The 52,504-nt window shown below is 56.7% G+C and overlaps 1 protein-coding gene across 4 annotated transcripts; it reads left to right on the top strand.

The window, feature by feature from the left end:
- Nucleotides 1–209: 209 nt before the first annotated feature.
- CPLX1 (complexin 1) lies at nucleotides 210–33,463 on the top strand. Of its 4 annotated transcripts, none has more exons than XM_042985209.1 (4): nucleotides 210–295; nucleotides 2,391–2,497; nucleotides 28,241–28,416; nucleotides 31,622–33,463. In XM_042985209.1, exons 2-4 carry the CDS (start codon nucleotides 2,467–2,469, stop codon nucleotides 31,817–31,819), a joined length of 405 nt encoding a protein of 134 aa, XP_042841143.1. In that variant the 5' UTR covers nucleotides 210–295; nucleotides 2,391–2,466; the 3' UTR covers nucleotides 31,820–33,463. The 4 variants fall into 4 exon arrangements, with proteins under 4 accessions (XP_042841143.1, XP_042841142.1, XP_042841144.1 ...); XM_042985208.1 differs by lacking the exon at nucleotides 210–295 and adding an exon at nucleotides 926–1,002; XM_042985210.1 differs by lacking the exon at nucleotides 210–295 and adding an exon at nucleotides 1,879–2,126.
- The last annotated feature ends 19,041 nt before the right edge of the window (nucleotides 33,464–52,504 follow it).

Consider the following 52,504-nt stretch of genomic DNA (forward strand, 5'->3'; position numbering starts at 1 on the left):
GAGGGGGCGGCCGGTGGGGGCGGGGCCGCGAGGGCAGTCGGGGCGGAGCGGCCGTCGTCTGCAGTGACCTTCACGCTTCCGCGCCCCGCAAGGGGCCGCCCGCCCTGCGCCACCGGCGCCAGCCACGCTCTTTCCGCGTGTCCTCCCTCCCTCCCTCGCCCTCCCCTCCCCCGCCGCCGCGCCGGCCGTACGAGGGGCGGGGGTCTCTCGCCTCTGTCCCCCTAGATTGAAACTCGGAGACGCGGTTACGCTGAAAAACAGGGCCCGGCCGCTCTGCGATTCTGTCTCCGCCAGGGTGGGTGTCCAGAGTCTGGGGGCTCCCTTTCCTGCCCGGGGCTGCGAGGGGGCCCAAGAGCGGCGGAGTCGGGGTCACGGGCAGCACTCAGGGTCACTCGTCCGGGGCGGGATCGCTGTTGCTGCCCGCGACGGAACCCCTGCCCCTGCGCGCCCCGGCGGTGTGGAATGGGGAGGGGAGCCGCGCGACCCCAACCCCCAAGGCCTCTCCAGCCCCGCCTGAAAAGAAAGCTTTTGCCACTGGGGGTTCCGCAGGCGCTCACGAGGTACCCCGCACGGGCGGGGGCGTGGGATGCGCGACCCTGTCTGTGAAGAGGGCGACCCCCGCCCGGGTCCACACCGAGGAGGTCGGATGGTGGTCGGGGGTGGGGGGCAGTGTCTGGGACTCTAAGCCGCCGTGCGGGCCGGGGTCGCGGGCGGTGGCTCGGAGATGCCCCCCGAAAGCGGCGCGAGGGCAGGGCTTGCGAGGGGAGAGGGGGGCGCGTCTCCCCGCCCCCGCCCCCGCCCCCCGCGGGCGCCCGCCCAGCCGCTGCGGCCCCGCCCTCGTCGTCACGCTCGGACGCGGGCGGGGGGCGGGGAGCGCCTCCACGTGACGCGCCCTCCTCGCCGTGCCCTTCAGCCGCCGCCGCAGTTCCCGGGGCGCCACATGGAGCCGGCCCGCCGCTGACCGCCCGCCCGCCCGCTCGCCCGCAGCCCGGCCCCGGGAAGGTAACCGACGCGCCCGCGCGCAGCCCGCCCCAGGCCGCCCGCTCCCCGCCCGCTGCTCCCGGCCCCGGGCGGGCGCTGTCCGCCGGCGCGGTGCTGAAGCGGGCCCCGCCGTCCCGCCGCGCGCCCTCCCTTTCTGGCTCCTTCTCCGAGTCCCCGGCCTCCCGAGTCGCCCCTTCCCCTCCCTGGTGCCCTGGCTCTTTCTTTCCCGGCGCGCTCCCGCCTGAGGGCCGCTCAGCGGAGCCGGGCAACTCGCCCGCCCGCAAAGCCAAGGGGTGCGGCGGCAGCGGGAGCCCCGGCCCGCGCGGGGCGGCACTGGGAGCCCTGGGAGAGGCTCCAGCAGCATCCCGAGTGCCCCTGCGGCTGGACCCTGAGCTCCCCATCCCCCTCAGGAACCAGGGGAGAAGTTTGGAAGAGAATCTGCTTTGCGGCAAGGGCGCCCCTGCGCGCCAGCGCTCTGCGGGGAGGCGGGGGCACTCCCACCCAGCCAGCCCTCCCCAGGCCGCACAAACGCGGGTCTCCGTGTGCAGAGGAAAACACCGTAAAACACTGGGTCTCCAGAGGCCTGGGCTTCCCCGCCAGGAAGAGACCCCGCAGGTGGGGAGGGAGGGGGATCGCAGCTGCGGATTTTACAGGGGGCACCCCCCCACCGGAGTTCCGCTGAGCTGGACCCTGGAGCCACCCCCCCCCACGCTAATGCAGGTGGAGGGGTGGTCTGCGCTCCCCACCCCGTCCCCCATTTGCGTTTGTTCCCTGAAGGTTGGATCCCCTGCAGTTTCTCCCTTCCGCTCCCACCCTCACTGTAGTGGTGGGCACTGGAGTGTCCCCTGGATGGAGCCTGGTCTCCTGAGACTCCTCTGTCAGAAGCCAAGGGGGCCTCTCACAGGGGCATCCACTCAGGCCCCACCCACCCTAACCACTGGGGTGCCTGTTCCTTCCACAGACCCCAACCCCCGTGTGGCCCAGGGCCCAGAAAGGAGGCAGAAGAGCCAGTCACCTTCAAACACCCCTTGGGCCCTGCCCCCACCGGGCCTGGCTCCTCTGGGCTGTGCTCCCCCAAGTCGTGAGCGCCCTGCTCCGTCCCTGCAATGGCCACCAAAAACTAATTTCAGAAACCCAGGGGCCAGGTGAGACCACTTTGCAGGTCCCGCTGGGGTCCTGGGATCTACCTGCCTTGGTCAGGGCATGTGGTAGGAACCCTCCTCCCCAGAGACCCCCCCCCCCCAGGTGTCCCTGTCAGTGTTGGGGTCCCGCCATAAGGTGTGGGGGGATTGTCAAATGATGCTCTGTCAGACCCCACACCCACGCTCACACGACGTCAGGTGGGGATAAGGAAAAAGCTCTTCCCCAGGCCTGATCAGGGTGACCTGTGACCACTTCCTCTCCTGCAGGCAGAGAACTCCTGGCCACACTTGCATGTGAGTTCCAATCCTCGGGAGGAGCCGCTGAGGAACCAAAGCCATCGTCATGGAGTTCGTGATGAAACAAGCCCTGGGAGGTAGGAAGCAGGGGAGTGGGGGCAGGGTCCGCCCAGCTGGTCGCCGGCTGGAAGCCGCTGTGGCATGCAGACATGCGGGGGCATATGGTCACCCTCAGACTTCACACATTCCTTCACTGCACATCCCCCAAAACACACCTGCCCACTCCCTCCCTTGGGAAAGAGCCAGGGACCAAGGCGGGGGGAGGAAATACGCTGGTGTGCTGTGGTCAGGGCAAAGCCCACCAGACAGGGCTGAGAATGGGGTCAAGGGTTAAACAGCAGCACCCTCCCCGGGCCTTGGGGGGAAGGCCCAGCCCAGTGTGGATTTCACGGGCACCAACAGCCAGTCCTGACTGTCAGGGTCTGGTGGCCCCCACAGGGGTTTTGTTCTTGGTGGGCAAAGCCATGGGACGCTGCAGGGTGACTGCAGCAGGTGGGGGGGATCCCGAGCTGGATGTGCACCCTGTGGGTCTCACCCAGGGTGGGGGCAGCAGCATGTGCAGGGAGCCTGGGCTGCTGAGCTCAGGGACAAGAGAAGAGGCCAGGATCGCTGGTAGGGCCCTGGCCCTGTTCCCCGGAGGCAGTGCAGCTGTGTGTGTGTGTGTGTGTGTGTGTGTGTGTGTGTGTGTGTGTTGGGGGAGGGGACTACCCTTCTAACACTGCTGACTCTTACCTGAAGGGAATCCTGTTACTACTGGGTTCAAAAGACCATCTTTGTGGCCAGACACCCTGGCCTAGCAGGTGGGCGGGGCAGTGAAGTCCACACTGGCACAGGTGCTTCCTGGTAGAGCAGTCTGGTTCAGCGGGGCCTGAGGGGCCCAGCCACTAGGCCCCAGCTGTCCTGGTGCAGCACCAGCTCCCCAGAGCTCTCTGGGATGGGAGCCCGTGCCCAGCACCTGCCTGTGCCATTTCCGGATGTCTTCCTTTGGTGGCCTCTGTGGGCCACACCCTGACCCGGTGCCACTCACAGCCTGGCGTTGAGTCAGGTGACGCATCTGCAGCGGTGGGAGGAATCAGGACCGTGTTTTTGGAGTAGGGGAGCCAGTGGGGCTATTGTGGCAGCGCTGAGGTGCAGGACGGCACAGTGCCATGAAGGCCAGGACAGGGGCCCATGGGGGGGCTGCCTGTCTGCTCACCGCAAGTTAAGTAACTAGACATTCGGGCCTGGCCCGGGGCCACATTTTTTTAAGATTTTGTGGTCAAGGAGAGGCTGCAGGTTGAGTCTAATTATAATGATTACGTCACCGGGACATGATTCAGGGACAAGCCAGCACCCTGGCACCAGGAGCAATCCATGTTCCACCCAGCCAGTCCCAGACTGCTACAGATAATTAATTAGGTGGCTAATTCAGGCCCTGAGGTGGGTTTGTAAGAACACTGGAATATCTGATCTGGCTGTCTACATGGCTGAAATTAGCTGTGTAATTGCCAGCCTGGATTCCCTTTGTTCCATGTCAGCCCAGAGTTTTTCCTGCAGCGGCGACGGGGCAGGCTTCTCAGGGCCAAGCGGGTGCTTGGCAGTGGCGGGGGCGGGGGGCAGGGAGGGAGGCAGCAGAGGTGCCTCGGGGCACCCTCTTGGTGGCCACGGACAGGGTGTCCCAGCCCAGTGCTGGCTCCGGTGTTCACCTTCCCTGCGGTACTGAGGTTGAGCGCCGCCTGATGTTCAGGGCGAGACCTTGTGTTCTGTTTCTGCGCTTTCTCTCCCCCGGGCAGGCATCATTTTGGTCTCTCGGGACGAGCACATGCAGACAGAGGGACAGAGACAGACGCCAGAAGTGTTCCAAGAGAGACAGACTCAGTGGGATACACCCAGGAAACCATTCAGAAAGAGGCAGACCCCAGAAATGGAGCAGGCTGGAGGGAGATGAAGGCAAGAGAGAGACGGAGGGGCACAGGCTGGAGTTCAGGCACAGCAGCCTCTTGGGGGGATGGAGAATTGGAACAGAACAGCCAAGGGGAAAAGACAGGGCACACTGAGATGAACACTGAGGAGCCCAGGGAACCGGGACAAGGGACAGGAGTGCGGGGGGCGTGGTGGAGAGAGACGCAGGGACAGAGACGTGTCAGAAGCCAACTAAGGAATCGAGTCAGGGCTAGAAGCGCAGAGGCCACATCACCTGCACGTGCAGAGAGAGCCCTAGCAGGGGAGGAAGGAGATGAGGGTCTGGAGGGAGCCCTGTGGTGGCAGGCCACACTCAGCCGCACTGGCTGGAAGACTCCACAAAGCCCAGTTAAGTTGTGGTCACCTGAGGCTGTCTGCAGCTCCCTGGGCTGCTGCGTCTTCCTGACCAGGCATCTCATGGAGTCTTTGCCGGGGACAGAGGCTTCGAGGTGACCGCCTGGGAGGAAGGACAACCACAGGACTCCGGAATCTAGTGTCAGACAGACAGAGCAGCAGGGAGTTGACGGCAAGTGCACGGCTGTTTCTGTAGGGCCTTGTCCACGCTGGGGCTCAGGGTCTGATGAACTGAGTGGCAGTCCAGAGTTCGGGGGCTGCTGGTCCCAAAGGACCTCGGATACCGTTTGGACGGTGGTGAAAGCCCAGGTGACCCCGGCCTTTCCTGTAAGCCCCTGTTGACGTCTGATGCTGCCCGGTCCCTGCGGCCCAGCCCCTGTTGACGCCGAACCCAGCCAGTGGGCTTCTGGTTCTGCTACTACAGTTGCTATGTGACCCTTGCTGGGGGCGTTCTCCTCCACTGACTGCCTGGGGCCCACGGGGCCACCTGGGAGCAGGGCACAGACCCCTGGGCACAGACCACCTGCCACAGGAAGGAAGAGAAGGGGGAGGAAGGTGGCTAGGAGTTGCCAGGGGCTGCCCTGGGCAGTGAGGGGGAGGGGGCCCGGCGGGTGGGAGTGGGGCTGTCCTTAGAACCACCGTGGGTGAGCACAAGTGTCCTGTCCTGTCGCGTCCCAGCAAAGCCATCAGCACTGACCAATGACCTCACAGATACCTGGTGCCCAGCTCCTTCTCTGCGGGCAGGGAGACAGGTATGGACCACGGAGGAGGGGACAGTGGCTCCCAGGGCTCCTTCCCCTGAGACGGCAGGATCTGCCCAGACACTCCAGTCCCTGGGCCCCTGGATGGACACGGGAGGGTTTTGCATGGTGGCTGTCTCTCTCTTGAGATGCAGCCTGAGAGGGTGGGGCCCGTGGGGCATCTGCTCTTAGGGCCCGAGTTCTTTGTGGGGTGACGAGTGGGCGCTTTAGGTTACTTCAAACTCAGACGTGGTCCCCCTGGACACTGTTCTGCTGGGGTCCACGCTGAGGCAGAGGGCTGTAGGCGCCATGGGCCTGCAGGGCTGGCTGAGGAGAAGTCCCTTGGGGCCAAATTGGTGAAGAAAGTGTCCAGCTGTTGGCAAATTTGTTCTCACTAAGAAAATATCCTGGAGGCTTTTATGTTCTTGGGCTGCCCCAAGATCCATCAAGACACCCCCCAGATTTAATGCAAAGTCTGGGGCAGCATCTCAAGTGGTGGACTGGAGATGGTGGCAAAGTGGCCTGGAACTGGGGCCAGGTGCTTGGGCCACACGTACTCGGACCTGGGGCTCAGGACCCTCAAGGGCATCATTTGCAAAAACGGTTTTCTCCCAGGGCCAGGAAGTGGCAAATGGCCCCGCAGCTACATTTACATGGTGGATGAGAGCGTGGGCAGCTGTCAGTGTAGTGTGGTTGGTTGTAGACCCTCATCAGGCTAAATCAGGTACAGCATGACTATTTTGGCCCTGACAACTGGTTTTCAACGCTGGCTATCCTGTTGATCTGCCTTAGTGTGGCATATTTTGTGTCCAGAGCGTGCTCAGGTCCTTGGGGGTGGTGCGGGGACAGGGGAGGGCTTCACGGAGGAGAGGACATCTGAGGTGGGATTTAAGGATGTGCAGATGAGATGGGGACACAGCACGTGCAAAGGCCCAGGGGCTGTAGGGGTTAGAACAGGTGTGGAAGACAGCAGGAGATTGGAAGGAGAATGTTACAGGACAACAGCGACCGAGCCCCAAGGGGCGGGGTCTTCTCACCAAGCACAGCTCTGCCCTGAGCTCTCCAGTGGCCCACGGCTGCAGGGGCCTGGGGCCTGGGGCCTGGGGCCATCCTGTGGGGGGAGAGCCCGGCCTGGGCTTGGCTGAGAGGCTGTCCAGTCTTGGTGAGTAGGAGGGCAGAGGGCCTGTGGTCTGGTGTATTGAGGAGGGTGAGGGCGAGGGAATGAACACATGTCCGAGCGCATGTCTCTCCGTCCGGCAAGACTGCGTGCGTATGGGAGGAGGATGAACCTCGGTCACGCAGCCCTCCGTGGACAGAACAGCCTCTCACAGACACATACCCCAGGGAGAACCTCGAGGGCCTCCGCACCCCGTGGGTGGTGGGCTCTTTGCTCCCTGTTGGGGCACCCTCTTGGGGGTCTCGTGGGGATCAGTTCCCGGATCCGTCGAGGCTGCCAGGGTCAGACGCTAGAGAAAACAGGGCAGCGCCCACCTGCCTCATCGATGGCACAAGACGGGGTGGGGCTGCGGTGGGGTGAGTCTCCCTCTGGGAGCTGGGAGCCCCTCCCTCAGTGCTGGTGCCTTCCCCCGCCTCCAGGGGCGCGTTGGGGGGTCTCCTCCCTTGTTTGGCCCCTGCTTCTGTCAACCGGCCCGAGCTCCCATCTTCCACTGCTAGCTCCTTGACTCCCAGCTGAGGCCTGTGTGTGCCTGCAGCTGCTTCGGGGACACGGCGTCAGGGGGCCTGAGGTCTTTGCAGGTCAGAAATAGCTCTTTCCCAGACTCTCCTTCACCTGGCCTCCTAGGACCTCGGGTCAGAGCTGCAGAGACAGCCCTGAGGTCCCAGGTGGTCCTGTCCGGACCCCCAGCACCCCCAAGGGGCCCTACACTGAGGGAGAGGCCAGGCATCCCCATCCTGTCCCAAACCCAGGTCCTGAGGGTAGGGCTTGTCCCATCGGCTCGCCCACCGGTCTGTCTGGTTTGGAGTTAACCCTGTCTATCGGGGGCCTCTCCTGGGCCTGGGACTGCGCTGCTGGAAGGCTACGGGGGGGAGGCCAGGGCCTCCGGGAGGGTGGCAGAGCCACAGGCCCAGCGGGGCTGCAGGGGAGGAGCAGGCCGGGAGGGAAGTGCTACCTCGTGGGGAAGACGCTTTTGACTCACAGTAGAGAAGCAGGAGGGGCTGGCGACGACTTTGTTTCCCTCACCCAGAGAGGTGACAGGCGGTGGCTCAGCTGCTCCGTGGTGCCATCTGGGCCCGGCTTTGGCTCCCCCTGTGCCGCTGTCAGCGGTGAGCTGCCCTGGGCTTTCATGCTTAGCCTGCTTCTCAGGGCGCCAAGTGGCTGCCGGTGCTCCCGGGTCACGGCGACGACGACGGAGCAGGAAGCAGCGGGGGGCCCGGGGAGCAAGCCCGGGTTCTGCTTGGCAGGTGTGTTAATGGGATCTGGCAGAGGGTTTCCATCTGTGCGGCACGGGCAAGAAGGGTCTGCGAAGGTGAGGCCGAGCCGGGCGCATCCCCTCCGAACAAGGCGGACGGCGCTGGGCGGGCAGCTCACGGTACCTGGCCCACATCCCCTTGGGAAGTCTTGATTTTCAGATGTAAGGCCCCCAGAGCATCGGCCCTCCAAGGGCGCGGGCGCCTCCTCCTTCCCTGGCTCCCGCCTGAGAGCCGGGGTCTCCGCAAGCAGCCAGCAAGGGCTCAAAGATAAAACGGCAGCATCATTCACAACGGGCCCCCCAGCTGCCCTGTTGAATCAAGCACCAGCTTACCTCCCTGCACTCGGGAGAGACACCACTTACCCCACATGTGTCAGAGGCTGTCCAGAGGCTGGAAGGCACATCAGAGAAACGGCCTTTTCTCCCTAAAACAATGAAGGACAGTCTTTCCCTCAGGAGAATATGGTTCTGGTTGATTGAGCTACAGCTCAGTTATAAAGCTTTTGCCCCGGTGTGGGAATAAAATGGATATAAATGCACTTCAACTGGTAAAGTCATTTATTTTTTGCCTGTTGGTTGGCGAGAAATTCTGGTTGGCATTAAAGCATTTGTTTTAATAGCTCCCGTGTGACAGGGCTCATGGTGATCTTGCACTAACACCAGGGACTGCTCGGCTGGCTCCGGAACACTGCACATTTAATGCTGGGGCGTCAAACCAGCAGAAGGAGCATCAAGTCCAGGCAGACCCTAACGCCACCCGATTTCAGAGACTCTGGCGTGGTACACCCAAGCCCGGGTCGTAATGGATCAGGTGGGGCGGGGGGGGGGGGGACAGGGCCATCCTGAGACTCCTGCTCTTGGCTAGCGGAGCACCCCTGCACCATCTAGGGGGTGGTGGGGCCACTGGCTGGGGTCCGCACACTCCTTGCTCCTGGCCTGTGTGTGCTTAGGCGTCGTACAAATCTCTCTTTTCTGGGGTTGCTCTCACTTTTCTCACCCCCTGGACGGGGCGGGGGGGGGGGACATGGTTCTTCCCACCCTTGCAGAAATCAGTCAGGACCTCTGGCTTCCTTTTCTTAGGGACAGCCTGACAGGGTTGAGGGAGGGTCCCCGTTCTACTCTTTAGGTCCCCTTTGGTCCCATGGGCCTGACTGTGAACTGTGACCTCCAGACTAAGGAGGTGGGCTGAGGTCAGGTGGCCACTTGGGGCCCAGCAGAGGGCTTGGGGTGCCGGGTTCTGAGTGCTGGGTGCCATGTACTGTGTCAGGTGCTAAGTGCTATGTGCCGAGTTCTGAGGGTGCTAGGTGTTGTGTGCTCGGTGCTGAGAGTACTGAGTGCTGGGTCTGGGTGCTGAGGGTGCCGTATGGTGGGTGCCGTGTGCTCAGTGCTGAGAGTACTGAGTGCTGGGTCTGGGTGCAGAGGGTGCCGTATGGTGGGTGCTGGGTGCTCGGTGCCGAGTGCTGGATCTGGGTGCTGAGGGTGCCGTATGGTGGGTGCTGGGTGCTCGGTGCCGAGTCCCTTGCAGACTGGGACTCAGGGGGTTGAGACTCGGTCCGTCAGCCATGGGAGGGGCTCTGACAGAGCCTGCAAGCAGGGCAGTGCTCACACCTGTGCCTTCTGGCCCCCCGCTGGCAGCTCCTAAGATTTCCTCAGGACACGGTGGCCTCGTCCAGGCAGAAATGACGGACCCCGTGCTGAGCCTTGTTTCCTGGGCTGGGTGGTGGGCTTCTCGAGGGCGGGGTGCTGCCCGCCGCATGCACCCCAAGCCGTGCTGGCCCCAGGCCTCTGCCTCCGCAGCTTGGCCCCCAGTGGTTTAAGAGCAAGGACCACAGGCCCAGGGAAACCCCGGGAGAGGTGGGGGAAAGGGGGAGGGGTGGGGGGAGGGAGGTGCAGGGGTGAGTATAGGAGGAGGGGTGGGCCTGGGGAAGCCTTAGCAGAGCTGCTGGTCTCAGGGCCACGGGACCATCCTGCACTTAGCTTCCCTTCAGAAGGAAGGTTCCAGAAGCGTGGACTACCACTCCAGGCTTTGTACCTGGTCCATGGCCGTGAGAGAGAACAAGTTGCCCAGACCCAGGCTGGAGTCAGCCTCCCCCCGCAGGACCCGCCCTTCCCAGGCTGGGAGCCTCGGGGGAGGTCCCTGAGACTCAAGGCCAGGAGGACAGGGGGCCTGGGGAGGCCTCCCATCCCTGGTCCTCGTCCCCTTCAGCAGACGAGGGGTCAAGGGCGGCGACCCCAGGGCCGTGGCCACAGCATCCTGCCTCATTGTCAGCACTGGCGAAGGGGCAGCCATGTGAGTGGCAGAGTGGCTGAATGGAGGGGAAGATACGTGGAGATTACAACCAGCCTCGAGCCGCGGCCCTGCCATCTGTCCCGGCGCTTGGCTCTGTTTGGGCTCACTAATTGGCGTTTTCATCTCGCTTCTGTCTCTGTTTGTCCTCTCCAGAAAGCCAAGGCCGGCCTGGCGCCGGCTCCACGGGCCCTGGGGCCCCTCCCCAGGGGGCGGGAGCATCTGATGGTCCCTGAGGGGAGGGGAGGGGAGGGGAGGGGAGGGGAGGGGAGGGGGACTTTGTAAACAGCGGGAGCAAAATCCTCAGACCGCTAATAAAGGTTTGCAAAACCTTTGACGAAAGGAGCTGACAGGCAGAGGAGAGGTGTTTTGGGCACAAGAAGAGGGGCGTCTCAGAAAATCAGGGAAGTGCGTTCAGTCCAGCAGCACCGGTGGCTTGGCTGGGGCAGGGCTCCGGCCTGCTGGGGAGTCTCTAGGTCACCCTCCACCCAGCACCTCACAGCGCCTGAGGCGAGGCCACCCAGCCCAGGGCAGCCTGGTGAGACAGGGCCCCCGGGCCTTGTGCCTGGCCTCCCACCAAGGGCTTGGAGGGGTGGGGACCCCGTGCCCGCAAGGACAGTGCAGAAGCCAACTTTCTTTCGCCCAGTTCATCCTTGCTTGTTATTCTGACCTTGACCAGGGGCTGAGGTGGGAGCTGGCTTTAGTTCTCCTTTGTTCCTTCACCGGGATGGCCCCTCCCCTCAGGGGGCTCTGCAGGGCTGCGTGCCCCACGGGGCGGGGCAGTGGGGGCAGGCAGCCCATGACCAGGACTTGGCTGTGGCAGGAACGTCCCTCTTTTCGTGTGCATTGTTACAGCTGACATGACTGATGTGGCCTGTCATCTTAACTTTCTCCTTTTTAAAAGGGTTTCCTGCTGTTTTACTTATTTTAATATATGGACTTACGTTTCTTTTTAAAAGCCTTCTGCAGGTTTTGGAACCTACATGCCCTTTTAAAACATTATTTCGGCTCTAATTGTCACCGTCAGGAACCACGGTGTGTATTCCGAGCCCTTGGCAGTGCTGTCCGGGAGTCCTGTGGCTCAGCCTCCGTCCATACCCGCCTCCCGTCCGATTTGGACCTGGGCAATTGGCATTGCCGAATGTCCTCTTAACATATAAGAAATATTTTGATCTTTGCATTCAACTTAAAATTCTTTTCATTGTTTTCATTTTTTGGGGGGGGGAGGGGCAGAGAGAGGGGGAGAGACAGAATCCCAAGCAGGCTCCAGGCTCGGAGCTGTCAGCACTGAGTCCAACTCAGGGCTCGAGCTCATGAACAGTGAGATCATGACCTGAGCTGAAGTCGGACGCTTAACCGACTGAGCCACCCAGGCGCCCCGATGTTTATTTATTTTTGAGAGAGAGAAAGAGAGAGAGAGAGAGAGAGAGAGAGAGTGCAAGCAGGGGAGGGGCAGAGAGGGAGACACAGAATCCGAAGCAGGCTCCAGGCTCCGAGCCCCGTCGGGCTGTCAGCACAGAGCCCGATGCGGGGCTCGGACTCACAAACCGTGAGATCATGACCTGAGCCACCCAGGCGCCCCACGTTCAACTTTATAAAAGATATGTGTACATATTTCTCTAACAGGAAACTGGATGCTTATGGTAGGAATTGAAATAACACAGAAAAATATAAAGAAGTGATATGGAAAATCGAGATACAATGTTACTTTAAAATTCTGTTAGAATGTCTCATTACTTAATTTAAAAATATTTTTTCAAGGAGGGATGCCTTCAGTTCTATTTCTAATTTTAAAAGACTCTGCAAAGTGCTCTACGCGGTGGGTTTCTTAGAACTAGTCCAGGAGGGTCAGCGGGTTAGCACCAAAGGCTGAGAGGAGAGAGCCTCTCAGGGTGACTGTGGTTTAAAATAGGTTTCAGCAGTAAACACTGTAGCTATCGTTTCCTTACAACAGGCTTCGAAGCTGGACGTTTCAGGGAAGTCTGGTTCCTTCGTAGACGGATTTAGACAGAAACCCGCCCTTGGGGTGATGGGCTCAGAATCAGAACAGACTTCACTCCAGGTTCAAGGAGCTGTTTGTCAACATTTGCCAGACCTCCCCCCACCATCCTGGCAGGGGTGTGGGGGAAGATGTGATTCTGATCCACACTGAATAAGAGTTTTTCCTTGAGTCCCCCGCCCCCACCGCCCACGGGGGTCCTTGTGTGTTTCTCGGTCCTGTGCTCATTCTGACCAGCTCAGACGTTCCGGGATGGGGGGCACTGAGCTCTTGCCAGACCCCCGCCCCACGCTCCTTACGTGGCGGTATCAGCCACTGGGGCTGGTGTCACGATGACGATGTAAGTAGTGCCCCCCGACCAGCCAAGCAGGGCAGTACGAACAGTTCTTTCTTGTAATAAAGCCCTTGGCTTGCCCTGCAGCCAACATGTGTCTCGTTTTCCTCTTGCCCAAGTTTCTGTGGACTGTCTCTCATGCTTCCCACGTCGGCCAGCAGCCCTTTACCGCGACCCTTCCGTGCGGTCAAAGGTTCCAGATGGAGGGTTGGCTGTTCCTCTCCTCTGGTGCAGCTGCCCCAGGACTCTGGTACGTCCCGCTCCTGTCAGCACTGGTTCTTGCCCAGGCTGTCACTCAGCATGGGCTGGAGTCCCCTGTCTTCTCTTACGGCTGGGTCCTCGGGAACGTTCTGTGGCAGGGTGTGTAGGGAGGAAGTCTCTGTGTTGTGCCTTCACACATGACTGGCAGTTGGTCTTTAAATTGTTTCTTTAGTTTTTTGAGAGAGTGCACGTATGTGTGCATGCATGAGCAGGGGAGGAGCAGCGAGAGAGAGGGAGAGAGAGAATCGTGGGCAGGCTCCATGCCCCGTGCGGAGTCCAACTCGGGGCTCGACCCCGTGACCCTGGGATCATGGCCGAAATCAAGAGTCAGACGCGGTTCGTGGGTTCGAGCACCGGGTCGGGCTCCCTGCTGTCAGTGCAGAGCCTGCTTCAGGTCCTGTCTCCCTCTCTCTCTGCCCCTCCCCTGCTTGCTCTCTCTCTCTCTCAAAAATAATAAAGTTTAAAAAAATTGTGAGGTTATTTTTTTGTTGTCTTCCAGATTCTAAAGTTGCTGTTGAATCATCAGATGCTATTCTTATTTCCAGGGCTCTTTACATGACCTGCTTTTTATCTCCTCTCTCTCTAGAGGCTTTACTAGCATTCTGAAGTTTCAGGATTTTGTTGATTGTTTATTTATTCCTTTTGAGAGAGAGAAAGAGAGAGCTCGGGAGGGGAGAGGGAGACAGGATCCCAAGCAGGCTCCAAGCTGTCGGCACAGAGCCTGATTCACGGCCTCGCACACTGTGAGATCAGGACCTGAGCCAAGACCGAGAGGCGGAGGCTCACCCGACGTTGCGCCCCCCAGACGCCCTTGAACTGCATTTTTAATTTCTGCATTTATATTTAGCTTCCAAGAGCTCTCTTGTGTGTTCTAAACTACCCCCCCCCCTTTTTAAAGAGTTTCCCTATTGGGGCGCCTGGGAGGCTCGGTCGGTTGAGCATTCGACACTTGGTTTCAGCTCAGGTCATGACCTCACAGTCCGTGGGTTTGAGGCCCGTATTGGGTTCTGCGCTGACAGTACAGAGCCTGCTCGGGATTTTCTGTCTCTCCCTCTCCCTGCCCCTACTCTTCTCCCTCTCTCTCTCTCTCAAGATAAATAAATAGACTTAAACAAACAAAAAAAATATATATATACATATATATATATATTACAAATAAAAATGAGAGTCGCCCCGCCCTCTGTACTGTCCGTGTTCTCTGGGCCCCTCTTGCCTGTGATTTGGGAGCTGTCTTCACGGCGGAGGCATTCCTGGGCTGCGCATTCAGAGTGAGGTAAGAGAGCCTGATGGGGAACTTTGCTGGGTGGGACTTTGGGCTTGCCTGTGGCATAAACACGCGGTGAACTATCTTTAGGTCTTGTTTGGGGCTGTGGTCCCACTTCTGGGAAAACGGACCCTGCGTGGCTGGATGGCAGGGTCTGCAAACAGGGCAGGGGGCGGGGGCTCGGGGAGGGGTCTTCCGTGCCCACCTGACCCCCGTCTGCAGCTGGACCGTCGCCTCTGCCCCCAGTGCCCGAGTCTGCGGGGCTCTGGTTCGATTTCCCCAGGGAGATGACCGGGTGGGGCAGAACCTGTGCAAGGAACACGGTGCCCCTCGTGCGGCCCTCAGCCCGCCCAGCCCGCGCCCCCACGTCCCCGAGGCCGGCCCCTCCACTCCTGCTGCCGAATCCGTGTCCTGGCGGGGCCTCCTCCGCTCAGTTCTGCCCCGCGACTGCCTTCCGTCTTCCCCAGACCTGACGTCTCCACTGCCTGTTCTCTCCTCGCCCGTTCTGGGCCGCCTCGTGTGGTGATACTCTTAAGTTTCTTTACTCCCGTCTGGAAAGGCCGTCGACAGGCACGTGTGTCCGACCCATCAGTGCGAGGGCACGTGGCTTACGGACGGTCAGAGTTCTCCTGCCCAGTGTCCGGACGCCCGGTGTGAGCTTGCACGGGTTCACTGCCATCGACCTACCCGACACAAGTGTTGTGCGTCACGGGCCCGGGGCTTTGCTCTCGTGAACCGCGATGCGTGGACATCCCCGCGCTTTCACCCCGTCGTGTCGTCGCTATCTACCGTGTTCTTGCCGTGAGCCAGACGCGGGGACGGTGTCTGTGTTGATGAAACATCCGTTCGGCGTGGGAAACGGAGGAGCATAAAGTGGGTGAAACACCGCGCCCGGCAGTGGTAGGCGCCACGCGAGAGGTGACTCGTGTGTCATCGGAGGCGCTGGCGCCACGGCTGCGGGAGGAGGGGTCTCTGGGGGAGCCGCTCGTCCCTGCCGGCACCGGCACGAGGTGGGAGGAGCACGTGCACCTGTTCTGACACGCGTCCCCCCCCCCCCCCCGAAAGATCACACAAACCCTCGTCCCCGACAGCGCTCCGTGATGGACGTCACACACGCGCTCCCCACACGGGATTCTGTGAAGCTGCTTGAATGGACAGAATGCTCTCACTTCCAACTGGTCTTCGTTCAACGTCTTTCGCTTACTGAACACAGCGTTCAACACGTGACTTGTAGTTGCCGTGTTCACGAATTACACGCTTTAGGTAATTTTCTCTCACTTACTAGTGCTTTTCTATGCTTGTTATGTGCCACTGAACTCTGTGCTGCTCGGGATGTCTCATCATATGCGTTTACGTGGTTGGCACGTCGGGGTTTGGGGTGGTGTCTGTGTCACGAGCTGTCCTGCCCCACTTGCTGGCGTGTCTGCTGATTGTTCTCTGGGTGCCAGACCTCCTGAGTTTCACCCTGACACGTGCTAGATGTTTTTGTTTTCCTAAATGTGTTCACGAGCTTTGCTCCAGATGTGCTCAAGTTGTGGAGACACTTTGATTCTCTCTTGTCTTATTCTGGGGCTTCGTTAGGCAGGACCAGAGGAACACTTAAGTCGGCGGGTAATTTTGCCCACAACCAAGGCCGTCCCTTCTCCCCGCTCTAACAGATGCGGTGGGGTTCGTGGCCTTTTCTGCTGTGGCTATTGGAGCACTCTCATTAAAAGGCAGAGGTTGTCAGGGCACCTGGGTGGCTCAGTGGGTTGAGCGTCTGACTCTGGCTCAGGTCACGATCTCACAGTCTGTGGGTTCGAGCCGCGTGTCGGGCTCTGTGCTGATGGCTCAGAGCCCGGAGTCTGCTTCAGATTCTGTGTCTCGTTCTCTCTGCCCCTCCCCTGCTTGCACTCTGATTTTCTCTGTCTCTCAAAAATAAACTTTTGGGGCACCTGGATGGTTCAGTTGGTTGAACGTCCAACTCTTGATTTTGGTTCAGGTCATGATCTCACAGTTTGTGGGTTTGAGCCCCATGTCGGGCTCTGTGCTGACAATGCAGAGTCTCCTTGGGATTCTCTCTCTCCCTCTGTTTCTCAAAATAAATAAATAAACTTAAAAAAAAAAAAAAGAAAATCAAGACCCAACTTATGCTACCTAGAAGAAACTCATTTAAGATTTTTTTTTTAATGTTTATTTTTGACAGAGAGAGAGAGCATGAGTGGGGCAGGGGCAGAGAGAGAGGGAGACACAGAGTCAGAAGCAGGCTCCAGGCTCTGAGCCGTCAGCACAGAGCCCGACGCGGGGCTTGAACTCACAGACTTCGAGATCGTGACCCGAGCCGAAGTCGGACGCTCAACGAAATGAGCTACCCAGGCGCCCCTAGAAGAAACTCACTTTAAATATAAAAACATAAATATGGTAAAAGTAAAAAGATGGAAAAGATAAAGCATGCTAATACTGATCGAAAGAAAGCTGGACTGGCTACAAAGTAGATTGCAGAGCAGAGGACGTTACCGGGGATGACGGAAATCCTCTCCTGGTGACAAAGATGCTGACAGATTAAAAGGAGGTAATCGTCTCACCTGCTTCCACAGCTCGTATGGGCTCCGAAACACGTACGTGAAGACGGGCGGATAGACAGCGAAAAGGACGAATAGACCCACGAGTCGGAGTGGAGACGCCCAGTAGCTGATGACAGAAGAGCAGTGGGGCACACGGGACTCCCCCGTTGTCAGCAAACCTGAGCTTTCACATTTGGAGAGCACTCCCGACGATACAGGACACAGTCTTCCCAAATACCCACGGGACACATACAAGGATAGAACATATTCTGGGCCATAAAACAAGTCTTGATGAATGTGAAAGATTCCAGTCACGCAAAATACGTTCTCTGACCATGGTGGCCACGGTGGCGTGGAACGAGAAATAAAGGACATCTGGAAAATCCCCCCAAGTATTTGGAAACTAAACAACACACTCTGAAGTAGCCCGTGGGTCTAAAGAGAATCTAGAAAGCATTGTGAACAGAATGGAAATGAAAAAAAAAAAAAATCCATCAAAATTTGTGGGATTCACTAACGTGGTGTTTAGAGGGAAACATGTCCCTAAACACCCCTATTCAAAAAGAAGAAATGTCTCACATGTTAGCCTCAGCTTCTAACATCAGAAACCAGGAAAAGAACAGCAAATGAAACCCAGAGTAAGCAGAAGAAAGGAAGCCATGAAGTTCAGAGCAGAAATGAATGAAAAAGGGAAAAAGAAAACCAAAGCTAGCTCTTTAAGATCGAGAAAATTGGACTTGTATCCAAAATCCATAAAGAACTCTCGCCATTCGGTAACGCCAGCAGAAGCAAGACCGGGGACCCTAATGCTCACTTCGTAAGCGGGCTGGGTCGCACTGTCGAGGTCACATGTTGGTAGCAGGTGCCCTGCAGGTGATGTGCTGAGGACACTCCCCCTCCCGGGTCTTCCTTCCCAAACCCATAACCTCAGTCCGGCCAAGAGAACGAACAGCAGACAAACCCTAATTGTGAGACAGAAAATTCCTGAAAAGTCCTCAAAGCTGTCAAGGTCATCAAAAACAAAGCAAGCCTGGGAAACTGTCAGCCAAGAGAAGCCAAAGGAGACGTGACAGCTGAATGTCACATGGTGTCCCGGACACCCTGGATGCGGTGCTGGGACAGAAGGGACATCAGGCGAAAACTAAGGACGTCTGAACACAGCATGGACCTCAGTTAATAGTATCATCACCAGCGTGGCTTGTTAATTGTGATAAATCTGTCACATTAGTGTAACGTGTTAACAGGGGACACTGGGTGCGGGTATGTGAGAACTCTCTGTGCTGTCTTCCTCCAACGTTTTTCTGTAAATCTAACATAGAAAGTTTGTTTTTGAAAGTGTGCAAAGAATCTGAATAGGTATTCCACCAAAGAAGATATAAAAATAGCTATTAGGCACATAAAAATCTGCCGAACACCGTTAGCCATGAGCTGATAGCCCTTGACGGCCACCTGGACGGCTGGAATCTCAATGGACAACAGCAGATGTGGACAAGGGCACAGAGAAACGCAGGCCCTTGCTCAGCGCTGCTGGGCTTCACTGTGGTGCAAGCACTTTGGAAAAGAGTTTGGCGTTTCTTCAGAAATGAGCCCTAAATGTACCATACAATCGGCAAGCCCTGCTAGGATCTGCCCGAGAGAGCTGAAGGCCCACGTCCACGCCCATTCAGAGCAACTTATTCACCAAAGACCCAAACTGGAAACACCCCGGATGTGCACGGGGCACGGGCAGGCGGGTGGAGAGACCGATCACGTGCATCTGTGTCACGGGCCAATTCGAGGGGCTGTTGATACGCACGGTGGCGTGAAAGTGTTAGGCGCAGTGGATGGAAACGGACCCGCCTCCCCGGTTCCGGCCTGTTGTATGATTGCACTTATCCGGAGTTCTAGGGAACACGCCCTAGTCTCTGAGGACGGAAGGAGGTCAGCGGCCGTCTGGGCCGGTTTCGTGGGAGGAGTTGCACAGGGCCGCCCGGAAACCGTGGGGGAACCGACGTGTCCGTCACCTCGGTCATGGTGATGGTTCCAGGGACGTGCACAGCTGTCAAACTGCATGCCTTCTGCGATGCCGACTGGCTCCACGACTGTTTTAAAAACAGGTTGTGATACGAGGACACCTGTCTGCAGCGGTCGTGCACGCGGACCAGAACCTAGGTCTCGGTTGGAACCGGGACGGCGGCGGGGGGGCAGGTGGCAGCGGACAGGACAGGCGGGGCAGGCGTCTCAGCGGCCGCGGGGACCTCCCGCTGGAGGAGAGCGAGAGGGGCAGCGCACGGCCCCTGGCTGCGGGGGAGGAGGGGCACGGCGGCCCTGGGCCTCCTGTAGGAGAGGAGGCAGGCCGTTGCCGCAGCCTCGGAGCCGTGCTCGCTGCGGCCTGTGCACGCTGGCAGCAGGGTCTTCTCGCAACGCGGAACCGTCTTCGCTTCCCCAAGATGGCCCCCCTGCGAACAAATTCTGTAAGAAACGCCAGCTTCCCTTCCCGTCTCTGGTTTAGCATTTCACACTGTCACGTAGGAGCTGGCCCACCGCTCGCTCTCTGTGCCAGATTTTGGCATCGTTCTTATGCAGATTTCACAAAAATAACCTGGGGAATTTCCTTCTTTTTTCTCCTTTCCAAGAACATTTTAAATATCATTGGGATTATCTGTTTCTTGAATGTTTGAAAGACTCCATCTGTGAATTCTTAGACATAGTTCTCAGTTTTTGACAACATTCTTCAGAAAATCTGCCTCATTCACGTTCACAGACGTATTAGAATACGGTGCACGAAATATTATTTGATCGTTTTCGTGTCCTTTCGATCTGCGGCGCCATTTCTCCCTCGTTTTCCCTAATTTTGTCATCTTTGTGCTTTCTTCCTATCTTCTCGCCCTGAGCGGCCCTACCTACCGTATGTCAAGGTCGGCCCCTGGGCCGCCAGCCTGACCCGTGTCGTCTTCCTCACGCACTCTCTTTGCTGCTGGCTGTGCCCACCCCGGCCTTCTGCTTTCCCTGGTTCTTCCTCTGGAGACGCGAAGCCGCCGTGCGATTCTCTGTGTGTGTTCTGGCCGATGCAGGCGCGGTCCGGGGTCTGCAGCACCGGCTGCCCCTGGGGTTGGGGGGCGCTCGGGCCTCCTAGCTCCAGGCCCCAGACATGCACAGTCGTGGTTTTACCCAGAGTTTCTAGCGCATTTGTCATTAGGTTTCGCGGGCACAGCGGCCCGCGGGGTGGGGCGCGTGTTCCTGGTGTCACCGTTTATCAGGCTGTCCGCTTCCAGGCTGTCAGGGACGTGGCCGTACTCCTGCTTTGCTGTTGCAATGAGGTTGTCTCTGCAGCTTGACGGCTGTTTTCTCAGACATAAGATTACAGTTGTTTTAAATTTGTACTTCTCGGGCGCCTGGGTGGCTCAGTCAGTTGAGCATCTGACTCTTGGTTTCGGTTCAGGTCACGATCCCAGGGTCACGGGACCGAGCCCCACGTCGGGCTCTGTGCTGGCAGCATGGAGTCTGCTTGGGATTCTCTTTGTCTCTCCTCTCTCTCTCTCCCCTTCCCTGCTCTCTCTGCCCCTCCTCTGCTCTCCTTTTCTCTCTCTGCCCCTCCCCTGCTCTCTCTCTGCCCTCCCCTGCTCTCTTTTTCTCTCTCTGCCTCTCCCCTGTTCTCTCTCTTTCTCTGCCCCTCCCCTGCTCTCTTTTTCTCTCTCTGCTCTCCCCTGCTCTCTCTGCCCTCCCCTGCTCTCTCTCTGCCCTCCCCTGCTCTCTCTTTCTGCCCCTTCCCTGCTCTCTTTCTCTGCCCCTCCCCTGCTCTCTCTGCCCTTCCCCTGCTCTCTCTCTCTGCCCCTCCCCTGCTCTCTCTCTGCCCCTCCCCTGCTCTCTCTCTGCCCTCCCCTGCTTTCTCTCTGCCCCTTCCCTGCTCTTTCTCTGCCCCTCCCCTGCTCTCTCTGCCCCTTCCCTGCTCTCTTTCTCTGCCCCTCCCCTGCTCTCTCTGCCCTTCCCCTGCTCTCTCTCTCTGCCCCTCCCCTGCTCTCTCTCTGCCCTTCCCCTGCTCTCTCTCTGCCCCTCCCCTGCTCTCTCTGCCCCTCCCCTGCTCTCTTTCTCTGCCCCTCCCCTGCTCTCTCTGCCCTTCCCCTGCTCTCTCTCTCTGCCCCTCCCCTGCTCTCTCTCTGCCCTTCCCCTGCTCTCTCTGCCCCTCCCCTGCTCTCTCTCTGCCCTTCCCCTGCTCTCTCTCTGTCCCTCCCCTGCTCTCTCTGCCCCTCCCCTGCTCTCTTTCTCTGCCCCTCCCCTGCTCTCTCTGCCCTTCCCCTGCTCTCTCTCTCTGCCCCTCCCCTGCTCTCTCTCTGCCCTTCCCCTGCTCTCTCTGCCCCTCCCCTGCTCTCTCTCTGCCCTTCCCCTGCTCTCTCTCTCTGCCCCTCCCCTGCTCTCTCTCTGCCCTTCCCCTGCTCTCTCTGCCCCTCCCCTGCTCTCTCTCTGCCCTTCCCCTGCTCTCTCTCTGCCCCTCCCCTGCTCTCTCTGCCCCTCCCCTGCTCTCTCTGCCCCTCCCCTGCTCTCTTTTTCTCTCTCTGCTCTCCCCTGCTCTCTCTGCCCTCCCCTGCTCTCTCTTTCTGCCCCTTCCCTGCTCTCTTTCTCTGCCCCTCCCCTGCTCTCTCTCTCTCTCTCTGCCCCACCCCTGTGCACTCTCTCTCTCTCTCAAAATAAATAAATAACTAAACTTCAATTGTATGCTTCTCTTTTTTTGTGATGAATATCAATAGTGTAACATGTGCCATTTTGCCCATGTTTTGGTGGGGGCTCAGTGGCATTGAGGACACAGTGTCGTGGCACCGCCACCCCTTCCATCTCGTCGTCCCAAACTGACACTCTGTCGTCATTGCTCAGTGACTCCCCCCCTCCCCCGGCTCTGGCCCTCACCATCCACCTTCTGTCTCTATGACTTTGCCATTTGGAGGATCTCATATAAGTGGAACCCTGCTGTATTGGTTCTTCTTTGTCTGGGGTATTTCACCCAGTGTGACATTTTGAGGGGTCATCTGTGTGGTGGCAGGTGTCAGAATTTCATTCTTGTTTCAGACTGAGTAATATTCCATTGCGTGGATGGACCACATTGTTTGTCCAGCCATCTGCTGGGGGACATTTGGGCTGTTTCCACCTGTCGGTTGTTGTGAATACTGCTGTCTCCAGTCCTTTGGGGCATTTACCCAGGGGAACCCTTCCTGATCACAGGGGGACGCTCTGATTTTTTCAGGAACCTCCACACTGTTTCCACAGTGGCTGTACTGTTTTACGTTCCCACGGACAGACGGACAGCACGCAGGCTCCCGGTTTCCCCACACCCTCGCCAAGGCTTGCTTTCTGTTTTTCGTCTTTTTAAACTATTATTATTTTGTAATAGTCACGGCTGTAAAGTGGGGTCTCATCGTGATGTAGAGCAACATTTGATACATTTTGCCAACATTCCATGAGTTTGAAAAGGACTCATGCTATTTTGTTCAGGGTTTAGGTTTGTAACCCGCTGCTCCTTTCTTCTGTCTGTCGCTAATCGGAAGGCATGGGTGTGTTCATACAGAGGGCTTTTCTCTGCTCCAAACAAGGCGTCTGTGATGCTCTTTTGTGTGCACCTGCTGTCAGCGCACACGGTGGTCCCTCCGCTCACAGCCTGCACTCCCTGACATGCGCACATCATGGCCGAGTGTGGCCAAGATGTCACCTCGTCTCCGGCTTTTCCCCGGCCCGCAGCTGCAGCAAACAGGCCCGTGTTCCTACAGGGAGGAGCATTTGTTTTAATGGGACTGTTGTGGAGGGATAGGGTGCGGGGTTGAAAGTCGGGGGGACTCGAAACGAAACATGCTGGAGAGTGTCAGGTTGCCTACACTGCTGTGACCACCCCCCTCCCCCCCTCCCCCCCACCCGGAGGCTGTGACAGGGCACAGGCATCCCCCTCCCCCCCCGCAGTGGCCATTGTCACGTTTAAAACCGCTCCGACCTGATGACTTTTGAACTGTCTGAAGCTCCCCAGACGTTTCTGGGACTCACGGTGAGGGTGCGTTTTTCCCTCTGGCCCGTGGGGCAGCTCTTCCCTGACGGTTGTACTACAGCCGTGTGAATCCTGATTGGTCCAAACCCCAACGAAAGAAAGAAGAAAGAATCGTTGCAGTTTCCGTCGGAAGGACGATCCACATCACGCACAGTTATGTATCGGCGATTAATGTGTATCCGTAAATATCTCACGTAGCCGTTCGACCACGTCTTCCCTGGATGTCACGCGCCCTTTAGGTGTGTGGCCACGTCACCAGCAGCACTCGGTATGTGTATTTTCTTATGAAATTCGGCAGAGCTCCTTGCAGCGAGCCCCCTGCCCCACCCGTCACTGCGGCCTGCAGGGCCGGGCGCAGCGGGACCTGGGGCGGCTCCGTCTTGGATGCTGACGAAGCCCGGTTACTCTTCTAAGGTTCAAGTCTCACTTACGTGAGATCTTCGTGTAAGTCAGGCTCGCGGAGGTTGTTCTCTTCCGTTTACTTCCGGTAGTTCTAGAATTTTAGCTTTTACAGTTGGGTCTGTGATTGAGCTCTGTGTCAGGAGTGAGGCGAGGGAAGAAACTGGCGCATTTGCTGGCGTGGGGATACTAATGGTTGCAGTGCCGCTTGGCAGAGGGCTGTCCTTCCCCCTTGAGTCGTCCTGGCAGCTTTGTTATGGAGCGGTATTTCATCACGGACTATGACATTCGCCGAAGGGTTTGTTAAGACTTTATTTGTGGCTGAGTGCCTGATGCATATTCAAACAATTTTTTAAGTTCGTTATTTGCCAGGTATCTGTTGACCACCTACTACATGCCAGATACCGTTCTAGGTGGTGGGGCCACAGCCGTGAGCTGGTCAGTCCCTGCTCTCATGGAGCTCACTTTCTATCGGCCGAGACGGACAAGAAAAAAGCAAGTAAACTATCATTTCAATAGTGGTACCTGGCTGAGGAGGGTGTCTTCTCTTTCCCGTTTTCATCTTGGGTTCATGTTCAGATCTATAATCGACAAGAACCTGTGCTGTCACACAGGAGTCCAGTGTCCTGCTTCCCCACCAAGATCTCAGTTATCCCAGCCCCATTTAGGGAAATCTGGTTCTTTCTCCAGGGTTCCGAGGCCCTTCCTCTGTCACCGGTGTCCCAGTCCCGTGTCTGTGTGTTTGTGGGTCTGCGGATGGGCTCTCCCCTCCGGTCCCTTTTCCTGCGTTCCTCCCCTGCACCACAGCCAGGCTGCTGTCTGCTGGGTCCTGTCTTCTTCCTGGCTCTTCCCTCAGCTTTCTGTCCTGACCATCAGGGGACCGTTAGCTCTTTGTATGCAAAACTCTTAGCTTGTCAAACTTCACAGAATTTCCTTTCTAACTCTTGGGGGTGTGATTGAGATCGCGCCCGCCCACCCGTAACTCACTTTGGGGAGAACTGAGTGCTGAGTTACGGAGTCTCCCCAGCCATGAATGTGACGAGTGTCTTTATTTGTTTAGATATTTTTTAGTTTTTCATTAAATTTTGTAATTTTTCCTATAGAGTTACTTCAAGTTAAAAAACACTTTTCTCTTTTTAAAAACTGACTTCCATCCAAATATAACACGGAATCCTGGATTGGATCCTGGAACCGGAAAGGGACAGTAGTGGAAAAAGTGGTGACACTCAAAGAAAGTCTGTGGTCCACTTCACAGTGTCGTACCTGCGTCGTTATAATGGTTTTGATGAAGGTGTTATGGTTGACATTAGAAGGATCTGGTCAGGCATGTGCAGGAGCCCTTTGTAGCACCTGTATGACTTCTGTAAATCTGAAACTATTTCAAAATGAAGTTTCAAAAATCAACATATGTTGATTGGCTTATGTATTATTTAAATATGCATGCTTTCAATTACGTATAAGGTACCATAAATGAACACACCCGTGGTAGTGTTCATGGTGAACCCCCCACGGTAGTGAACACTGAGCAGGGTTCTGACTGCAGGGGTGACTAGTGTGTGCGAGGAGCCCCGGGAAAGGCTGTCTGGGAAGATACTGGGCCAGGAGTAGTGGACAAAGTTCTGGAAAACGAGCTCAAGGAAGGGCAGCAAGTGCAAAGGCCCTGAGGTAGGAACATCAGAGCCTGTAAGTCCGCCCCTGCCTCCCCAGGCCTGCAGAAAAAACTTCTGAGAGTTGAGGGGAGTGCTATTATGTTGGCAGGGGCATCGAGGGAGGAGGATCTGGCGGGTGGGGCTGTGGGCAGAGGGAGTGGGCAGAACTGGGGCAGGTAGGGGCCCGGGCAGGGCCTGGCAGCTCCCACCGGCTGGGTGGGCATGCAGACCCCCTGCTCATGCTTCTCATCACTGGCGTTCTGTGAACCTCAGTGAGTGGCCCTCTCTGGCTGTTGCTGGATTTCTGCATGCCACCCCCCCCCCCACCGCCAAGTACAGGACCCACTCCTGAGTGGAAAGATGCCCCCACCTCGTCCTGAGCTGGGTCTGCGTCCCCCAACCCCAGGCACTGGTTTCTCACTTCTCACCTGGGAAACTCAGGCTCAGAGAAGAGTGACGGAAAAGATGGGGTAGACTCCACCCCCTGTCCCATGCTGATGCCCCTGGGGGCCAGCGTGGGAGCCTGGCTGCGGGACCCCCAGCCTCAGATACCACCCACCTTCTGCAGTCAGAGACTTTGGACCCTGAGCGTGGGGTGGAAGTGCCCCGTGCCGGTCCCCTCATCTGTAAATGTGGCTGGTGGCTCTGGAGCAGGGACCCCCTAGGCGTCACCGCCGGCAGCCCCGCCCTGGCCGAGCTAGCCTGGCCGCCCCGGCTTCTGCGCCAGGACAGCAAATGGCAAGTTGGGTTTCTGTGCCAGGAACAAGCTTCCCACGGTTTCTGCCGTGGCGCCAGCTGCCCTTCGAATTCCCAGCCAGGTGGGGCTTCCGGAAGTTGTTTGCGCAGCAGTGGAGGCCATGCAGGGGAGGGTGGGGGGCCAGTGGTCCTTGCCACATGGCACCGTGGATGCCCCAAAGGGTGGTCCCATTCAGACAGTGAGTGGCTTCGCAGCCAGCCGGTGTGGCACGAATCCACACCGCTGCAGTGACCTCTGGTCCCCTTACCCTGGTCTAGGAGAGGCCATCCAGCCTCCCAGGGCCACCCTTCCGACTGAGGAACTAGCTCCTCCTTTGGCTTTCCCTAACCCTCTGGCCAAATGGACCCACCTACAGCTCAACTAGACGCAAGACAAGAACGCCAGGGACCCTGGGGAGCCCATGAAACTCAGAGCCAGAAGGGTCCTAGGCAAGCCTCCCCTCCCAGGCCCACACCTGGTGTAGCAGAGCTCAGCACACAGCTGGTGCCCAATAAATGCATATTTGATCACTAGGCCTATAGCCCATGTGATGCGTTGGAGAAGCGGGTTTAGAGGCCGCCAAGTAAGGGCGCCCCCGCAGCCCTCACCCCTCCCAGGAGAGGTTTACCAGTTGTGCTTTAAGACATCAGTCCTTCCTGGGAGGGAGGAAAAGCAGCTGGTCACTCTCACTTTAGTGTGAATTAGCTTGTTCAAGGGGGGAGATGTACATTGATGCTCTGGTTGGCCAACAGGCCAAAGAGGTGGGGGAAGTTGCAGCTGCTCCCTGGATTGTGGGAGTTTGTTCCTGCCCCCCCCCCCCACCCCGCCAGAGGTAGCAGCAGCGCCAGGAGGCACAGAGAATCTGCTTCGTCATCTGGGCAACTATTGGAAGAGTCAGTGACTAGACTCTATGACCTGCTTTCCCTTGAAACACTGGCTTCAAATATGCTTTACAGAATTCTGCAGATGTGCCTGAAAACTGACCCTGAGGTTTTAGTTTTCTGTTAGTCTGGATCCTTGTCAAAATGCCTGGTACAGGAGGACTCCCTGTCCCCACAGTGACATGGTGGCAAGTTGCCCTTAGCCTCTCCATCCCCCGAGACCCTGTGGTAGTTTCCAGCAGCTAAGAAGGCCCACGGTGTAGGTGTGGCCCAGCCTGACAAACATCTAGTTTTCGGCCCAGAACACTCAATCAAAGATTGTCCTTATTGCCACCAATAGCTGGTGGCCTTCCAAACTTCTTCCTCTGCTCACAGGGTGGGGCGGGGGCGGGGGGGTATCACTCCCGAGTAACAGGCAAAAGCAGCATATGGCACAGATATCTGCAGGGAGGGGACTCTCTCCAGGTTCAGTACTACACGGACCTGTGCAGTATCACGTGAGTGTGGTAGCACAAGGACATGGAAAGACAGGATCAGAACACGGAGTCACTGCATGTGGAGAGAAGGGGGCAGTACGGAGCTGGGCCTCGGTGCCAGTGTGGGGATGGGGGCCCTTCTGGAGAGGGCCAGTCGTGTCAGCGCCCACCTTCCCAAACTCACCTGAGAGGTTCTTGTGTATCTCCACCTCGCTGTCCACCTCACTGTTCGTTCCCAAGGCGTGGACTCGGCTAACCCTGGGCCGTGCTTCTGAGGGCTCATCACGGGACCAGAGGACAGAGGCAAGACCCTCAGGGGCCGGTGCCGGCGAGGCCGACGGAAGGGTGGGAGTGGGGCTGGGCAGTCACTGGCCCTCGCTCAGGGTCACAGGAGGTGGATGGCAGGCACAGGGGAGCCCTGGGGTAGGTGGACCCGTTATGGATGCGGCCAGTTCCCAGGAAGCCCGAACGGCTGCGTCGCTCCCACTGGCCATGCGGGGGCGCCCCCGCGGGCTGACCGCCCCAGGCTGAGATCCGCGCCCACCAGCCCCGCCGACGGTGCCCGTGAGGGGGGCCGCTCCGCTCCCAGCAGCCACCGGGGGCCAGGGCCCACTGCGGTGCCAGCCGAGCTCTGAGGCTGTAATTACGCGTCTCTGTCCTATGGGCCGAGTCACGGAGGGCGTCCGGGAAGGTGTTTTGTTGTCGCCTGTGAATCAGGAGCTCATGAGAAAAGTGGTGGCTGGTGCAGCAGAGAAATTAGGGCCTTGGTGCTAAGGCACACGGCCCCCAGCCGCTCTGCCCGCCGCCCTCAGCCCCTGCTGGGAGCCTCTGCAGACACCGAAGCCCCGAGCCCCCGTGCTGTGCATTCAGCCACTCCTTCCAGCACCTTCGGAAGGCTGAGCTTGTTGGACAGAGAGCCAGAGGAGATACACGCCAGGGGCTCCCGGGCCCACGCGGGCACGCGCACACGCCATACATACACATCCTCAGCTGCAAGCGCACACACACACACACACACACACGCACACACCCGCGCGTGCACACACACACAAAGTACACACACACATCCGCAGCTGCAAGCACACGCGCGCAAACGCACACACTCCTGCAGATGCAAGCACACACACACACCTGCGCGTGCGCACACACACAAGCACACACACATCCGCAGCCTCATCCACACACGCGCACACATCCTCAGCTGCAAGCACACGTGTGTACACGCACACCCCCCGCGCGCGCGCGCACACCCACGCATACACATCCGCAGCTGTAAGCGCACGCGCACACACACCCGCGCGTGCGCGCACACGCGCACACACACGCATCCGCGGTGCAAGCGCACGCGCGCGCACACGCCAGCACCGCGGGCGCACGTCCACGCTTCCTACCAGCGCTGACCTCCGCCCGACACTCACGCAGGCCAGGCTGCCCCTGACGGCGGGGAGCGCTCCGGAACCAGCGGAGGGGGGTGGGGCGGGCCTGTCCCTCGCTGGCCGGACTCACCGGCTTTCTGTCCCCAGGGGCCACAAAGGACATGGGGAAGATGCTCGGGGGTGACGAGGAGAAGGACCCCGATGCGGCCAAGAAGGAGGAGGAGCGCCAGGAAGCCCTGCGGCAGGAGGAGGAGGAGCGCAAAGCCAAGTACGCCAAGATGGAGGCGGAACGCGAGGCCATGCGGCAGGGCATCCGAGACAAGGTGGGCGCGGGGCCTGGGGGGCTGCCCCGCACCCTCTCCTTCGCCTGGCTCCGTGGAGCACATCTCTGGATTGCACTCGGGAGCCCACATCCGCTACCCAGGCTGGCCAGGATGAGGGGGCTGGCCATGGTTCCACCTGCCCGGCCTGATCGCTTTTCCAGCTATTGCGGGATTAGGTAGGAGCAGTGAGTCAGGACCTGCCTCCAGAGGACCCACCAGCAGCGAAGATAGGGGTGTGTTGGGGAGCAGACGCCTGCTGGGGTCTGCCTGATCACCCCAAGCTGAGTGTGCCAGGTGGGGGCCTTGCCTCTGTGGCTGCAGAGCTAAATGAGACAGTGGTCGCCTGGCCAGGCATCGGTGGGGGAGCGGTGCTGGGCAGATGGGGACGATGGTGAGCCCCTCCACCCATGGGTCAGAGGCAGCTCCGGAGGGGTTCGGACGCGTTCTGTCGCTGGAGCCCCAGGTCTTCCCGGCCACACCACTCTAACCTCCGGAATTTGGCCCCCTCCCTCCTATGAGCCTTCAGCTCGGGAAAAATACCCACCTGCCCCAGGGTCCCCCAGAAATGGAAGAATGGGGGATGGGGGTGGCTGTGGCTGGGGGAGATCTGGCCCCCTTGCCGGCAGCTGTACTGAGTGGTGAGGGCAGCGTGGGTGTGGGGAGCACCTGGTCCCCTCTGCACCCAGCACCGTTGAGTGACCCAGCCCCCGGGTCCTGCCCCTAAGAGAATCTGCCTGACTCTCATGTCCGCTGAGCCCTCTTCCAGGGCTGTCCAGGTAACCCTCCCCACTTCCTTCCTGCGCCTGCCCTTCAGATGGGGCTCCCCCAGATTATTCTCGCCGGGTCCCGCCCACAGACCTTCACCCCGGCACACAAATGTGCCCGCCTTGTGCGTAGACACCCTGTGGCTTTAGAAGTCTGTTGGACTCTGTGCCCTTGGCTGGAGGGAAGCTCTCTTTGGTCTGACCTAGTTTCTGGAAGTGTTTCTCTCCCCCGCCCACGCTCCACCCCACAGGGCTCCAAGCCACATGTCCCTCCTTTCCTTTCCAAGCCCAAGGGCCACTGCCGTCCACCGTAAGGTTGTCCCAGAATGGTGACCCAGGAAGAGGGCCTGTGCTTCTTGGGCGAGGGAGCGCCTGGTGTCCGGGCAGCTTGTGACACGCCGTGCCTTTGGCTGACCTGATATCAGTGCTCAGTAGGGAGGGCCCTCTGGTCAGTGTGCCCGCTGCCAAAGAGTTCTCGGGGTGCCCCCGTCAGGTCCTCATCGAGACCCTCGTAGCACTCCTGGCAGTTGTTCAGGGTACATAGGGGCATGTGGGCTGCTCAGGGCTCCTGCTGAAGAAACCTAGATAAACCCTTCGTTCCTTTTTCCTCGATGTCTGGCAGTTGCCCAAGGGGGCCCCAGCTCTGGCCACAGCTGGGCAGAGAGCAAGGCTCCCCCCCCTCTCTGATCGCTGCTGAAGGTGGCCCTTGCCTCCCCCGTGCCTGAAGCCATCTGCAGCCTCAGAGAGGAGAAGGTGCAGAGGTTTCCTTCAGTACCTTTAGCGAGCTGCGGGGGGACATAGCAGCCCCCCCTGACATCTGGAAGCAGAAGGAAGGCCCTTCTTGGAGAGCGAGGGCATTCCCCCCTCCGCCCAAGCACCAGAGGCAGAAGCCACCGCTTCTGATGGGGCTGGCGAGGACAGAGGAGTGTACAGTGGGGTGAGTCCTCCGGCTGGGCGGAAGCGTGTCCTCCCCGGGGCCCGTGATCCTGTGCTTGTGTGTCCCCCAGCAGGAATCCGGAGCTTGTGGCTACTTGCCGACACCCACACGCTGCCCCAGTTTTCCCGCTTCATCCTTGTTAATGCTTCTGCTCCCGCGCATTCCCTAACGTGTGATCCGGAAGCTCAGACCCGGCCAACGGGCGCCCCTCTTTCCAGCCTGAGTGGGTCCTGAGCTCGGCCCATCAGGTAGACCACCAGCCCCCAAAAGCATGAGTCCAGCTTGCCCCCACCCGCTTCCCACCACCCTGAGACAGGAGGCCTCACGCTGAGCACGAGCTCCTGAGGAGCTGGTGATGGCCTGGGGGTAAGGGGCACACATTAGTCCCTTGGAAACGAATTCTTGCAGTTCCGGAGCCCAGAAGTCCCGAATCAGCACGTGGGCAGGACTGCCCTCCCTCTGGAACCTGCAGGAGAGAACCTTCCTTGCCTCTTGCAGTTCTCTTGCGGTGGCTCTGGCAGTCCTTGGTGTCCTTGGCTTGTGGCGGTGTCCACTCCAGTCTTTCTCCATTTTCATATGCCTCTCTCTGTCCTTTTCCTTCTCTTACGAGGAAACTCTTACTGGATTTAGGGCCCAGGGCGACCTCGTCTCCTTATCTTAGTTACATCTGCAAAGACCCTATTTCCAAATAAGGTCACATTTTGAGGTTCCAGGTGACAAGAGTTTTGGGGGGCACCATTCAACCCACTAGAGACGGGAGACCTGGGTAAGAGCTGAGGGCAGAGACACACACAGGAGACCGGAAATGGAGGGCTCAGGGGTGGCCAGGAGTATGGGCTGAGGGCACGCCTAGGGGGGCTCCACTTAGGGCTGCCATTGGACACTCGCCTCCGCTGGCTGTCCACGAGGGGCGGGCGTTGTAGCCACATCTAGGGGGACTTGGCCAGGCATGACGGTCTGACCTCACGTCACCCGACCAGGGATCTGGGGCTGTGTGGGCCGGCCAGCCCCAGAGCAATGGGTGATCCGCCACTGCGTGCACATGTCCTGCCCGCCCCTCCCACCGCTCCTAGACCACAGGCCAGGCCGGCGGAGGACAGGGCCAGCCTCCTGGGAAGCGAGGTGGGTGGGTAGGGTGGAGAGGCCAGGGGTGGGGCGGGGTCACTGGTACCCCATAGGGACCGACCTCCCCTCCCCCCGCTTCCCCCCTCAATGCGGCCCCCCAAGCCCTGAGCCCTGGCTTCTGCTGTCGCTCTGGCATTCTCCGTGAGGGTACCCCCCCCCCCCCCGGCACCAGGCACCCTCCTGGGTGGGATTTTGCCATCAGGGGTCTTGGTGGTGGTCTGTGGGGCCAAGGGTTCCCGACAGCCTTTCTCAGCCGCAGGCAATGTTCTCTCCGCCAATCCCGCGGTTGCGGGAGGGGTCCAGCCCTCCCAGGTACTGTGTGGCCCGGGCTCCAGCCCGGGGACTGCTTGCCGGTCTGACCCCCGCCCCTCCCCCGCAGTACGGCATCAAGAAGAAGGAAGAGCGTGAGGCTGAGGCCCAGGCCGCCATGGAGGCCAATTCGGAGGGCAGCCTGACGAGGCCGAAGAAAGCCATCCCGCCCGGCTGTGGGGACGAGCCGGAGGAGGAGGACGAGAGCATCCTGGACACCGTCATCAAGTACCTGCCCGGGCCGCTGCAGGACATGTTCAAGAAGTAATGCCCCGGCACCAGACACAGCCCGCCTGAGCCCGGACCCCCGCCCCCGCCGCCCCCCTTGCCTACCTACCCCCTGTACATGCCCTCCTCGGAGGCCCCTGAAGGGATGTCGGGAGCAGAGTGCAGTCCCCCAATGCCAATATAAGCCATAGTCCTAGACCTACCCGCCCCATGCCCCCTCGCGCCTCGGAAGCCTGCGCTCACCTCTCGCCACCAGCCCACTCCCCTCACTGCCATTGCCACCGCCTGGGGGGGAGGGGTGCCCGCCCCTCCCCAGGGCCCCCGTGGACCGGCCCACGTGCTCCTCTGGGTTGGACCCTCCTCCCCCAGAGCCTGGGACGTCCCTTACTGCTCCCGCCCCTTCACACCCACCCAGCAGTGCCCGAGGCCAGGGCCACCGAAAGGGCCAGCATCCCGACCGGCCGTCGGTGCGCCGTCCCTGCGTTGTTGGGCGCTTGTCCCGTCCCAAACTCAGGAGCACAGCCATAGTGGGGGGAAGGCGGGCGTGCGGGCTGGGAGGGGAGCTGCGGCAGGGGTGGGGAGCCTCCCCCACCCCCGCAGTGACACCTGGGCTGCAGGGTCTGAACCCTACTGTCTGCAGGTGGCCCACCTCCACCTGCACCCCTCACATTGTCCATCTGTCTCAACCTGTCCTCCATCCCCCTTCTCGGCCCACTCCTCTGGAAGGCTTTGCTTTGGACAAATACCAGGACCCGGTTCTCTTCCAAACTAAGGGAAACCAAGCAATAGGCCTGGGGGAGCTCCGACACGGCCCCCCCCTCCCCCACCGCCCGGCGCAGCGTGGAACAGTGCAGCCCCTCCCGCGCCCTGTGACTCCCCGCCCCTCTGCGTCCGTTGGCCCAGCCCTCTCCCCTCCCTGGTTGGCACCTCCTATCTTCTTAGCGGAGGCTGCTCTGGGGTCGCGGACTCCCCTGCCCTCACCCTCTGTGCGCCTGCACCTTCCACAAGAGCGGGGAGGAGGCTCAGGCCCTCGGATGAGCGCGGCACCTGGAGACGGTCCCTGAGGCCCTCCTCCGCCAGCCAGGTGCGGGCCCCTCGAGGTGGGGACCTGCCAGGTGGCCCCACCTCGGCGCAGGTGGAGTCTGTGGGGAGCCACCGCGGGCCTCCCTGACCCTCTGTCTCTTCATCCTTGTTTTCCTTTGCATCACGATATGTTGAATCTCAGGTAAATGAGGTCTTACGTGTTTGGGGAGTTCTATCGGGACAGAAGGCCCGTCGCCTCGGTGTCCGGGGGCCCCTTTCTGTCCGTGTCACACATTCATCGCGTCCACGTGTTGTGGGCCAGGGGCGCGGCCCCACGTAGCTCTTTAGAGAAGCCATAACAATAGACTGCAATACTACCTTCGGACGCCCTGCGCCCTCCGACTCCTCCCGGTCCCGTGTCTTTTTTAAATGCCTGTTTTCACACGTCAACAAGCCTGCTCCGAGCAGACAGGGCCCTGTCTCGTAGAAACCCCGCATCCCGTTCCCAGCGCATGGGGCGCCCGGAGCCGCCAAGCTTAGCGTAGACCGTGGATGTCGTCCGTCCTTCTGTCCTTGCGCCTGCCTCCTCCTGCATGTGGGGGGCCGCCGCGTGTGTTCTCTCTGGATGGAATCACAGCCAATAAACACCATAGTGAGTTCACACCGCGTGGCCCTTCTCTCCGGAGTCCTGAGGCCCTCGCGGGCGGCCGACGTGGGCAGGCTGGGAGGAGGGCCCGGACCCTGTCGGATGAGCCTCGCTTGGTCCGATGTGCTGCCACATAGGAAGTCCCTTCCCCTCTTGCTGGGACGACTGCAGGGTCTCTCCACCGCCCTGACCCAGATTCACCTGTTGCCCCTAAGGCAGCCCCAGAGTAATCATCTAAAAGGCAGACCAGCGCCTCTGGGGCTCCCTGCCCCCTCCCCTTTGGGGCTCCCTGCCTCCCTCTCCCTCCCCCCTCCTTCCATGAGCCTCCCGCTTGCCCAGACCCCTTGACAGGCCTTGTCTTCCCCACAGCTATGCCAGGCCGTTGGGGGCTCAGGTCCCCACTGTGCCAGCCATACTTTAGGCCAGCGCCCCCCCCCCCCACCTTAAACTCCTGCACAGCCCTGCGGGTCCTGCCTCTAGTCTGTCCTTTGGTGACATGTCTCCTGCCCGTGTCCTCAGGGAGGCCTCTGTGCCCTGCTGGAGCTCTGGGTCCCACCCTCACCCCCTAGGGGAGCCTGCCCATCTGGGCTGGTGCTTGTGGAACTGCCAGCTCTCTGGCCTGGTCGTGGGCCCCCACCACGTCCTTCCTACACCCAAAGCCCACCCAAGGTGCCGTGATTACTTGTATCCTCAGAGAGGACTGTTTGACCTCCACTCTGAGGGCCTCGTGATTTTCCTTATACTGCTGGCCAGGAGTGCTTTTGGCCCAGTCTTGCAGGTAGAAGGGCCACGCTCCTCCCCCACTCTTGCCCCCTGCACCCTCCCCAAGCTGTGCCCCCAAGGCTGCTCGCTCTAGAGCCACTGCTCCTCTGCCTCGGCTTCAGAGGCTGGGTGGGGTAGGGGGGGTCTGGGAGGACCTGCCTCTGGGGAACATCTGGCCTTCAGCCCCAAGTACCACCCAGGGTGCCTTGTGCCTCCTGAGGCTCCTGAGGGAGCCACTGTCCACCCTCCCTCCTTGGACCCAAAACACTGACAGAAGGTTTTGCAGCCCACTCTGTCTTTGGGCTCTGCATGCCACCCCCAGCGTGGCCAGTCTTAGAAGGGCACCCAGGGGCACCTGGGGGGCTCCGTCGGTTAGGTGTCCAACTCTTGATTTCGGCTCAGGTTCGATCTCGCGGTTCAGGAGTTTGAACCCGGGGTCGGGCTCTGTGCTGACAGTGCGGAGCCTGCTTGGGATTCTCTCTCTCTGCCCCTCCCCTGCTCTCTCTCTCTCAATACATAAATAGACATTAAAAAAAAAAAAAAAAAAAAAAAAAAGGAGGGTCACCGAAAACGGCATCAACCATTCAGCCTCCACTCCCCTCCCCACCTCTCCAGCCTGGCATGGGCTAGGTTCAGTCCTGAGCAGCAACGTGGATTTGCCAGGTGACCCGGCACACCTTCCCTCTGAACGCTGGCCAGCCCTTCCGCAGTGACTGGTGGGTCAGACCCCTCAGGTGAGACTGTCTGAGGACTCCAGGTAAAGGTATTTGTCCGCTTGATTTTTACTGAGCCCTGCGATGTGCCGAGCGGGGTGTTACGCACCAGGGATAACTGAGGTCCCTCCTCCTGGAACTCATTTTTCCAGTGGCAGGAGAGAGATGATAAAAAAGTAAATCAAGTGATTTCTTCTGCGGAAGAAACTGAGTGGGATAAGGGGGCAGACAGGATGGTGAGGATCAATATTTCACCTCTGAGGAGGTGCAGAGAGACCCCAAGGAGAGGAAGAGGGAGCCCTGGGGGACTTCCATGGGAGAGCACTCCAGACAGAGGAACAGCCATGCCCAGGACCCTGAGGCAGGAGCTGCCCCGGGCCCTTCCGGCCGTGACTGTGACTCGGCTGCCCACGGCCTTGCTCAAGATGCTTGTTTTAGGTCCACACTGACTGTCAGCAGAGTCTCCCCTTTCTGCATGTTAAGTCTTTAGACGAAGCAGAGCACACGGTGATACCTGGCGCCCTCAGGAGCCGCCCTCTCACTCTGCAGGGAGGCAGATCCTGCCAGATCCTGGCAGGGTGACCTCCTGCCCCTGGTCCCTACCAGCAGCCAGCCCCAGGCGGGTTGGGTTTCCTGTCTCCTGTCCTCTCGAGTCCTGCACTACAGGAGCTATTGGCACCCACGTAAGTACATGGCGGTCAGGACAAAAGTGTAGAGGTCTGGCAGTAAGGACGCTTTGGTCCAGCCGCGCTAATCCGCAGCTAGACAAGCCCTGCTGTCCAGTCACAGCCAGCGCGGCTCAGGGAGCCCGGTCCCGGCCACCTGTCCACACAATGTGGAACCGTCTCCACCCGTCTCAGCAGGTTCCCTCAGGCCTGAAGGGCGGGGTCCTGTCGCGGTGGAGCGGGGGTCCCAGGGGCGGGTGGGGGATCGGCGCTGGGCTAGGGGCGGGATTGCACTGGGGGCTGGGGGCCGAGCTGGCGCCGCCCAGGACCCCGGCCGAGGGCCACTCGAGGCCGCGCCAAGACGACGCATCCGGGAGGCACAGCCCGGCGGCCCGTGCAGCGTAGCCTCCGCCGCCGCAGTCCCCTCCGGTCTCTGTTCCCGCCCACCTGACCGGCCTGAGCCAATAAACGTGTGCTCGGTAGTCCGCCACTGTTGGCTCCTAGAGTGTCACGTGGCGGGAGACTGGCCAATCAGAGCCGGGGAGGCACCAGTGTGCGGCTGCCGGCGATCGGGGGACAGCCCGGCGCGGGGTCCCCCCACTGTTCTCCCGAGGCCCGTGCGAGCCTTCCCCCAGTGTTCCCCGAGTCCTCCGCAGGCCGCAAGGGGCGCACGGCTGGGAGGCGGCCGCGGGTCCTGGGCGGGAGCAGCCGCCGGGAGGCCGGCACCGGAGAGGGGACACGTCCGGGCTGCCACGTGTGGCTCATCCTCGGACGCGACGGCACAGTCTCTGCCCTTCGCCCAGGGGCCGAAGCCAGCCCGGGTGGGGTCGTCCTTCCTGCTGCCCCCAGACCAGTGGCCAAGGCCGCCGCCTGTGGCGGGGCGAGGAGGCCCGGGAGGCCCTAGCTGGCCAAGCAGCGGTCCGTGCGGGTCTGAGGGCAGGGCCTGGGGCAAGGGGTGCAGGTGGCAGTGACCGAGGCTGGCCGCCGGGTCCACGCTGCAGCCCGAGGCGCAGCAGGTCGTTAGCGGGCACACAGGGTCCTGCGCGGTTCACACTGGAAGGTGAGGCAGGCAGCGTCCTCCTGCTGCTGGTCCCGCGTCCCCGCTTCGGGGCCCTGCCCAGGGCTGAGCCCCAGCCCCCAGGTGCCAGTGGTGCCCAAGGTGATTTCTCTCAGCCCGAGGACAAGGCGTGCGAGTTGAGGGTTAGTTGATTTTTGCAAAACAAAACACTTATTTCTTGCACCCTTGAGTGAGTCCATGGGATTTATCCTGCATAGGGACAAAAAAGGACTTTGTGGGGAGGGAGGTGAGTGGTGTGGCCTGGCTAGGGAAAGGCCTGGACGGTGGGTGTCTCCCTCTCTCTCTGCTCCTCCCCTGTTCATGCTCTGTCTCTCTCGGCTTCAAAAATAAATAAGCATTTTAAAAAGTAAAAAAAACCAAAAAAACAAAAAAAACCACAAACCTTTGGTGCAGTGGCAAAGAGAGGAGGGCCTTGTGCTCTGTGTCCACTTGGCCAAAAATCTGAATGCTCTCCAAGGAGGTCTAGACTCCAGGGCCCATCAGTCAGAACTCAGCCTCTGGTTACACGTTTCCACTAGGCCCTGACCTTGGGGCTCAAGCAGAGGGGGACACCCCATCACACCTAGCCCCCTCTCTCACCCACCCAGGAATGGGCCTGGCTGGAACTTCCCGGCCAAGACGGATGATTGACACTGGGCACGGGTTCTCTCTCCTGTTAATTCTTCCTACACGGAGCAGAAATAAATAGACAATCAAAATTCACCCACCAGGAGACATTCACCTATGACTGGGGCAATAAATACACACGATGGGCCTGGAGGCAGGAAATGCTAAATAAACACAAGGGTGAGACATGTCAAAGGCACAGACACAGCACCAACTGGCCGAGCTCTCGGTGACCAAAGGTGCGACACTGAACAACACAGGCAGTGTTGGGTTACAACTCAAGTATGGAATAAATACCCATTAGTCCACACTGATACGAATGAATGAATAAACAAAGTGGGGAGAAGAGAGAAATCCGCCATGCAGGATTCTAAATAGTTTACGTAGACACGGCCTTCAAGGAGATGGAGTAACCCCCTCACTGTAAGTCCTGCACAGTGACTTCCTTCCAAAGAACACAGTGTGAAAAAGGGGTGAAAAGACTAGCTTATAGGGAGAAACCTGATAAAGCCACCACCTCCAGGAGGTCAAGGTCAACATCTCAGTGATAGGTCCTGTTGATAGTGTGTGCCCTTGATAGGATGGGATGAGAAGGGCACTTCAGCTCTGTGGTCTTCCTCTCCCAAACCTGTTACCCTAATCGAACCGTGAGAAAAACCTCAGACTAACCCCAGTTGAGGGATGTTCTACACAATAACTGACCCCCAGCACTCCTTAAAAGTGTCAAGGCCAGAAAACACAAGGAATGTGGGCGAAAATGGTCAAGAGGAGCCCACGGAGACACGACACCTAAAAAATGCAATATCCTCACTGAGGTCTTGGAACAGAAAAAGGACACCAAGGAAACCTAAGGACACCTGAATAAAGAATGGGCTTTACTTAATAAAAATGTGTCAAAGTTGGTTCATTCTCTGTGGCAAATGTACCGTACTTATGGAGGATGTTAATAGGAGGGAAAATGAGGTGCGGGGATATGGGAACACTCTGCATTATCTTCACAGCATTTTTTAAATGTTTTTTTTTTTTTAATTTTTATTTTTGAGACAGAGAGGGACACAGCATGAGCAGGGGAGGGGCAGAGAGAGAGGGAGACACAGAATCCGAAGCAGCCTCCAGGCTCTGAGCTGTCAGCACAGAGCCCGACGTGGGGCTCAAAATCACGGACTGCGAGATGGTGACCTGAGCCAAAGTCAGACGCTTAACTGACTGAGCCACCCAGGCACCCCATTCACAGCATTTTTTAAAATCTAAAACTCTTCCAAAAAGTTTACTTAAAAAATTCACCTGGAAAAGGCAGAATTCAGTTCAAACACCATTAAGACCAGCAGCTGATGAAAGACCTAGAGCAGAAGGAAGCACAGGTTCACCCCCTAACCTCGGCAGCTTCGTTGCAGAGCGGCAAAGCCACATGGGGGATGGACAGTCCTGGGCTTCCCGAATGCTCTCCCGGCCTCCTCACAGGCGAGGTGGGAGCCGCTGCATGGAGGCAGGTTACGTGAAGAGAAGAGCGGGCAGGTTCCTAACGGGAAGGAGAGGTCCGAAACGGTTTCCTCCTGGGGATGTCGCCAAGTGCCTGCCTTGCTGCCCCAGTCCTGCTTGGTTGGGGGAAACCTGGCCAGGCTGCCTGACACCACCTCAGCTGAGCACGGACAAGGCTGGCTGCCCAGCCCCTGCCAAAGTCTCAGGCCGAGAGGCCTGCAGGGTCAGCAAAAGCCCCATGGCGCCCCAAGGCAGAAGAAAAAGCAAGTCGTTCTCAGAAATGGTGGGGAGAGTGTAAAACCTCAGCATGCTGTATCTAAGCTGAAAATCGATTCTGGGTAGGACTGTACAAGCAGAAGAAAGTGGAAAGAACCAGCAAGGCAATCAGGCACATCACAGAGAAGCAAACAAGCGAATACTGACTGCAAACGTGGACCAAGACCTTAACCTAGCAGGAAAAACCTCAAGAAAGAACATAGCGAGAACATGAACTCAATAAAATTCAAAGTTCTGAGGGAAAGAGCCTGTGGCTCGAGATCTGACTTGAGAATAAAGCACTTAACACATCTCTTCTGAAAATCAGAAAAAGATACAGAGGATTTAATGCAATTAGCTAAATCTGTACTCAACTGAAAAATGCATATTCTTTTTTTAAAAAAATGTTTATTGGGGGGGGGGGGGACAGAGGATCCGAGGCGGGCTCTGCATTGACAGCGTAGAGCCCAATGCAGGGCTCGAACTCATGAACTGTGAGATCATGATCTGAGCCAAAGTCGGATGCTTAACCAACTGAGCCCCCCAGGCACCCGTGTATATTCTTTTAAAGTTCACATGAATATTTACAAAAATTACTGCTGATTAGGCCATAAGCTTGTCCCAACAAAATTCATGGGGTTGTCACAAGGCAGAACGTGTGGTCTAGCCTCAGGGCAACTAATCCGAAGATCAACAACAAAGATAATTAGAAACACCCATATGCTTGGAAGTTAAACTTGTAAATTATTTTAGGCCAGAGAAGACACTGAAACGGACTGTTGTGTGTTTAGTTCGTCATTAGTGACCACTGAGAGAATACGCATGCGGAGCTCACAACCTAGTAGAGGAACAAAGGAGTGGAGAAACGTGCTTAATCGAATAGGGGACAGGAATGGAGGGGGGAAGGAAGCGAAGAGACGGACCAGGACAGTGGAGCACTAAGTGCCCGTAAGTCCCCTTATCTAAGATGCCAGGATGGCCGTCTGCGTCCCGGGACCCGGGTTGTTGGCTGCCGGTCACCGCCCAGCTGCCGGCGTCTGCTGCCCTTTCCCACAAGGCGGCTCCCCTCGTGACACAGCCAGAGGCCCCAGGGAGCAGGCACCCCGGGTCTGGCGAGAGGGGTGAGCCACCCCGGCTCCTCCCACCCTGGAACAAAGAAGGGGAACAATTGCAAGATGGGCACCATCGCGCACCCCGAGCTCCCCCACGGGATGAACGTCGTGAAGCTCAAGAGACCACGTCTTTTGTGTCCGTTACCTTCTCGCCCAAACCCACTAGAAACACCCGGTAGCGGAACAAGTTGGGTGGTCACTCGTCACACACGACGGGGACGTCTCGGTGAGAAAGGACTTCTGGGATGTGGCACTGGCTGGTTTGCGGGGAGGGCTCGGGGAAGATACGCCAGGGATCTGCATACACCTCATGGGGGGGAGAGGCCTGGAGCCAGGCAAGTTCTGTGATTGGTGAAGTACAGGTGTCAGTCCCGCTGGCCGGGACAGGGGTGCTGGGTCGTCGCTGTGGCTCAGACAACGTTTATATGTTGTCTGTGTTCAGCGTGATTACAAAGTGCTCCTGGTCCTGTCTTTGTCCACCAGTGTGGCCTTGCCTGGCCCTACGGTCCTGTGAAATTGTGTCTGTGCAGTGGGGACCCCAGGGCCTTCCCGGGGGTGGTGGGCCAGCCCCTGGAAGTCACAGCTGCACTTCTCTTTCTCACTCTCTGCCTTCCCTCCCTGACCCGTGTCCTCACTTCCCACCTGCTGGTCCCTGTACCTCTAGGTGAAGGACTGAGACACTTTGGGGTGGCCTCTAGGGGGAATACAAATGACGACAGTCCACACCAAGAGTGGATCCAGGAAGCGGGTCCCCTGGATGGGGTTGGAAATGATTATTTGCTGCCCCTGGTGAGAGGGGACATCACTCCCCGGCACGCGGTAGCACCCAGTTGCCACAGCCGTCACTGGCAATGCACCAGGCTCCAAGGCCACAACAGCCCGGTGGTGTGCGCGCCCTGGTGCGGCTACACAGTGACGCATGGCACCAGTCCGCCACCATTAATTGTCCTCTTATTGATGAACCTTGAGTCGTCATCCGGTTCAGTCATGAAAATAAGCCACTACGCAGTCTTCCTATGAACATTTCTCTCGGGTAACGACCTATGGGTGGCACTGTCGGGTCACGAGTAGCTGTATTCCTAACCGGAAGAAATTGTGAAACGGTTTTCCGAAGTGGTTGTGCCAGTGATATTTGGAGAAGAAGCGACCTATTCTCGTCAGGCCTGGCCGTTAATCTCGGTCTCCGTCCATTCAGCCTGCTTGAATCAAAATCCCACGGCCTGGGGCTTAAACAACAAACGTGTCTTTCTCACGGTGCTGGAGGCTGCAAGTCTGAGATCAGGGTGCCGGCAGATTTAGGGTCTGGCGGGAGCCTCTTCCCGGCTCACAGGTGGCATCTTCTCACTACGTCCTCCGTGGCGGAAGAGGCAGGGGAGGCCTCTGGGGTCTCTCTTATAATCTCAGTCATGACCCGATCACCCCAAGCCCCACCTCCCAGTGTTATCACCTTTGGGGGTTAGGCTCTCCATGTAGGAACTTCGGGGGAGACAAGCATTTAGTCTGAAACGGTCACTGAAGTTCCAGTCACTCTCAGGGGTTTTTAGTGGTGTCTCATCTTGGCTCTAATTTACGTTTCCCTGATGACTAGTGGTGAGCACCTTTTCATGAGCTTGTTGGCCATTGTGTAGCTTCCTTTGAGACGTCCATTTAAAAAGTTGTCTTTTTTATCTTTATTTTTTTAGTTTATTTATTTTGAGAGAGAGACAGAGGCGGAGACAGAATCCCAAGCAGGCTCTGCACTTTCAGCTCAGAGCCCAACACGGGGCTCCGATTCATGAGCTGTGAGGTGATGACCTGAGCCAAAATCAAGAGTCAGACGCTTAACTGACTGAATCACCAGGTGCACGTAGCTCATTTTAGTGCTAAATAATATTCCACTGTCTGGACGGACCACAGGTTATTACCCATTTGCTTATTGGACATCTTGGTTATTTTCAGGCTTTGGTAATCATGAATAAAGCTGTTATAAACATTTGTGAAAACTCTGTGTGGATGTAAGTTTTCTTCTTTTTCTTTTTTTAGAATACTATTTATTTAAGTAATCTCTACACCTCATGTGGGGTTTGAGCTCACAACCCCGAGATCCACAGCCACACACTCCTCCAAATGAGCCAGCCAGGTGCCCCTGGATGTAAGTTTTCAACTCATTTGGGTAAATACCGAGGACCGGAGCCGCTGCTTCATACGGGAAGAGTATGTTTATGGTTCTGTAAACCAACAGCCAACTGTCTTCCAAAGTGGCCGCAACAGTTTGCATTCCCACACCAGTGGGGAGCGTTTCTGGGCTCCACACCCACGCCAGCTCTTGAAGTTGTCAGCTTTCCGGGTTTTGGCCATTCTGATAGGTGTTTCCTTATTATTTGAATCTGCAATTCTCTAATTACATAGATTGCGAGCATCTTTTTATATGCTGTTTGTTATCTGCGTATCTTCTCTGATGAGGTGTCTGTTCAGGTCTTTTGCCTGTTTTTTCATTGAGTTGTTTGCTTTCACATGGTTGACTCTTGAGAGAGCGAGCAAGAGAGTGTGTGCGCAATTGGGGGAGGGGCAGAGAGAAAGAGAGAGGGAGAGAGAATCCCAAGCAGGCCCCAGTGCGGAGCCTGACACTAGGCTTGAGATCGTGACCTGAGCCGAAATCAAGACTTGGATGCTTAGCCGACTGAGCCCCCAGGAGCCCGTCTTATCTTTGACTTTCAAGTGTATGTAAATCTTGGGTAACAAAATTGTCTGATGTGTATTTTGCAAATATCTTATCCCAGCTTGAGGCTTGTTTTCAACGCTCTTAACGGTTTCTTTCCCAGAGCACAAGTTTTAAATTTTAATGAAGTCCAACTTACCAATTTTTTCTTTCATGATTTTGGTGTTGTATCTAAGAGGTCACTGCCAAACCCAAGGTCTCCTATGTTATCTTTTATGAAGTTTATAGTTTTGCATTTTTACACTGATGCCTGTGATCCATTTCAGGTTAATTTCTGTGAAGGGCGTAAGGTCTGTGTCTAGATGCGTTTTTTTTGCATGTGGACGTCCAGCTGTTCTGGCGCCATTTGTTACAGACCGTCTTTTCTCCATTGTGTTGTCTTTTTCCTTTGTCAGGATCAGTTGACTGTGTTTGTGTGGGTCTATTTCTGGCCTGGCTGTCCTGCTCCACTGATGTATTTGTCTATTCTCTCACCAACACCTCACCGTGATTACTGTAACTTTATAGTGAGTCTTGAAGTTGAGTAGTGTACGTTCTCCATCTTTGTTCTTCTTCAATACCGTATTGGCTGTTCTAGCTCTTTTGCCTCTCCAGATAACCGCAGAATGTATTTGTTAATATTCACAAGAAAACTTTCTGGGGGGCGCCTGGGTGGCTGAGTCCGTTGAGCGTCCGACTTCAGCTCAGGTCATGATCTCACGGTTTGTGAGTTCGAGCCCCTCCTCGAGCTCGCTGCTGTCAGCTTGTCAGCACAGAGCCCGCTCCGGATCCTCTGTCCCCCTCTCTCTGCTCCTTCCCTGCTTGCGCTGTCCCAGACTAAATAAATATTAAGAAAAAAAACTCTTTAAAAAAAGAGGATCGCGTCATAATGATGAACTGGTACATTCATCAAAAAGACATAATTTTTTATGTCTGCATCTAATAATAATTAGTTCTGCATCTAATAATAAAACTTTACTTGAAGCAAAACCAGATTTTTTTTTTATGTCTGCATCTAACAATAATCAGTTCTGCATCTAATAATAAAACTTTACTTGAAGCAAAACCAGATTTTTTTTTTAACAAAACCCAACTGTAAATTTAAGTTGTACATTGTAGCTGGTGATTTCAATACCCCTATCTTAATAAATGATAGAACAAGTACCAGAAAATCACCAAGGGTATAGTTGAATGATCCCATCAGCCAACTTGACCTAATGGACATTTGTAGAACACTTTACACGATACCAGCAAAATATACATTTTCAAGTGTATATGTGAAGAACATTTACCAAAATGGATAATATTCTGGGCTACAAAACAAGTATGTTCTGGGGCACCTGGGTGGCTCAGTCGGTTGAGTGTCCAACTTTGGCTCAGGTCATGATCTCATGGTTTCTGGGTTCAAGCCCCATGTCGGGCTCTGTGCTGACAGCTCAGAGCCTGGAGCCTGCTTCGGATTCTGTGTCTCCCTCTCTCTCTGCCCCGCCCCCCCACACTTCTGCTCTATCACTCTGTCTCTCAAAAATGAATAAATGTAAAAAAAATAAAATAAAAAAAAGCAGACTGACAGACTTAGGCATAAATCTAACCAAACGTGTATAGGATACACGTGCTAAAAACTACAACATGCTGATAAAAAGTTTAAAAAGATTTACATAAATAGAGAGATGTAATATACTCGTGAATGGGAAGACTCAACAGAGTGTATCAATCTCCCCCAAAATGATCCATACAATTAACACCGTTCCAAAATCACAGCAGGATATTTTTGTAGATACAGATAAGATGACCCTAAAATTTATATGAAAGGGCAAAGGAACTAAGACAGCTTAAGAAATTTTTGCAAAAAACAACAAAGGTGGATGAATCACACTACCCGATTTTAATGCTTTCCCTGAAGCAACAACAATCAAGACAGTGTGGTTTGACAAGGGGACAAGACACAGAGGTGAATGACCAGGACAGAGTTCAGGAACAGACCCAAATACGTACGGCCAATTGATCTTTGACAGCAGTGCAAAAGCCACCCAGTGGAGAAACGACAGTCTTCAACAAACGGTAATGGAAAAATTAGTCATCCATATGCAAAAAATTGAACCTTGACCTAAACCTTATACCTTACAACCAACTCGAGATGGATCACATATAAATAGGCATAAAACTATAAAATGTTTGCAAGAAAGCAGAAAAATATATTCACGACCTGGCATCTAGCAGAGTTTTAGACACTACACCAAAAGTGTAATCCGGCAAATAATCCATAAAAGAAAAAACTGATAAATTGGACTTCATCCAAATTAAAAACATTTGCTTTTCCAGTGATAGTGTCAAGAGAATGAAAACCCAAGCTAAGACTGAGAGAAGTATTTGCAAACCTCAAATCCAGTTTAGGACTTAAATCCCGAGTATATAAAGAACTCTCAAAACTCCACAATGAGAAAAAAACCCTCAAAGTGGGTGAAAGATGCACGAAAATTGCTGTAACGGCAGACAAGCACAAGAGACGTTGGACATTAGCAGCCACCAGGGAAAGGCAGACTCGAACCCCCTCGAGACCCTATGCACACCCGTGAAGCGGCTAAAATCAGGGAGGACACTGACAACTCATGGGTGTGGAGCACCCGGGGCTCTCAGACCTTGCTGTTAGAAATACAAACCAGGGCAGCCACTCTGGCGAGCATTTTGGCAGCTTCTCATACAGTTAAATGTACAGTCAGAATACGACCCAGCAATTCTACTTCTAGAAAAACCAAAATCTCGCATCCACATACAAACCTGTACATGAATGCTCACAGCTGCTTTCTTCACAGTCATCAAAAAACTGAAAACACGGACGCCTGGGCGGCTCAGCCGGTTAAGCGTCTGACTCTTGATTGCGGCTCAGGTCATGATCTCACGGTTTGTGAGTTCAAGTCCCCGCATCAGGTTCTGTGCTGACAGTGTGGAGCCTACTTGGGATTCTCTCTCCCTCTCTCTCTCTCTCTGCCCCGCCCCTGCTCGCATGCTCGTGCTCTCTCTCTCTCTCAAAATAAATAAACATTAAAAAAAAAACCCTGAAAACACAGAAGGTCTTCTTTGGGTGATATCCACATAGTAGAAAAAGGGAAATACTGAGCTAGGCAGCAGCTTGGGGTCTGAGGTCGTGTGCTGACAGAATTCTTGAGAAGGCAAGTGTGATACTGAAGGTCAGTGGTTGCCAGGTGTTCTAGGTGAGGAGGGTGTTAGCAATAGAGGGGAGGCACTAGGAAGGAGTTTTGTGGGGTGATGAGCCATTCTGTGTCCTGACTGGAATGGTTAATGAGTCTACAGGTGTTTGAACTTCAAAAACGAAACAAAAATTTTAATTTAAAACTTTTAACTAAAAAATAACATTTATAATTAACACATACTCCTGGGGCGCCTGGGTGGCTCAGTCGGTTAAGCCTTCGACTTCGACTCAGGTCATGATCTCACGGTTCGCGGGTTCGAGCCCCACGTCGGGCTCTGTGCTGACAGCTCGGAGCCTGGAGCCTGTTTCAGATTCTGTGTCTCCCTCTCTCTGACCCTCCCCCGTTCATGCTCTGTCTCTCTCTGTCTCAAAAATAAATAAACGTTAAAAAAATTAAAAAAATAATTAACACATATTCCTGATTAAAATGTTTAGTAAGCTGTAACAGAAAGCAATTCCTTGACTTAGTACAAGGGATTTATCAAAACCCCCCAACCATTATGCTTAAAAGGAGACATTAAGAATATCCCCATGGGGTGTCTGGGTGGCTCAGTTGGTTAAGCCTGTGTCCCTTGATTCGGGCTAAAGTCATGATTTCAGGGTTCATGAGTTCAAGCCCTGCAACAGGCTCCAAGCTGGTGGTGAGGACCCTGCTTCAGATTCTCTTTGCCCCTCCCCTGCACGCTCTCTCTCTCTCTCTCTCTCAAAAATAAATGAAAAAGAATATTCTCATCAAAGTCTCAAACCACAGCATGCTTGTCCAGAGGTCCCAGTAGGGAGAGCAAACCACAAAATAGCAAAGTAAGTAATTAAATGCTGGAAACAGGCTCTTGTGTGCGTGTGCGTGTGTGTGTGCATGTGCACGTGTGACTGCATCATTTGTGTGGACATCCAAGAAATTCCACCCTCGAACCTTCAGAACGGATTCAGCACAAACAAGCGTTTTCTCAATTTCAAAATAACCAGTTTGCAATGGGCCACGTCTCCCCCACCCCCGTACCTTCCTGAGCAAAAATACATGAAATAAACCAGACAAGGAACATGTAAGAACTCTATGAAGAAAACGCAGAAACTCCTTTCAAAGACACACAAACATGCCATGATGTGGGTGTTGAAAGCCGCCCCACAAAGTAACGACCAGGAGGGGCTTTCTGTACTAAACAAAGCTTGCGCCCTGTGATTCTGGCCCACCCTGGTGTAGCATTATGTGCCCTCTGGGAGCCGTGAGTGTAAGTGGGTCCCAATAACTAGAGTCCTTGTAGGCGCTAGCTGGTGGCCCTGAGGGAGGCAGGTGGATCTGAGACTGGCCATGTTTCCCTCAGCAAGTACTTCAGCCCACCCCACCACATTCTCAGGAGGTGGGCCAAGGCACCTACAGTGACCCCTCCACCGCTCTGGGGTGTGATGTGGGAGACAGCTGAGGGGCAGGAGGAAGTGAGTCAGTGACCTCCCAGTGTAACACCTGCACAGCCATGGTACCATTTGCGGATCCAGGAGACCTCTGTCTCCTCACCATCTCTCCAGAGCCCTGGAATCCTAAGACCCCCCCCCCCACCAGAACCCTGGGGTCCTGGGACCACCCCAAACCCTCAACAGCCTTGGGGTCCTAGGACCACTGCCCCCATCCTTCCACAGCTCTGGGATCCCAGGACCGCCTTCCTGAGCCCTCGGGTCCCACAAAAAACAGAATGGGAAACAGTACAATCACCAGAAGCACCTCCTAGCAGGTGGGGAATGAGCTTAGGAATTCCCCGAGCCCGCACTGATGGGTTCACAAGGCATAAAGAATTAGAAAGCCACAGAACGAACACACCCAAGTTCGGGTAAACAAGATTAGGTAAATGGGGCAAAGGCTCCCAGTGTAGGACAATAGCACAAAGCTGCCTTCGCAGGAAGGAAGGACCACAAGAGGTAAACAGGTAAAGAGGGCTATAGACAGCTGCAGGGGGAAGTTGCCCAGAGGGGAGCTAATTAGCAAAAAAAGGTGCCTTGTTGACCGGAGGTAGCACGCTCTGTCTGTCTCGTCCCCTAGGCCAACCTTCCACCCAGCACCAGAGTCTTGTTTTGTGTTGACCCAAACTCCCGACACCGCATATCTCCAAAACCCCCTTTCCCTCACACCCGTGAGTTAATGTTGACAGTTTCATTGTGTCTCTGTGCCCGCCCAGCAGCTTGTAAGCCTCTGATCCTGACAAAAATGGAGCAAGGACCGTACTTCGGGCTCTTGTCTCCTCCCGGACCTTAGCCTCTCTGGCGTTTTCAATCCTGCATCCCGCTCTCCTGCTGGACGAGAGAGAACCCCAGACCCGGAGTCTACGACACTAGAACTCTCAGCCAAGCCCGTTTTGTGCTCCCCAAGAACTTAAAGAAGTGATTTCCCACCAACAATAGTATATTCTTAGTCTGAACATTTTTTATACTTGGTCTATTTATAATAGAGGCCAGGTCCCTTTATCATTCAAAAACTTTTTGACCGAAAATGTTCTTAGAGCAGCAAATTTGTTTTCCTAGTACCCCAATAAATTTAAAAAAAACCCCGTAGGAATAAATGTAGCAGTCAAATAATTTGCTTTCCATACCAAAATAAAGTCCAGCCTAGTAAAAATAGCTGACAAGAGTGCTATTTCAGAGCGCCACTGATTAGCCTGCACATGGTGAGACAGACTTGCCCCTCTCCTCAGGAGCTGGGAAAGCATCTCACCGTCATGGGAGTCGGAGCAGAAGGTACAAATACAACCCACGTGCCAGAGGGTGTCTTCGGTCTTTGACAGAGGGCGTGGACTGCACCCTGCAGGTGACTTGGAGAAGCACCATGTATTTCAGAATAACGGGGGGGGGGGGTTGGGGGGCGTCTTTCAGTATCACCGGGGGAGGGGGGGTTTCAGTATAATGGGGGGAGGGGGTGAAAAGGCGCGGTACAACGCAGTGGAGGCTGTGGAGCAGGTCGCCCCCTGCACGTCTGACCACGGCCGCCCCCTATGGGGGCCTGGTGGCACCCACCGGGATTGCCGTCCTTAAGAAGCAAAAATCCAAGGAAGACATTTATTCGCGGCCACGCAGAGGCCTCAGCAGGCCTCTGGTTGTGCTGCGCGGCGTGCTCCTGAGGCACTAAGGCCAAGGCCTGGTGGGTGGGGTTTCTCCGGCGTCTGACATTCAGGACGCACAATCACTTCTGTCGGTAGCAACTCTTTTTTAAAAAAGAGTTTTGTTTTTTTTGTTTTTTTGTTTATTTTTGAGAGAGAGAGAGAGAAGACCGTGTGAGCCAGGAAGGGGCAGAGAGAGGGAGAGAGATAATCCCAAGCGGGCTCTGCACTGTCAGCGTAGAGCCTGACCTGGGGGTCGATCTCACGAACCGGGAGATCACGACCTGAGTGGAAATCCAAGAGTCGGACGCCCAACTGACTCAGCCACCCGGGCATCCCTGTAATTGCTCTTAGAGTTAAACCGGGACTCACATATTTCCACCCACGTGGCTTCACACCGAAGGAGTCAACCGCCAGTAAGATGTGCGGACGAGAGTGGCTGATGGTCGCACACAACCCTTCGAGGCCTGCAGAGAGGGTCCAATCGCCTTCTCGTTCTTCCTGAGTCACCTTTCTGGGGCGTCAACTGGTCTCTGGTGGAGGCAGGAGGCTGGCAGTCCCCGGGTGCCCACCGACCTCACCTGGTGCCAGCGCAGACTTCAGAATCTGCCCACGTGGACGACCAGCCGCGGGGGCCTAACCTTGAAGATGCCCAGTCCTGCCGCGCCCTGCCGCTGACCTCGGCATGCAGGTGAACGTGAACGTCTGTGTGGGGATGTAGCTGATAACTTCTCATTCCCTGAGATAAAGGACACCACTTACCCAATCAATTAAAATAGGCAGTCAGTTTCTTACACTAGATTTTCTTTCAAGTTTACTGAAACCCATGAGAAAATACCATTTTGGTCGTCATGCTCTGTTTTTTCAGCTCCCGTTTTCTCAGAGTTTCGCGATTTCTGTGTTACTTAGCCTTTAAAACTTACAGTTTTGGGCATGCTGCCCTTTCCCCCGAAATCGTCTGCCATGGGTAATTTCATGCGTCCCCCGGGGTGCCGGGACTGAAATGACTCTGGGTGTGTCTGGATGAGAGGAGCACCTGGTTTGGTGGGTTGAGCCCTCCAAGTGTGGGTGGGTGTCACTCAAGTCCTGGCGGGCCGGAGTAGAGCAGAAGGGTGGAGGAAGAGGGAAGGGATCCTGCTGAGTTGGGACACGGTCCCCTCCTGCCCTCGATGGCACTAAACGGGTCCTCCTGGGTCTCTCAGTCTCCATGATCCTGTGATCCTCCTTTTACACGTGTGCAGAATGACAGTCACTCATGTCAAGCAGTGATGCCATAGCCAAGACCGGGAAATGCATCCCCAGATGCTGACCCCTTCATGTCTGACCATATCAAAGGTAGCAGCCACAGCATACTCTGCCCAAGTGATCTCTGGACAGAACAGATCCCCCGCCGCCTGGACAGAACAGATCCCCCACCGCCTGGACAGAACAGATCCCCCACCGCCTGGACAGAACAGATCCCCCACCGCCTGGACAGAACACAGATCCCCCACCGCCTGGACAGAACAGATCCCCCACCGCCTGGACAGAACACAGATCCCCCACCGCCTGGACAGAACAGATCCCCCACCGCCTGGACAGAACACAGATCCCCCACCGCCTGGACAGAACAGATCCCCCACCGCCTGGACAGAACAGATCCCGCACCTCCTGGGCAGAACACAGATCCCCCACTGCCTGGACAGAACAGATCCCGCACCGCCTGGACAGAACAGATCCCACACCGCCTGGGCAGAACACAGATCCCCCACCGCCTGGACAGAACAGATCCCCCACCGCCTGGACAGAACAGATCCCCCACCGCCTGGACAGAACAGATCCCCCCACTGCCTGGACAGAACAGATCCCCCACCGCCTGGGCAGAACACAGATCTCCCACCGCCTGGACAGAACAGATCCCGCACCGCCTGAACAGAACAGATCCCCCACCGCCTGGACAGAACAGATCCCCCACCGCCTGGACAGAACAGATCCCCCCACTGCCTGGACAGAACAGATCCCCCACCGCCTGGACAGAACAGATATCCCACCGCCTGGACAGAACAGATCCCGCACCGCCTGAACAGAACAGATCCCCCACCGCCTGGACAGAACAGATCCCCCACCGCCTGAACAGAACAGATCCCCCATTGCCTGGACAGAACACAGATCTCCCACCGCCTGCACAGAACAGATCCCCCACTGCCTGGACAGAACAGATCCCCCACCGCCTGGACAGAACAGATCCCCCACCGCCTGGACAGAACAGATCCCGCACCGCCTGAACAGAACAGATCCCCCACCGCCTGGACAGAACAGATCCCCCACCGCCTGGACAGAACAGATCCCCCACCGCCTGGACAGAACAGATCCCCCATTGCCTGGACAGAACACAGATCCCCCACCGCCTGGACAGAACACAGATCTCCCACCGCCTGGACAGAACACAGATCCCCCACCGCCTGGACAGAACACAGATCCCCCACCGCCTGGACAGAACACAGATCCCCCACCGCCTGGACAGAACACAGATCCCCCACCGCCTGGACAGAACACAGATCCCCCACCGCCTGAACAGAACAGATCCCCCACCGCCTGGACAGAACAGATCCCCCACCGCCTGGACAGAACAGATCCCCCATTGCCTGGACAGATCAGATCCCCCACTTCCTGGACAGAACACAGATCCCCCACTGCCTGGACAGAACACAGATCCCCCCACTGCCTGGACAGAAGAGACCCTCTACTCCTCGGACAGAACATTTCCTCCAGTACTTGGACCGAATAAGCAGTCTGCATAGACTTGGACCGGAAGAAGTCCTCAACTCAACTCCACACTCAGACTGACTTTGCATTTGGTTTGTTAGCTTATCCCTAGTTGTATCTTGTTTTTTAATGATTTTTTATGTGCTTTGCTTTGTGTGCTGTGTATGAAGCCAAATTAAATGTGTAGTGAAATGTCACTGAGTTTAGATGTAAACCTGCTTTAACCTTGCTCTACGACTGAACAAAGTTGACACCGTGGGGAAATCAGGACCCGTGTGTGCTCTGTAGCATGCTCATGAACACACATGCACACAGATATGTATACGCATGTATCTTCTATTGGTTCTGCTCCTTTGGAGAACACCCGTTAACATCTTAACAGAGGGAAGCAAACACTGTCACAGGGATTAGCAGGTTCTTTTTTTAACAGTATTTTCATCGGCACGTGCAGCTCTAAACCAAAGTGAGTTCTTGCTGCAAGCAAATAGATGAGCAGCATGGACTTTACACACAGTTCCTGCCAAACCTCTGGTCCAAACACTGGACCAATTTCAGTGAAGTTCTGTATCCAAGATACAAGTGCCGCGTGAGGCAGAGTGAGAAGGTAGTTAATCTGTGAGGGCTAGGCCTGGGGTGAGGGAGGGCATGGGTGAGGGAGGGCACGGGGCTC

The sequence above is a fragment of the Panthera tigris genome, chromosome B1 (genome assembly GCF_018350195.1).
Source record: "Panthera tigris isolate Pti1 chromosome B1, P.tigris_Pti1_mat1.1, whole genome shotgun sequence".
Lineage (NCBI taxonomy): Eukaryota > Metazoa > Chordata > Mammalia > Carnivora > Felidae > Panthera > Panthera tigris.

Bases quoted from the DNA above. Each gene is read 5' to 3' on its own strand.
- CPLX1 (XM_042985207.1), top strand. The intron at 23,475-28,240 runs GTAAACTATCAT...TTCTGTCCCCAG, and splicing joins GACGGACAAGAAAAAAGCAA to GGGCCACAAAGGACATGGGG. The intron at 28,417-31,621 runs GTGGGCGCGGGG...CCTCCCCCGCAG, and splicing joins GGCAGGGCATCCGAGACAAG to TACGGCATCAAGAAGAAGGA.